We start from the raw sequence: 57,266 nt of genomic DNA on the forward strand, positions 1-57,266 counted from the left end.
TTTTGGGTAAGGGTATGTGATAGCTTGGTGCTAAACAATCACCCCCCCCCCACTCTATCCATCCATCCATCCATCCATCTATCCATCTACCTCTGTCTACCTCCCCTACCCCCATCCTCCAACACTGTGCAATTCTCAAATTCATCCAATATTATGGGCATGTCACAAGCAGATGAACTGTTCAGAACAAGCAGGGGATGTTACCGTGGCTACAGCCAAGGAATAAGGTTTCACTAGCTGTCCATCATGCCACATTTTAGTGGACGGGGATAGGGTCAGGCATTGGGGATCAGCTGGCCACCACTCCGCATGCTTAAGATGCACAGTAAATACTTTTGCAGCATCAAGCTCATGTTATGTCTGAACTAGGATTCCACTGGTACGTCAAACATTCCACCCCACAAGTTACAGCCACTGGTAATCTCGCGTATGTGGAGGTGGTATTGTGACACATAGCTGGAGTACTGTACTTTTCTGAGTTTTGATTCAAATGGTATTGAATAACTGAATGAACATATTTTAAATATATTAATATTTAAGGTGTATGTTCTGGCTTTTTGTTTTATTATGCTGCTATTTGTTCATGTTTAGATTTTATTTGTTTTGTTACTACTTATGTTTTTGTTTAATATTTTATGTTTTTTTGACATAAACACTTCTATTTTATATTCCTTAGGTTTTGAATTTTTATTTATTTATTTATTTATTTCTCTGTGATTCCACGTGCTAATTTCCTCTACTTACACTTTGCTTTCTCCTGAAAGGCCCATGGGGATTCCATGGAAGAATGAGTAATTTACCTTTACACAGGAAACGATGGGTGGGCTTACAGTGAGTATGTGTGTGTGAGTGTGTATGTGCGTGTGGATGTGGTAAGGGGTATTCTCTGGAAATTTTAGTCCATTTTGCTTCATGCAAATAAAAGAAGTGTTGCGTGGTACCTTTGAAGACATCTGTTAAAGATAGCTTCTCTGAACGATGGCAGGGCCACTGCTTGACTCATTTTGAGAGCAACAGCTCTGATGTGGGATTTACACAGAATCTTTTCTTATGCTGTTCTATATATAGGCACATTCATCAGCCACAATGTCCTCAAATTGTTTTTCAGTGCAAAGAATTGAATTCAGTGCAGTACGTTTGAGTTATTTCTGAACAATAATAATTTCCAACAATTAGGCAGCTAGGGGAATTTGAAGCAGTGCTTTGACGTACTTACGAAATGTTTCGCAGTCTGTAACTTTTTGCTTCTCAGTGTGTCTAAAAAGAATTTTTTAGCACAAACATTCAAATGCAACTAAATAAGAGACTCTAGTACAGCCTGTTGATTCAACAGACATTTTTATTCCGGTATATCTGCAAAGTTAATCTGTATTAATGAAAATGAAATTACCTTGGAAATCCTTGTCATTTGTTATGCTTATAATTAGAAATAATTACTTAACACATTTGCCAAGAATTTTGGGATGGGTCAGAGGCCCATAATTGGTCCTGTAGGGGACCTGGCCATGGCCAGATGGGTCAATTGCAGCTAATGCACCTTGAAAAAGTCTAACCATTCTGTGCAAGAGCATGGTCGCTACACCCAAATGTACAAAGTAAAATCGGCAGCTTTTAGTCTTCCACCAACAGCAGAACGCTGCTCACAAAATGGGCCCAAATACAATTAAACATTGATATATGTTCATATAACACAACTGGCCACTTTATCCTCCCAAATGGGAAATTAGGCTGGTGGCATCACTAAATAAATACCAGAATGAAAATAGAAGAATAATAAGAAGAAGAATAAGAAGAATAATAAATGCTAATAAATGATAATATGATACATTTTAAAAACAGCATGCAATGTTCTAAATGTTCTAAAACAACAGCATATTCTCTGTTGTGTCTGTAGGCCAGAGGCATGTCTCACTGCCATGTCCAATGTTATACTGCATAGTATATTGAAAACAACTTCTGGTGTTGGAATATATACTTTTCTGAATGAAATAGCTATTCTAATAATGATAAGTTAGTCAGAGATAAATCCAGAAATGCCCAAAAGTTATTTTCATTTTTAAATCTACACTTGAAATGTTCAGATAATACAAATTTGTAAGTTTTCATATATATTCCTTGTAGTATTTCCACAGTTAAAAAAAAAACAACTCAAAACAAAGGTTACTGGCTAGGTTACAATAGACAAATCTCATAGAGAAACCAAAATATAGCTGTTTTGCTAATTTTGAAAATTAAAATGATACATAAGTAAAATGCAACTGCCCAGCATTATATCACATGACATGAAATTGAGGATTTGGGGTTAATGTGAACTTCTTTTTGGATCTGAAGTTTGTGAGGGTTTGCTTTTTCATTTATGTTTACTAGCCTTTTCTCTTCTTGTGTGCAAAGGGATTTTACACCCTCTTAGAAGATAAGCAAGAAATATTGGATGACATGTTTGAACCAGAATCTAATCCATTGTTTTTTGTGCCTGTACTATAATGTTTTGTTTTTCTGTGGTTCTGAGGACTGAGCCATTGCATAGCATCGGGACGTTTGACTCCTGGGTCTTTTTGGAAATTCCCTGTTACGGTGTGACAACGATCACACCATGAGTGTAATCTGTGCTTTCAGAATGAAATCGCAATCAGCCAGTATCCATAATAACTGTGTCACATATATTCCCTCTCTCCTTTTGACCTAGTCAGGAGGACTTTTGGGGCATGCAACACAATAACTACAACACCTGAGGACACCACAAATACCACTCTGTGCACAAATGTATACTTGCCTAAGAACATTTGCAGTAGTCACTCTGAATGGATGGAATTAAGAAAAAAAAAAACAGGATTAGGGCAACACAAAAAGTTACTCTCTCCTTCACCTATTTTAGCATCTGTTCATATGAAGGCTAAAAACAAATCTTGAAATTGGCTAAATTTCCTATATGGTCTATACTACCACCTACGCACAACACACACAGAGGATACTCATTCTTTTACTAGGATTGCATTACTTATTTGTCATTTTGGCTGTTGAAGGTGATTTCCACGGAAATGTCAATGGTGTCTGGCGGTGCTTCTTTGTCACAGGGAAGGATCCCGCCACAAAAATGCTGGTTCCCATCAAAAGTCGTCTAACCGGACGGTTTTATTTTTAATATTGTAAGCCGCCGGCATCCTTAATGTTCCCATGAGCGAAGGAGATGACACAACCACGGGTTTGAAAGTCAGTGTGGCAAAAGTCACCAGACAGACTGCAGTGAGTCACAGCATGGGAAAACAAGGCCCATCCTCCCATATATTCTGGTGTCCCACACATGTTAAGTTCCTCTAGGGGGTGTATGACACACTTAATGAGGTACAGTTGTTGACTGCTGTCTTAGTTGTGTGATTAAGGCCTGGGATTGGTTTTGCCGCATCTCTCCGTTCTTACACAGCTCGCTGCTTTACATCGATTGGCAGGATTCATTCATTGCTCGGTATTGTCTCCTTGCAGCCTTTAATAACAGTCAAGGACACAGAATGGTTTTATAGAATGACAGTTTTGGGTGGCACAGTGGGACAGTGATTAGCACTTTTTATTCATAAGAAGGTCTGGGTTTGACTCCCAGCTTGCCGGATCCTCTCTGCGTGGAGTTTTTGTGTCCTCCATGAGTTTTTGGGTGTCCGCTCCTTACAAAAGAGATGTCAATATTGATGAGACTACCCTGGGAAAAATAAATAAATCTGTAACTCTCTCTATGATTTCCCCAAAGGCTTCCTCTTGGCATGGATATAGGAACCATCTAGATATCAAAAGAATGATGACTGTAATGAACACAGTAGCAGCATGCAGTACCAATACCCACAATCTATGTATTTGTGTATTAATTTGGGTAGAATCCTAGAAGTGGGTGCACCATTTGCTGTACGTTGTGTAACCAACATAAAACGCTAATTTTTAAATTAGAAGCAAGTGTAGCTTGCTCACGTCATAATTAATTTGAAAAAAGTTTGTGTGTGTTCATTCTTAAAAGACAATTTGCCCAGGATTAGTGTGTTATTGATTCAAATAATTGTATGCCATTTGTAGGCGTGCATGGACGTATGCTTGCACAATCACTCTCTACAAACTTGGAATGTGATAGGTGCTGGGGGTGGGCAGTGAAGAAAGGGGGGCTTCTTTGGATGGGAGTGCAGGAGGGGTTGTCAATTAATCTGAACTCGCTTAGTTAGTTGTTATTCTTTGCTGACCTCAACAAGTAACAGGTGCTTTTATGGGTAGGTGAGGAAAGGATCTCATTATCAACTGTACAGCTGTTCATCTGAAGACCTGCTCCATGGTCACACAGTCATTTTTTTTAGCATCTCCCCTTCCTGACCTCTGCTTTATTTTAGCCTTTTGATTAATGAACCCTCCACTGCTGATCCGATTAAATTATGTATGCATAGAGTCCATTGTAGCTGTGGGAGAAGGGTGACAGGTCTGTGTTAGTGTTGGCACGTGTGTGTGTGTGTGACTGTGTGCACATGCCCGTGGGTGTGTGTATTAAACCCCCTAATTGAGAGAGGGGTATAGATGGTACTGTTTTGTTCATGTACTCAACTTTGTGATCTGCATATTTTACCAATCCGTTTTAGTCAGGTGCAGCTGCCAATGACTTTCCACAGAAATATCATAAGCAAATTATGTTAGCAGAATGTGAAGATGAGGTACTTTTGAAAGGAAACGACCTTCCATTCCACTGTTGCTTGGCTGCAGAAGGAAAGTTACCCTCCCATGGCTTCAACCGCAAACAGAAGCCTACAGGGATTCCCCAACAATCAAATCTCACTTTCAGCTGTTGAACTGCTGAGGTGAGCCTGCAAACAGTTTTGTGTGCGTGTGCGTGCACGTGCATGTATGTGCATGTGCATGTGCATTTGCGTGTCTGTCAGAGTGGGTATGTGTGCACATGTCCGTGTCACTGTGCTCCTTTGTGTTATATATATTTTTGTCTGTAATGAAGGGAGGATCATGCACTAAAGAGACGGGGAGATGAGGTGCAGTGGGTCAGAAGTCGTGTTTTGATTTTTCTGCCTGAGAGTATTGAGTCAACATCTCGAGAGGTGTGCGGCGAAGAAGTGATGCAGTGCACAGTTGGACGTACTGGAGGACCCTGATGAGATGGATCGCTGAGAGGTGAGGGAACAGGTGGCCTCCGCTGAGTTCATCGGGACAGCGAAGGGGGCAGGAGAGGGGCGTGCTCTCGCTGGTTGCGGTGGAAGTGGGGCGGAGAGAGAATGTGTGGTTGTGTTCAGTCACCATCACCTAGCAACCCAGAGAGTGATACCCACAGCAGGACATAAGCAATCTGGGATAGGCCTGAATGCTGGCACAAGCCCCACCTATTTACTCGCATGGGGGTAAAAAACAGCTAACATGACAATGTCCTCAGCACTTTCCTCTCTCCTGTATACTTGACCTCTTCGCACTTTAACCTCAGACCATTTTTGTTTATTTATGTTTTTAATTAATATCGTTTTTTATAAATTTTTTTCCATTTACTGTATTTGTCCACTGTATATGGGAACATTTTGCTAATCTGGAAAGAATTAATAGGCAGAATTGACGTGCAGCATGAGTCTGCACTGCTCAACCTATAAAATCACACAGCGCTGCCGTGAACTCACCTATCAGGGGTAAGTGAACCTGTCTTTGTGGCAATGCTTCTCCATAAAATAGTAAATCTTATCATTCATTTACTCTTTTTTCTAAACTTAATTAAATTAAAGCCATCTCAATGACAAATGGATCGGTCATGTGCTACACATGCTATATTGAGTATTTCATTGTCAGTCTATTGACAACAGTGGAGTAAATAACAAAATAACAAAATGTTGTGTTTTTTTTTTTTTTAGATTTATGTATCGTAAGTTATTTTAATTAAGGGTTGTAAACAAATAGATGCAAGGCAAATTAGAAGCAGATGTACGCACATTTCTGTTTTTAATTATGGAGTCATTGTGTACCTCTAATGGTGTGAAAGACATTGAAATAGCTGGAATGCATCTTGCGACGCGGGATGGAATGGTCAGGTTCTACGTGACGGGCAGACTTTAAAACTGTCTGACCCCCGGCCTGCCTCTCGGTCCCATGTTTTTATTTAGCCATTGAGCACGGTGGCAGTCTGGCTCTGGATAGAGGTTTATTAATAGGATAGTATTCCAGTCATTGTGGAATTTTACATCCATAATATTACATTTTAATCGTAGCTAATTAGTACTATATTTTTATTTACCATTTACCATTTACCATATTACTTCAAGTGGTACTGAATGAGCTGACTTAATGCATAGATTGGTCAGTTTGACTGGAATTATATAATTAACCTTTCATGTTTACAACAAACAATTATTGACCATACATCACTCTTACTTTTTTTAAACAAATTAGAAAAAATAAAGAAGATCCAAGAAAAAGTTACAGAAGTTGATAACTGGTGTTTTTATCATGTTATTTGGATATTAGAAAATATGTTTAATATAACAAATTTCACTCTGATACAATAACTACTTACGAAACAGAGCAAATAAGACACAACTGCAAAGCCTAAAGGTAGTGCATGTGGCTCAACCTAATTTGCTTTAGTGTACTGCAAGGCCATCAGTTTATAAAGAATATATCATGGAAAGGCATTCTCGACAAGGGCACGGTATCTTGGAAGCTCACCTTACACACTCCAGAGGGAATTCCCCCAGGGGTAGTAACGCCTGAGCGAATTCCTTCAATGCCAAACAGACACAGTTTGAATTACTATCACTTATATTTCTAACTGTACTGGCAGCAGTTAGACTTCCTGGAATGATTTTGAACTATACATTGTAAAAGCAATCGAAACATAAAGAATGGCCATTATTTTTTGGATTATTGAAATAAATTATATTCTTCTCCGTATGGTTATGTATAGTTCTTGGTACATTCTGATTAGAGAGATTCAAAGTGCAGTTACTAAATCAGGAATCTCAGCTATGTTCTTTCCTACATGTCAGATAATTTTTTAAAAATATTTCACATAGGTCAAATGTTTACACGTAATATTCATAAAACATTGCATGAAAATACATACGTACAGTACATACACACATATACAGTATGTGTGTACAAACAAAGTCTATGCCTTCTTTAAATAACACAGATATTACTTATTATTCTATCACTAAAGGGAGGCATGCTGACACATTTTGCTCTTCACATAAAAAGGATACTTCTATACTATATATACACTGAGAAAAAATTAAATCAAAATAAATATATTTCTATAAATGTGAAAATTTAATAATTTTTTCTTTAAAATTGTTGTTGCAGTTTTTGGAGTTTGGTCAGTTGTGAGACTATTGGCAGAGTTTTGTCTGGGGTTTGGCACCCATTAACATTTTTGGGTGGCCTGGAAAGCCAGCTACGCTCTACCAGTATTACATGTTTATTCATATGAATCTTACTGCATAATATATTCTGTCTATTTTTATAGTTGTGGCAGTTTACTGTAGAAATTCAGGGATGATCAACATAATGACCGAGCCAAGGTTTACACATGCACGTTATTGTTATATTGTTACAGTGCAGTTATCTGCACCTTGCTCACTAGTTCACAGGGATACTGTCGTGACTCATAAGGCTTGATTGCTGGACACATTGCCTCCAAACCTAGTGGACATTCTTTTGTGGTGACCTGTGGCCTTGTTGTTATCAGTTAGAAGCATGGTCTGTCTTTAGTTTGACACAGAGCAGCTACCCCTCGTGGGCTGATGAGGACTTGCGTTGTGACCACATACCTAATAACAAGCACTTGGCACCACTCACTCCCACCCCACCCTGCTTGCACCCCACCCTACCCCACCCATACCCTGAAGAGAAATCTTTTCATTAGTGCACATTTTTCTATCACTACAAGTAATTATCAAAAATATATATGTAATGGTATACGGAAGGTTTCCAGGAAACTGCTATAACAATTTCAAGAGAAAAACACCGAAGTATACATTTAAAGGACACCTAATTCTTGTGCTAACGTGATGATTCACACCTATGCCCTTTCCTACGTGGGCAAAAACTGACTCAGTGAACTCTGAACACAGAGAACACAGTATACTTTGCCCGGAATGCATTTTGAGCAGTCAGTATCTTTATTGAAGCAATCCTTGCTTGATTTATTAATTTTACATTATGGATGAAAGATGTTGCCATGTTTTGATTATCTGCTTTCCTTTAAGGGGGGGACAAGGAAATAGCATTTTCAGTGACCATTCAGCGCTAGGAAAATAGAAAACAGTAGCCATTTTCGGTAGCTTTTGGAATTAGGTGTGGGAACACTTCCTTAAAGAACCTGTGCGTTTTAAACACCTGTCTGAGTACATCTTAAACAAAAGCCGCATCAGAGGTGCACTAAACACAGGTTTTACTGTGTGCCTAGCAGCAAAGCTCCCCGGGCCTTTGATTTTTCTTTTTGGAACTTGCTGTAATTACCAGCCCTCCAATTGATCCCAATACAGGTGCTCCTGGGCTGTGCTTCAAGAGGCAAAGTGCTCCCTCCATTTGTTTAATGTTTCTTGGGAAGATTAGGATCAGTTCTAATAGGGAGGGGAGCAATGGGTGTTTTTTTTTTGTTGCTTGTTTTTATTATCTCGCCATTCCTTCTGCGCAAGGTGACCCTATTTTCCATTTTGCCTGGGGAAGAAAGTCTTTTATAATGCCAAGCACAGTCTTATTCAGGCTTTTATTTACGATGTGTTGTACCAGATATCATCGCAGGCCTAGAATAAATCTAATTCCAATGTCCTTCATACAAAATGGAGAAACATGTTTAAGCAAGCATTTAAATTATAAGAGAATTGTTTTTGTTCAATTCAGGAACTGACTGAACTTGTAATACTGAGAAAGAAATAAAAAACCCAAAGAAAAAAAAAATACAATAACTTAAAATCATAATCAAAGTTAAGGCCAAAGCTCCTTGTGGTTATTCTGAACCAACTGAAGTCTTTTTTTTTATTTTGGCTTGTGGTGAAAAGAGGGCTTAGTTCTGTGGTTTGAAGCATAGTCTACTCAAATGGTTCCAAACAGCTCTAATCTCAGCAAACAGAAAAACTGATGAGTGAGGGCTAGGGCAGGGCTCTTTGCACACAAATGCATGCTGCCCAGTGCCCACCCAACAGCTACTCTCCAGTGAGTCCCCCCTACCACCCCTGCCAGTCAGCTACTCAGTCACACTCACTAACAAAGTAAAATGTCCAGTGTTAATTCAACTTTAACTGAGTACATATGGGTCCAGTTGGGATGACTCTGCAAGATCAGCTGACAAAACTGAGCAATAGAAACCAACAATATATATATGGTGCCCTCTAACTGCAAGAGATACACAGTCAGAGGAATTTGTTTGTCATAAGCGGTCATTTTGAATACTCACACAGGGTGGGTGGGGGAGGGAGGGGAGTAGTCATTGGTGGCATATTCCAACAGAGGCACTTGTTGTTTGAGTAGTGACGCATGCTATGGTCTTGTCGATTGCAGCCTGACCGTGTCGCTCCAGCAGATGGCCACACATGTTTTGGAAGGCACACATTCTAGAGTGCTGCCTCCAGAATAGACAGGGGACTTGTGATGGACAGTGATGGAGCTAGACTGCAAGAACAGGCACTGAGGGAGAAAAGAAGTACATGGAATAAAACAAATCGTCTTCCGCATTCGTATTCTCTTACTCTCAGCAGTATTGCTAGGTTGGAGAAATGTGTGGAAGTTACAAAAGAATGAGCTGAAGTGGCAGATAATATAAAACCCCTGTGACAGTTTAACTTCAGTGTGCCTCAGCAGTTGAACAGGGTAGGTTGTTTTGTAAAATATGGTGAGTGACTGCAGTCAAACTGTGCTCTTGCTTAGTTTGGCATTTTTTCAGTCTGAAAAAGTGCACTTTCAGTTTAACTCATTATTCTTCCGGTGACAGTTTTGACAGCTCAGTATTGGTTTGCAGTATTGGTAATGCAATTAGCCTTCGTCTAACGCCACCTTTCCAGACTGTGAAATTAATAATCTTTTCCAAGCTTTTAGAAACTTCCCAGAGGACATTTTCTTATCTCCTAAAATAACTAAGCACAGCTTCATAAATTTGTCATTTAAACAGCAGAATACTATGACTATTTCAGATCACGGAGTTTGATAACATATGATTGCTGCACCCATTTTGTGGTTCATGACACCTTATGCTTCCATCACTGTCTGTCTTTGAGGAGAACTCTCTTCACCACAGACTGCAGAGAATCCTTACGTAATGGAAGAGTGAAAGGGGGCACTGTTTCACAGCAATGTCCCCAAGCCAACAAGCACAGCACAACATACAGGAATTTACATGTCATTTGTCTAACTTATTTATATTCATTTAAAATGAACTGCTGGTGCTAGTTGCCACTAGTATCCATTCCTCAATGTGTATGTGTCCTGAGATATATTCATAAAAGACAAAAAGTGGTGTGCAACTCCCACAATTATTATAATGTAATTAGTTATATTGCAGTAATAATTACAATGCTGACGTGTTTCGCCTAATGTCTTCGAGGAAAAACACAAGTTGAAACAACATTATAATCATTTGTAGTAGATGCTTTTTGTGGGAGTTGCAGACCACTTTTAGTTTTTTTTCTTATATTAATGTGCACACCATCTTATATGCACAGCTGAAGGGAAAGTCAGTCAGGACACAGTGTTTTGGCTGACTTTCTCTTAAAACAGTTTTTTTAGTAAAAATTTAGTCAAGTGCAATACTTTTCCAGGCGACTGGATAAATAATAATTGTCTCTGGGCCCCGTCTGTCCCCCAGAGCAGCGGGTCCAGAAAGAATAGGTGCTCCTCTGTGTTTGTGCTCAGATTGTTTGCACTGGGGGTTCAGGCATTAATATCGTGTTGCACTGAATGGAGGGGAATTCCAGCCTTGTGAATTTTTGCTAGACCCTTCCATCCCAGATCTGTTCAGCCGTACACATACCACGAGCTGCTAATCGCCTTGGCGCGATCGCGTGTACTGGGTGACGAGATTCCATTCACGGAGAGACGGCACGCAGTAGACCTAGAGTAATATCCAGAACAATGAAGAAAGTATCACCACCGCGACCGAGTATCACGTTTCTGAGACGCAGATCAAGACATCGCTGAGCTGGATGATAAAATCTCTCTTTGTCTGACTTTATTTATATTTTTGAAGCAGACATATAATGCACCTTTTGCCCATATGTGATGCAGGATCACTCCCACTATTTATTTATTTGACGATTATGAGTAAATATGTATTTTACTTTACTTTATTCTACATTTATATATATGTTTTACATCGTTTCAATCACCGTACTAGAAAATAAGGGTTTACTAAACTGAATGAAATGTATCATGTGCCTTTTCATTGTGTTGTTCCAGACTGAGAGACCCATTGGCTCACTTCTCCTAGGGCATGCTTCTCGTGTCTATGTCAGAGCACCGTCCTCCTCACACCAATGACATCATCAGCCAGCTGCTGGACATGCTTGACCAGTAAGTATACAGGAAGTTGATATAAAGGATTAAAGGCTATGGAGGAACCGATGATATCATTCAAGTTGGCATCAAGGTCTGCTTACCTAATATTCAGCGGATATCCTTATTTAGTTGAGAATAGTAAAAGCACAACATGCTCTGTGAATATGATCTTAATGTCTTTTCGTCTCATTAAAAGTTGCTATAAATATCTAAAGAACATAAACTACAGAGCATAAAATAACACAAAATTAAAAGTAATTTCAAGCAGAATGTAACTGTTGTTCTTCAATGTATTGTGATAGTTCGAAGAATTTTTTCAGTTCAGTACCAAGATGGATATTCTTAAATAGCTGAAAGATAGTTTTAGTCTAATTAGACTGATTACATGCCAGATGTCTCCATGAATATTTTTATTTTTAAATGCTTTAAAAGACATTAAATGATCTTTCCTTCACAATTCATATTTGACGCTCACATTTGTTTGTTCTGTACTCTTCTGTAATTAATAATAATATACATAGGACTTTTTCCTCTGTGAATGTAATTCAGTATCAAACCTGTTCTCTGGACCAGGTCTGCCGCTTGCTCAGAGCAGCCCAACGATTTCAGTTGCTCAGAGGGTCTGGAGGACTGTGCTGTGGGAAACACCATACAGATCAGCATGGGCTGTGAACCCCCAAGTCCCACAGACAGCCCCTACTGTGTGAGTACAGTCCCAGCACTGTCAAACACTTACAGCACTCTGCACCCACAGCTAAGAGACATCCACGACAAAGCTAAAAAGCCTCACTGCAAGTGAGAACCAGGATTGTTCCATTAGAAGAAGTGTGGATATACTCTGTTATTTTAAGCAGCATACACAAACCAGACAGGTCGTAATAATATCGGTGAATGCCCTGCATGTAATATCCCACCTTCCAGATTATTCTGTAGAAATCAGATATTTTCTTTTGTTTTCATTTTTCGAGGTAAAAAAAATGAACATGGTTCATAGTTCTTGGAAGTGGCCTAACCAGTTTAGAGATGCTTAAACCAGATTTGCGTTTGGGGAAAAAAAAATTTACAGGGTGAGATTCAGAGACCTAAATGCATCCAGTTAATTAAAGAACTTTAGCTCAGGATTGGAGCTACTATTACCAGGCTCTTTTACCTTCACGACCCGGGGTGGTGCAGTGAGTGCCGTTTGCAGCGGTCTTGGGAAACCGTGCTGTCAACACCAGTGTTGCAACAAGCCTTTTAAATGTTTTTGATTTAATCAGAGCCTACAGTGCCACTCAGTCATCGCCAGCCCAGTCTTACCAAAACCAGTGAGGAATGAGGTGTTCTTTCCCACTCCCTCCGCGGGAATGTTGCCACACCTTAGTGTGTGTGTGTGTGTGTGTGTGTGTGTGTGTCCATGTGTGTTTGTGTCCATGTGTGCGTGTGTATCCGTATGTGTGTGTATGCACGTGTGTTTGTGTGTGTGTGTGCGTGTGTATGCGTATGTGTGTGTGTGCGTGTGCGCGCACGAGTGTTCATGTGTATGTTTCTGTGTGTGTGTGTTTGTGTGTGTATGTGTGTGTTTGTGCATTAATGTGTGCATGCATGTGTGTGTGCCTGTGTGTGCATATGTGTGCACATATATGAGTGTGTGTGTGTGTGTGTGTGTGTGTGTGTGTGGGTGCATGTGTGTGCATATGTGCGTGTGTGTGTGTGTGCGTGTGTGCGTGTGTGTGTCTGTGTGTGTGCATGTGTGTGTGTTTGTGTGTCTGTGTGTACCTAGGGCAGGAGGGGATCAGCAGTACAGCATCACTCTCCCTCTGTCATATTGGAGTCATATCTCTACTTCATCAAGTGATTAATGCCCTCACCCTTGCCCTTTTCATCCTGAAATACCCTTAACCCCCTTCCCAGCATCCCCCACAACACCCTCAGAGCCCAGCAGCAGCCTAGCCGGCTCACACATGGGCGGGGTTATGGGTGACCTGCCCATCCCCAGACTCTGAATACATACCTAACATCATCCTTTGATAAAAAGCCTTTAGTGGACATTGTGTCCCCCACCACACACGCTCCTCTCCTCCCCAAATGTGGGTGCGTCCCTTTTATGCCTCATTAAAATAGAACACAGCTTGCCACTGAGCGCCCTTGGGGGAAATGTTTGCATTGTGTAGGGTTTATGTTCGAACTGAAATGCCTTTTCTTCTTTCCTCTAGCTCCAGGGCAGCAATTTAGTGCAGCATCTGCCACCCTATAGAGAATTCACTGCATGTCTGTCAGTATATGTCCCTGTATAACGGGGGCAGACTACCACACTGGGGTAGAATAACACGAAGGAATGCAGCAGAAATCCTGGCAGTTGAAACACAATATAAGCCTTGAACAGCTGATTGTTTTTGTTTTTTTAATAGAAAGAATGAGAATAGATCAGCTGAGCAATCCTACTCACAGAGGTACTTGTAGCCATTTGCCATTAGGTTACATTTGTGTTGTGTGTGACGCAGGCACTTCAGATGGCTTTCACATAGAATTATCTACTTGCATTTTGTAAATCATATATCAGTTACAGTACATCTGTTGTAGACATTATTAGCCACATGAATTGTAATGATTAATATAGCAAGCTACAATCATTCACATACTGTATACATATAACAAAATTTGTCAGTTGTCTGATCTAATTTATTATCTGAATATTTGAAAATGTTGCCGTGTTATTTTATTTCTGCCTATTATAACAAATTATAAATTCAATTTATTTATTTTTTGCTTTCATGAGTTGAAAGGTTAGGAAACAGCTTGCTACTGAGTAATTAAGTTACCCATTGAGTCTTATGATACTTTTTATAACTAGATAACTAGCTGGAAGAATGTATTCTTTGGTTCAAAACTGGTTCACATGCTTGCAAATGTAGCCAATATACATAACATTATGGATATAATGACAAGTTAGCTAAATATGTTAGCATTCTAGAGCCAGTAGAGGCTAACTAGCGTTAATGAGCAAGAGTCTCTGTTTTACTCAATATTGCAGTAAACAAAAAATGTTTAGGTGTCTGGCAAGCTAATACAGGTAGTCTCGCTGTACTATCAGTTTTAAATTAAATTGTTAGCCAGACAGCCTGTTAGTTGTCTATCAGCATTCAGTGTGTAAATTACCCTGAGTGAATGCACAAGTGTGAAGAAGCATGTGTACACCCACTACGGAAGGCACTGCTGTGTGTAATAGAGGCAGAACAAGATTGTTAATTCTCTGAACTGCATGACTCCATTTTTATGAGTCTGCTTCAGATGGTGGGGAAAAAATTCAAATCCTGTAGTCAACCTACTGTAATAATGCTACAGTATTATCTAACAAAAGATGTTTTAGCATTTATTCAAACATTTATTTGACAGTTCATTTTTATTTCTTCAACATTTTAATGCATTATAATATTGAGAGAAAATGTCAATGTACAATTTTCCCGATTTCTAGAAAGTTGTTAGAACTCAGTCAGTTACAAGTTTACATAATTTACTCACATAAACGTCTATTTTCTTAGATGTTTTTGTGTTGACTGGAGCTTAACTCTTCAGCTCCAGTTGTTTGTTGCTTTTTCAAGGCATGGAACCACAGCAAAACATGAATTATGATTTTAATTTTAATTTAACTAATTCAATGGTTATTGGATAAATAGAATTAAATCAGACCATTCATATAAATCATTTTGTGTGTGTGCTTTTGTTAATTATTTGTGTTATTTGTACTTGCACAAAACAGCCCCTATTGCCCCTATAACTGGGAAATGTGTGTCCCATATTTGTTCCTTCAGCCGTCTGGTAGTACAAGCTGGTTCATTTGAAATGTTATCACAAAAAAAAACCACCTTTTTTTGTGTCAGTTCGATATTTCACACCATGTCTGAAAAATGTTGCCCAGCGCCTTTTAGGAATATCTATGGTTATCATCAAAGTTAGACAGTATTACTCTACTCTCAAATTCAAACCATGTTTTATTCTGCAAATTTTTGTATTGGAGAAAATTATTTACTTTTGAATTTACTTTGGCCATTAACTAGTAGCTGGTGATGTTTCCAGTCATATCTCAACAGTTCCATTAGGATTTACTATCTGTAACTGCACTGGTGAATTCAACTTTCAGGACTTCATTTAGTTGCCAGAATTTTTTGGAAGATGGTTCGATACTTATTAAAATATCACCTGTCAGCTGTCCAATAAAATAGCTGACCCAGACTGCTATGTTCTCCGTTAACAGAACCAATATCTTCTTTGGAATAGTATGAAAACATATACAATATACAGTAAGCCTGGAGATTATGAAATTTTCACCAACCTGTTTCATGGGTAACTCTGGTGGTCTGGTGGGAACACTGGGCCCAAAGAAAATTGTGATAGAGTTGTTGTCAATGCTGATTGTTGTAGTGTTTGATTGTAATTACAGTATGGTGTCCATAACAATGAGCCTACATGATGTCCGCTTGGGAGACATGCTTTTTAAAATATTGTACATTTGGATGAGGATTAATTTATATGTTTTGCCAAATTCATAATCAATGTGAATCAGTAATTGTATTTTCCATGTAAAATATGTGTTAAAAAGATAATTATGGTATTAATAATTGATTATACAGAACAGTCCAGAAAAGCTCAGTGTTTCCATTGATGTAAAATGAATCGCTTGTCATTTACATGGATAAATTATTTTGAAATAATAAAAATCTTGGAAGGGCTATGAGGATGTGACTCATGAGGTCACAATGAGATTTGAGTAAGCAGAAATTACATCACCAACTCCTCTGCACAGTATTCACTGCTTAAATATCTATCCATATAACAATACAGTCTATCTTTTTGAAAAAGTTCTTTCTAGTCTTTTGTAAAACGGTACATATTTAGGAGTTTGAATATCGTAATTTAAAAACAAACTCATTTCAATGCATTAATAGCTTGAGATTTAATTTATTTTCAGCTGTGTCTCCAGTTTCAGGCGACAAAAATGATGCTATGCATGAGTTAGCTGATGACTGATAATGATCTATTGATGAATGTGAAGCAGTGTTGCAATCTCAAAATGTCAACCGCCTACAACACCTGCATCCTGTTTTGTGTTGTTCTTAGTAATGGAAAGCGAATGGATAATATTTTGCAAACAAATTGTGTTGGTGTCTTGAAAAGAACCAAGCATGTCTACAGGATGAACTGGAAAACAACTAGACTCCTTGTTTTCTCAATTTGGAATTCCCAGTTAGAGTTGTGGGCCCAGAAACATCCTCTGTGAATTTGATAATGCGCTGACAAGCACTCGCACTTTGCCAGTGCAGACAGACCACAGGCACCCAATCGACCAGTAGACAGGCCCCCAGCCAACTGAAACCCTCTGTACGCGTGTGGTTTTCGGTGAATAACACATCAACCTGCAGGCGCTACTGACCACAGTCTACACTGGCAAGATAAAGACCCAATAGCCAATACTAATGTGCCATTAGACAGCCCCATAAAATATGCTTAACTGCTTTTAACAATTTCTTTGTTGAGAATGTTTTGTTCACTAGGTCTGTCACTTGCTCATTTTAATCAGGTGAATACTGGTGTGTTACATTTATAGTAGGTTGTAGGTTGTAGGTTTCTCTGTATAAGTGCATTTGCTGGATGTAATGTAATGTGTTCACCCCACAGAAAAACTGAAGCATTCAATCAGTAAGTATTTTATAATATTTACTATTTTTAAAAAAAATTACATTTATATGTTTATTTTTCAATCACAAATTAATTTTACCAAATCACAGTGTTGGAGGGTGTGGTAGCTTCCTGCGGCGGCTGTTTTGGTAGAATCCACATTTTAAAAAAATTGTCATATTGTATCACACAGCAGTTCAACAGGCTTTTCTTTGGGGACCTGCCTTTGTGGGCCATTACCAGCCAATCACATGGGCCCACGTGTTTGTCACCTGTGGCATTCTGGGTCAGGTTCTCACGCTGCCGCCAGCTGCCCTGCAGCACTCTGATCGCATCATCAAAGTGCGGCTTCTGTCACGGTTGAAACGGGATACATCAGTTAATCTGATTAATTATCGCCCTTCTGCCGATGGGGCACCAATTAATTGGCTGGTTTTAATTATACCCGCTAAGTAATAGCTCATACATTGTGTCAACTTATTTACCCCCATTGTTTGATGCCTTGAACCTAAAAGCTAAATGCTTCTGTCATATTATTCTTTTAACACGTTTGTTTTTGGTAGCTGGTAATATATAATGCTGATGGGCATCGCCGCATCTCATCAAAACAGGCATTGATAAACCGCCCATCCCTTGCCCTAGCGCATGTCTGTCATTATGCATTCAGAAGTTCCCTGAACTGAGGATTGGCGGCTTCTTAGAATTAGCGTCCTGTTACATCACTCTGTTTGTAATCTACTGTAACAGGCTACAGGAACCTGTGAAGACAAACAGGCTAGACTTGCAGTTCAAACTGTAGAAGTCAATATTGTTGCTCAGTAAAATAGAGGAGGAAGCTTTTGATAACAATGGATTTAAAAAATTGCCCGCAGACTATGTCACAACCGTGCTCACTCTGCCACATTAAAGAGAAGCAACGGCAAGCACACAATCTATGTAAATAGCTTCCCCAAAAAGGTTCATTTGGAACTATAAATATAGCTACATCCGTAAACAATAAACAGAGGCTATCCGAGAATATATAAAGGCTTTATTTCCACAAGAAATGTCATTGTGCTGTAGCATGATAATGATAATGCTCTTCGGCATTTTTGCTAAACAACAGGTACCAATAGACCCTGCAGTTGAACAGGAGGCAATGGATGGTGGACCCCAATAATATTGAGGCTGATTGATAGCTCAATTACTGACAAAGCCAAAGCCAAATAGGGAAGGAGTGTTTCACTGGGACTGTGCCCGATGACCAGGTCTGTCCAAGCCAATTGTTAGCTACTCTGCTGCAGCACTTTTGAGACAATGATCACAGAGGGAGCTGCTTGGTGTTGTGAGGAACATAAAGACTCACTAATTATGTAAACATAATTGGTTTTAATGGAGCTGTAATCATCTGGCCATGTACTTTTGTGCTTCTTGTGCAGCGTGCATAAATATCATTTCGAAATTGCATCGCTTGCCAGCTTATTGATACATATCCATGCTGTTGATTGATGTCATCAATAATGGCAATACAATTGAGAGTCAAATTTAATGTGAATTAAAAATCACTTCTACTGCATGTAAGTTGGAAACATAGAAACAAGTTTTCTGGGAAAACCTGTGAGTTTGAAAATATACCTGTGAGGGAAGTATTTAGTTACATGTGTCAAAGGCACACCCAAATTAATAACCTTTGCAAAGCTGATCTGTGATTTTTCAACTGTGGTTTATTATTTCTGCAGAACCACTGCGTATTACATGGGGGCCAGGTATTAAAAAATAATAGTGAAAAACATAACAGATACACACACACAGCTGGTAGCTCCCAAATGTGATATGTTTGATTTTATCACATCATGCTGAGAGCAAGCGACTACGTTTCAGCCATGTCTGGTATTTGTCAGCAGTGTGCAGCTAATCCAAAAATACACACAGAAACTACCCAATGACCAATTCACGCAAGCTGTAATGTAGCCTGACATTGTGAGTAATGTGCCACTTCTTAACCAATTCATCAAGGAATGGCCTATTATAATGCACTGTGGAGCTGCTTTGTGGACCACAGAGCAAGCACCTGTGCCAGGTGTTGGTAGGTCTCAGAAAACACAGGAAGTGAATAAGCAGAACACTGCCTGAGTTTCCCCAGCAGCCTATTGGAGTCTGTGGTTTGTGGGTTTAAGGAGTGCCCAGTCACTGGGGTGTTGGAGGGGTGAATTGATGGTTGTTTGCTCTGTCTGTGGAAAGTCCATCAGCCTGCAGCATGAGGTGAAACAATGGGGTACGGGTCACTGTGGCCCTGAAGGGCCAGGCAGACTGGAGGACAGGTATCTGGTCATGTTCTTTACGGATCAAAGGTCAAGAGGGGATAAAACACTTCCTGGTTTAGGTCACACCCCCTCTTGAAGGCAGAGAAAGGTTTGAATTTCTGGGTGGTAAAATTTTAAATAATTGCCTCTACAAGATTATTTTAAACTTTTGTGAACACACAGGAGATGTTTTGATAGTCTAGACACATCCACTATTGATAGAAAGCCGCACGTCATTGACCATCAGAAATGAACCCTCATTTGAGAAACTGGCTTGCAGCTAAATAGTTCTGGATTATCTGTTTTTTGATTCATAACAGTTAATGAAATTCAAATTATTATTTTATGATGTTCTTCTCCTCTGAACAATTCTCCCACTGGTTCAGTTTTAAACAAGCTCTTAACAGTTTCCAGCAATTGCCTACTGTATAATTTACACTTACAAATATTGCACGTGTTGTTACTGATATTTGTAAATGTGAGAAAAGGAGCAATTACAGATCAGATCATACTCAGCTTCTGGGAAATTAAACGTTTTGTGTAGGTATTGCATCATTATCTATCAACTTATATATTATCTAGCACTATATATTGGTAGTGTTGATATTCACGAGATACTATGCACTTTAATGATATTATTTCTACATTTTTTCTTTTTTTCTGTGAATTCTTCGAATTTTAGAAAACAGGCTTAATTACCCAGTTATTCTGCACTCTGGCACTTTTATACTAGGGGCGACATAGCTCAGGAGGTAAGACCGATTGTCTGGCAGTCGGAGGGTTGCCAGTTCAAACCCCGCCCTGGGCATGTCGAAGTGTCCTTGAGCAAGACACCTAACCCCTAACCCCTAACTTCTCTGGCGAATGAGAGGCATCAATTGTAAAGCGCTATATAAATGCAGTCCATTTACCATTTACCATTTATATATGCAGATAATGGTGTAAAACTTCAGCTTCAGCTGTACACCATAAAGCCTTCATTTCGAAGACATAATCATGACAAAAGACCTGTCATTCCCAGCCATGGTAGCATATAGCAGCTCATGATAACATCATATCACTGTCGTAATGTAGGCTGCGAATTTAGATCAAGCAGATTTCAAAATAAGGGATACCAAGTGATTGCGGTATACATTATGTCTGTGTAACGACATACTGCAAACAGTAACATGTTGTCATGACAAATTAGGACAAGTGGTATGCCATGCTGATAACAATCAGATGTTGACTTTTTGGTTTTTAATTCAAGTAAAAAGAGCAAATAGGGATATCTTGTTGGCTGGCTGAACAGCACAGTACTTGAAAGAGAATTAAAATGATTTTATTGTCTTGTATTTCGGGCTGGGAGATTGGCAAAACGAAACGTGTTGAAGTGTGACATCACGCATGGAAAAGTTGTTCGGTGTTCCTGCGAAATATTCAATCTCGGTTTCTGACTTCCTGCGCAGCTCGGCTGCAATCGAGTGCATCGCCATTAGCGGTAGCGCAAACACGGTCTGCCTCTGGTGACGCTGCCTGGAAGGTAAACACCACGGAGGTGCTCGGCAGACAGGGCTTTCTCCTGGGAGAAGGGCGTGTGCTCAGGTGGAAGGATCAGGCAGGTAGCTCGTCAGACCCCTCCCCTCGGCTCCCTGGTATATATGTCCATCCCCCGAATTCCTATAGAGAGACTGCCTGTGCCTGCTCGCGCCCCGTAGACCACACAGCTCTCTGAGTCGGGGGGTAAAAACGAGGCAGAGAACCCTGGAGACGGAAGAGCAGAGGGCAGCCACACTGCTCAGCCTCGGCGTCAACATGCTGTACCTGGACACCGCCACCTCGGCGCAGTACAACGAGGTGAGGGCGGCGAGGCGGGCGGGATGGGGGCAGGCGGGGGTCCCTCTCACAGGGGTTGGCTTTGGGGGGCGGTGGATCCATACAGGGGGCCTCAGAGGAAAGCTAAGTGCTAGCATTCAGGGTGGCGGCATCGTGTCCATTGGGGTTGGACTCGTCCAGGTCAAACTGTTCCATTAGAAGTGAGGAGAAGAGCTGGTGGTCGCCGGCAGTTAGTGTGTGTATGGATTTTTGTATGCAATGGCATGCATGTCCATTTTGTAGTTCCTATAGTAGGAGGCTATACAGATGTTGTTCCTGTTTTCTAATGGAGAAATGTTTTTTGGAGCACATCTACCTGTATAAATCTGTCACTGCCAGGGTGTCTGAGCTTCAGGTTCATTTGAGCTGTGTTGTCATTTTCTTTGTGATTCCTTTTTGATCCGTCTTTCGTGTCAAAGCTGAGAAATGTGCCCACCTGGAATTTTTTGAAGTGGGAATGCTGTTTCCTCCCAGCCCCTGTCATTAGCTCCGACAGAGACAATCTGGGGATAGAATCAGGGCTACTGACAACAAACAGTGGAGATAAGAACTGAAACAATTCATTTCTCCAGGGCAAATTCACTTAAGATCAAATCAGTGGCAGGACGAATTTCATGAAGTTTTGGGGGCATTCAAATAAAACCCTGAAACGGCATTGTTCATAGTATGCTATGCTTATTGGTGAACATCCTACCTCATTTTAAAATGCATGTTTGTCTTATATGGTGGATTTATATTGATTCTGAAAATCAGCTTCACAAAGTTCATAAATATGCATAGAAGTGGCACATTGGCAGAAATATACATGATTGGCAGTCTGTTGTTACTGATTTGCTGATCTTCAGTTGTTTGAGCTCTATGGTAAATATTGTCTATTATTGATGTCAAATTTAATTGTAATCTCATGTTACTTAATATCCCATATAATGGTGTAATTTAACAAATCTTACCTTTTCTCTCAACTTTTAATTTGAAACATGAGCATATTCTAATGACTTAATTTTGAAAGGTGAAACATCCCATGGTAGAGTATGTTGTGAAAATATGAATCTTGTTTTTCTGAGAGAACATGGCACTGACATTTGCCTGCCTTTGTATGTGATTGTGAGCATTAGAGCCAGATGCATTGGCAGTGTTGGGGGCAAACAGGGCCCATGGTGTGCTGAATGTCTATGGATGTGTTCTATATTAAACTTGCAGCAATATGTTAAAAGCATAGCTTGATGTCACTGTTTGAAATAAAGAGTCAGAGACAAAATATTTATCTCCATTTTCACCTGTCCGTGGAGCACATTTTCAGTAATTTTCCATATATAATAACAAAGATCATTTCTGTAAAAAACAATGAAACAAAGAGTGTTAATTTTCCACCTTTACAATGAAGGGGATTTTTTTTTTCTTTCAAAATGTAGACAACTGTGTTCAAGAATATAACCCTTTCTTGAAATGAGGATCTGTTTTGTGCTGGTTGCGTTTTATTTTTCACTGAATACTGTCCGGACACCTAAAAGACCTTCCTTTGTTCCAGCTGCAAATAAACACCCACATAAGTAGATCTGTAGACTCCCTTTTCTCTCTTGTCATTTACCTGCACTACACGACCATTGATTGGGATCTCAACAGCTCCAGTTGTTCCATCCTGTTCTCTGAAGTCTGTCATTCATAAATAGCAGGTGTCTGCTCTGACTCCCAAGTGTTAGGGCAGCACTGGCTCATATGACAGTGTTGTCAACACACTGACCCAGCCGTGTCACTGAAGCCAGGTTTGAAAACAAACTCCATTTCAGTTTCCTTTTCAGTGTTTGTTAAAGTAGAGCTGGCATACGTGACAGAGTGAAGCTAAAAATGTTGGGTTATCATTCCAAATTGTTAATAAGTCTAATATACATATTTTAATATACGTATATACAATATTAAATAAGTATAACATCGATATTTATGGAATTTTTGGGATGCTAAGTTATCGGATAACAGGTAGATTGCAGGTGGATCAGGTCACACCCCTCCCCGGAGGATTAAGCATGGGAATGGGGGGTCCGTGACCTGTGACCCCCGACCTCCCCCCTCTCCAGGATTAGGGATCAGGTTTTATTTCCAGGTCTCATGGGACCCCTCGCCGCAGTCAGAATGGGCACAGCCGAGGCTAGGCCCCTGCTCCCTGAGCTGCGGCAGCTTAGCGCTGTGTTTATGTTCAGATATAATCACCGGCCCGCCTCCCTCAGCAGGTGTGAGGGTCAGACGGGCCCCCATTTCGCAGACGGCGCTTCGGCCCTCTCCGTCACTCCCCCCGCGGTCACGCAGACGTGCTTATTGCCCCGTCCCGGGTCACTGGAGATGCAGGAATGGCAGCTATTTCACCCCCTTAGGACAGATCCCCTTCTCTCCCTGTCACTTCTCCAGAGAAATCTCAAAAACTCTATCATTACCTGTTTAGGGTTGACACATACTTTTCCACAACTGATTCATGCGAAAGTCTTTTTCCCCCCTTGCTTTTGTGCTGTTGAGAATGTAGGCAGTAGACCATGAAGACAAACCTTTATAAACTACACCACTTACTGCTATCAAAGGCCAAGATATACGTAATTTAGAAGCACAACCCAAGTTTGTCCTCCTTTTGCTAAATTACAGTCTTTGCAAATTGATGGAAGGAGGGGAGCTGATCTAAGTATGCTCTTTGTGTTCCTGTTTTTTCCAGCAATAGAATATTCCAGTGCCTCTTCCGAGTAATCTTTAAAAGCATACAGACAATGCCATAATAACTCATCTGCCAACTAACAACTGGTGGAATTCATTGTTAACTGACTGCTAGTAAAGTGCTTCCCAGAATGACGGTTCTTCCCAGAATTGAGACATATTAGTAACGAAGCAACACGGTTGTGTTGGGCGCACAGCACTCTGCTTTTTCAGGGGAGTGCAACTGGGGACCAGGGACCAGTGATAAGAAACTGACCAGGTGTTGCAGCTTCAAACCCCCGGTGGAGTACTGCTGTTGATCCCAAGATCAAAGTACTCAGTCTCATTAGCCACAGTTGCTACCCAGCTGTACGAATGAATGTCAAAAAAAGAGCAAGTTACGTAAGTTACTCTTGACAACGATTTGCTACTCCAGTGCAAATGCGATGCACAAAGCACCAGCTGGATGCTATTTTTTTCTGTGGCAACCTCCTTTCTTGATTGTGTAATTAGCCAAATGCTTTGCCCATTATCTTTCAGGCTTTATGATCTTTTTTTACCCTTTCTGCAAGTAAATCTCAGTTGAAGTCTGAGTACTTGCAACATGTATGCAATGTATTTGTGAAAGTACATCGTTGTAGGAGAACCGTGCATACAGTAGAAAAAGAACAGAATTTTCCTAATAGGGAAGTTCATTTACAGTAATCCACCCACAGACTGTGTCCTAATAATGAATGTTTTGGAACAATAAGCTTCCACCATAAAATGATCCAGTCATAGTCAGTCATTTTTACTCATCACCCAGGTGCTATGTGTTGTGTGAGTCACCTCCTCAATGTGATGTGCTATGCAATTCTTTGAAGAAAGGACAACTTTCAGTCATTTCAACTTTTCAGGTAAAGATTTATGGTGATCATGTAGGAGTTGGGTTGGATTTTTTAAAATAATATTTTTGAAATTGTACACCTTTTGTATTGGTGGTGGGAGGGGGTTCTACTTTCCAGTGTTACTACCTGACACTGGTAGTAGGGGGGTTTGGCTTGCAAATGTGTACAGTGACAATTCATTTTGAAGCTGTAATGAAGAATGGAGCTTAAGGAACTTTTATGAAACACAAATAAAACCTTTATTGGCTTCAGAAGAAGTCCAGAGTACCTGTAAAAATGGACATACATTTATTAACCATGAAATAAACAGCAAACCCTTCAACAATTCTTACGAAACAGGTCCAGTGAAAACTTGGTATATCTCTAGTATTCATTTTTTGAGTACACAACATGTATAAGAAATATAAAAATATTAATATAAAAATTGAGTATATTTAGATAAAATCCCAGCATACTTATTTTCACTGTAGTACGTTAGCTCAGTACGGCTGGATTGTATCAAAGATCTAATATTCCACCTGTGTGCACTGTCCTGCAGGGCAGATCATTTCTGTCTGCAGTTTTAGCCCTTTTTTACGTTTTCCATCCCAGTTTTATTATTATTGTGATTATTTACCTTGATTCCAAATACCCCCTGCGACCCTTTGAAGTAGCCCTGGGGATACATCTGGTTACTGCCTCTGCTGAAATGTCACAGTTAGCTTCGCAGGTTTTGTAGTTTTCTTGAGATAATAATACGGTGTAGTCAACCAAAGTGAAATAATAAAGTGAATTTTCTTGTTAAATGTTTTTTTTTTTTTTTTTTTACAAAAATGGCCAAGAGGTCAAACTGTTAAAAGACTTCAGGATCTACCTCAGTATATCTTGCTTTCATCTTGAAGTGACAATTTCTGTGATAGCTTTTCTCACTTTCAGGATCAGCCAGGTTGATAGTGTTGAACCAATAACACTCTTTTCTTAAATTGATGATGTTTTGTAAGAACTAAGCACATTGAATTAAGGCCATTTGCAGTGTTTGTAAATAGCCAGAAAGGTATTTTGCATTTCATTGTCTTGCATGTTGTAGTCCCATGCTTAGGGTATTGATTGCAGCCAGTCATACAGGAGTGAGAATGCCCCCCAGCCCCTCCCCCCCTTCTCCCTGCCACAACCACAGGAGTCAGATAAGAGATGACTCTGTGCTTAATGGACTGCGGTGTCACCCAGGAGCTGTGTGGGAGAACGCCGCGTCTTACGCCATCACCCGCAGGCAATCTGAGCCGTTGCCCCAAGCAACAGGCTGCAGGTCTTTTTTCCCCGGGCAGAAGAAAGCTACATCTGCTGATGCTATCACTCCTGAAATTAAACATCTGTTCCTGAACGCCTTCGTGGTGTTAAGGAATTCCACTAATTTAATTATTAATTTAAGTATTGCAGTTTTTATTGTTGTCTGTGTTTTGAAGACGTATACATAATGTGAGGTAAAGATATTGGCCATTTTATTAAGACTTCTACATAACTGAACAATTAAGGATTCTTGCATAAGACTCTATTCTCTGTCATACCCTTGACCATCAATTGACCCACAAATTGACTCAAAAAGCTGTATTGGAATTTCAGTCTTTGCTAAAACTGCAAAGCAAGCAAATGTTAGACAAGCCCTTAGTTCAACCCCTTTTTTTCAGACAAACAAAGGAACCTATTTGAAAATGCAATTAATCCACATTAGAATGAAAATTCATTTTCACAGTGTTCACACACAGCCCAGATGCGCATTCCCTTTTTGGCTAATATTCCACCTGCCAGCCTCCTGTGTGTGGGTATGTGTGTGTATATTTCTGTGCATGTATGTGTGTGTGTGTGCGCGTGTGTGTGTGTGTGTGTGCCTATCAGTCACCTAACTCCAGTCAGCACTTGCCCCAGGGTGAAAGCAGGGACAGCTGTAGTCTGTCATGGCTGAAATAAAAAAGTGGGCCTGAAGAGATTAATGGCGGTCTATACACCCAAGAGGGCATGGCACCTAGCTGAGGAATGCACAGATATTAATGGAACAGAATGGCACCAATGGCCAGTAGTCAGGACAGTAAGCAGGGCAAAGTTGGCAGGGGACCAAGCACTTGCCTCGCTCTTCTGAAGTGGTGGCCATGTTTCTGAACAATATTGGCCTTTTCATCCCAGTAAATGTTAGCAGACCTTTGTAGCAAATATTTAGCCTTCACATGCCAGCTTCCAGAACTGGCAAACAGACTTATGTTATGGTAACCAGATCACCAGGCTGCGTGCTCGACATTATCTTTCGTAACCCTGGAATCTTTTGATGAGTAACTTCATTGTTTTACCTCCTTTTTCCCCCTTTGCCCAGTTTTCTGTAATATAAGTAGACCATAACAGCTTACTCCCATTAGCACTGTTTCTGTTATCTTCTTAGTGATTCACCAAGTGTTTACAGGAAGCGTTTATGCGGGCATCACAATCCAATATGCAGCCAAGCGTTGAAATGCTTTGGGTGAATGCCCCTTCAGTGAATGAAAGGAAAACTCAAATTAAATAAAATCATATAAAATATGAAGATTTAAATGTTAATACTTTGAACCAGGTACTTTTTTGTGAGGGCTGAAGAATGTAGTGTTCATCTTTCTCCATAGAAATCATCTGGCTCTGTGCTTTGTCTTTCCAAGGGTGAGATGCACTAATGGTCCCAGACATCTGTATAAATTCACAGACAGATCGAATTACAATCAGTTTGTGTTTTCCATTGGAATTTTGTAGTGAATTTTCCTTGGAACAATAAAAGATCATTTTACCTGTGCACAACATAACAGGCATCAAATACCATTTTTTATCTGGTAAAGGGGGATTTGAGAAGACTAGCTTCCTAGGTCACCAGCAGCTTTAAAGGGTTCCTAAATATGCAGTAGTAGATATCTTACTGTAGTAAATATCTTAAGGCAGCCATAGTGTGGTGTTTTTTTTTTCTTTTTGAAAAAAATATTTTTTTTACTGTTTCTATTTACCTCAATGCACATTTAGATCCCTTTTTTTCAAATTTGTGAAATCACTGTCAACTTAGTGAGGACTTCTAAGGTCTAAAAATGAATTATTTTAATTCTGTTAATTACCTTGGGACAAGTTGAATAAAACTTGGAATTGACATTCTAAAGATTAAAATATTCACACAAATTGTAACTGTTATATTTGCCTTATACTAGTTTTATAGCATGTATTGTCAAAGGCTATAATATCACTCCATTTTATTTTTCAGCCACAGTACACAAACCTGGGGCTCCTAAACAGTATGGACCAGCAGATCCAGAATGGGGGCTCCACGTCTACGAGCCCATACAACAATGAGCACGCTCAGAACAGCGTTACGACCGCCTCGCCCTACGCCCAGCCCAGCTCCACCTTCGACGCCCTCTCCCCATCGCCCGCCATCCCCTCCAACACCGACTACGCAGGCCCCCACACCTTCGACGTGTCCTTCCAGCAGTCCAGCACCGCCAAGTCCGCCACCTGGACGGTAGGCCTCTACGCCAGCTGCCCCACCCACTACATTAACCGCCATTTGATGTGTACCATGCTACAGATGGAGCTCTAACAGTAAAAATTCTATGTGTATTATGGGAATATTCTATGTTGTATGTAGTGGACAGTCCTGTTGGAAAAGGCTTGGGTTTACTGGCGAGTGGAATTCGCATTTCCCAAACTATTGGGTGGGTAGAGATGGAAGGAGATTATCTTGGTGTGGAGCATGAAGTTGTTTTTATTTTTTATCTCGCTGATCTGTGCTGCAGGCCATGTCTAAACTCTGTGAAAGGTTGCTCTCTCTCCCAGAGCTGTAAAACTTTAGAAAAACACCTGAGCTCGTTTTGGCTCTGATGTCTTTGAGCTGCCAGCGGCTGTGCTGCAGGCGAGCATTGCACCATCTCAAAGGATCACAGAGCTACTGTTCGAGCACACTCCCAACGCCAATTACCTGTACTGGGGACACATCCAAGCACCTTTTGTTTTATACAATGCCATTCGCAGGAAGCGCGGCCGTCAGGGAAAGCACTGTCATAGCAGGATGAAGTAGAGCACAAAGGATAGCTCTTGTATCAATGCTCTACAGTTGACTATTTATTGTAAGATGGCAGTTTGCAAACTTTAGACACTGAGAAAAAGACAATAACAGGCCTACGGTGGGTTTCAGGAATCAAAACCGAAGCGCATTCATCCTGGTGATCAGCGTAGCTCCTGCGGTGTGGTTTCTGCCTGCTCATAGAGATGTTGTCATCTTCGAGAATATTATTTGCTCATTGGCTAGATCTGTCAATATGTCCATGTGACCTGTCATCAGTTGTGTTAAAATAACTATTGGGGTGGAGAAACTCTGATTTATAGAATTATATCACGTTAAGAATTTCTGAATTTAAGTATTCCGTATTTGTTGCCTGACTGGAAAAGAACCTGTCTCCCAGAGTGTGTCACGCTTTCAAGATTTAATAGGAACCACTCCAACCTTGATACACCCCGGATTTATTTTCATTAACAGCCTTCTGTTATGGGAAATGCTCTTTTTAACCATTACAATACATTGTGGCATTAATCTTGGCTAAATTTGGCAGTATTGAATGCTCAAAGGGTGGATTGCATAACTCTCAACGGTAAAACAGCATGCCCTTAAGTAAACAGACAGACACACTCAAGGAAGTTGTAGGGTGATATTAGCGCCACTGGCTACGCTCAGTGTGGGATAGTGACGTCTGCTCGATTCCCACACTCGCGTTCTCATCCTTCCATTTTCACCTCCAGAAAGGCATCTGTCAGAAATGTGATTGTCTTCAGGGAGCAGCATGGGGTGTGAGCACCACGCCCCCCCTATCCCCGCCACACTGTCCTTCTGTGGGTGTTCAGAGAAGAGGACTGGGGCGAGGCTCTGTCCTCCTAACTGGGAAGGTTATGGTTAAATGAGTCACAGGACTGTTGCGCCCCAGTGCAATGTACCTAACTCACTTTGACCCATGAAAACTCCCATAGGGTAAATTGATGCTTAAATTGATTGTAAATTCATGACATATAAAGGTGTGCTCTGTAACGGTCCTTGAATGATGGGGTTTCAGGGCTGGCTTAATAAACAGTTGCATTTTTTTTAAATTAAAAATGGGACTTATGTATTGAAAGATAGCATTTTTTATATGTGGGTTTTATGAGATCATTGTGATTCAGGAAATCTTCTAGGGACTCATCCTCCACCATTTTATTGCAAATGGATTGGAATATTTGCCATTTGAGCTGCTGAAGTAGGTCATGTAGTTGTGAAACATGTTAAGTAATTCTATAAATCCAGGGCACTTAGTCCACTACTGCATCAGAATGCCGGGAACAGACCATCTATAATTCCAGAAAGTTTAAACTTTAAAAAAACGAATATTGTGATTACTAGAGATTTAAATGATAGCAAATTATTTAAGAGTTTGTCACCATTTCAATTATATGTTTTACAACAGACACTAACACATTACAAACCGTTCTAAATTCAAGGCACAGATATCAAAATATTCATTCTCAAGGCCTCATTCTGTGGAATTTGTCATCTTGTGGCAGAAGATAGCAAATGTGATTTAATCCACTGTAAATAGCTCCCCAGACTTTTCCTTAAAGTGGCTCCCCCAGAAAAGCAGCACATTTGCACCCATAATCCCGTTAGAGCAATTGACCCACAGTCTGCAGGCTTAGAGGTTGTGACCTAATTCTGATGTCACCATCAAAGCCCTGGTGATGAAAGAGTCAGCCCATAGGCCTTTAATGGAGCCTGGGAAGGCCTGTGGCTTCTTCAGGTCGAATTAGTGTTCTGCCTGATGCGTTGTTTGATGATTATTTTGCACAGATGAGTCTCAGCCTCACCCTTAAACTTAACCGTTTCCTGTCTGGGAACCGTGAGACACTCTGACGGCATGACACGCCTCACAGATTCCATTCACTGCTCTTCTGCTGTTACTGGAATAAAAATGACTGCAATTAAATGACAGAAGATTTTCTCACACGTTGAGCCCACTCAACGTACAGTCACATATAATGCTGGTTCAGAAAAATTCAAAGGCATTGTGTTTGGCATGCCACCCCGGATGTTTTGCATCTTATTATTAAAGCAGCTATATAGTGGGACATGACTTGCTTTTGATGGTTCTCTGATCTTTCTATGGAGAACCCTGACCTCAAGGTGTGTGCATATTCCTTACAGAAATGAGGGCCAAATTTGTGCTAAAGATTTATTCAGGCAATTTTCCTTAAAGAACTGTTAACCTCAATGATATGTTTAATAAACTTGCATACTGGGTAATATACTAATTTAGAACTACAAAGCACAGATAAAAATGTATTGTTTATGAATATGAAAATAAGATGACATTTTACTATATATCCCGCATTGGCATTTCAAAATGCGACTGAGATTTTTCAGTCAAACTCTGAATTTTGAAATTGGTGGTTTTTATATTTTTATAATTTATATCAAACCAAACACTTCACCTAGGCTTTGCATGTCTCATAGTCATTAGTGTCACATTTGAGAAGCAAAAATAGAAGCTAGCCCCACTGCCCTGTATTTGAAAAGCAACAGAATCATAGTGACAGTATAAAGTGAATTTCATTTGTAATAATGGGAGTGTGCAGGTGTGGTGCTGTGAGTAGAGAGTCTGTGTCAGTTCTGCACGCACATCCCTGCGTTGTGTGCTTCTGGGATGTTCTCTTCCCCGTTTGAATTGGGTTACGCTCGGTGAGAGCGTCTCAGATTCTGCTGCGGGCTCAGTGGGCGGGTGTGTGTGTGTGTGTGTGTGTGTGTGAAGAGATGAGTGCTCTAGCAAGGTGGCAAGACACAGCTTGCCCGAGAACATCTGCACGGACCCATCCCAAGCCGAATGAGATGGAGCCAGGACTTGTTTTCGGGGAGCTGCTAGTCTGTACACGTCCGCCACTGCAACGGGAGCTGTAAGGCCTCGCTGTGTGAAGGGAGGGTGGAATTAAATGATTGAGCTTTCTGGGAAATGTTTTTAAAAAACAAAAGAGGGATTTCATTTTTGTTTAATGCGACTGCCCGGTCTAAACAATCTGAGATTAACATTTGCCGTGCATTACCACTGGCCGCTGTATGAATGCAAGTAAAGGGCAAGATTTTTGTCTGATTCATAGGGAAGACATTTGTCAGTCCTCAAAGGCAGGTGTGAACATAGACCCGAGAACACACATCTTTAATCTTATTTGATGGCTAATACAGCTCACATGATAATCAGATTTCTGCAGTAGAAATATGAACACTTAAATGGTATTCTGATGACTCATGTTAAAATACTTTTTTTTCTGTTGGACATAAATTAAATCTTAGTTCAAAATAGGTAGCACACATGCTAAGGCTAATCGTTGGCAGGGAAGGCAGCACCCATCAGAAAACTATGAAACAGAAAGCAATTTGCTCACGGCAACTCCTGAAGAAGTAAGGGAAAATCCACTGTAATTACAAAAAAGCCAACGCACTTTCATCTTACCATGCCCTGTGTCTGTCTATATCACTAAGAAGTTGCATACCTGAACTTGATATTTTAATCACTGAGGATGAAACAATACTCAGAAAACACAAAAATTTGGTTGTAATGCAATCTTATAGACATGACTTTTCTATAGACAGAGTTTTGTAGATATAATGCATTTTTTTCTGTGGGTTGCAAAAAGACACTCTGTAGTATTAAATTTCACCATACAAATACTTATCTTGGTTATAGTACTGTATAAACTGCACTGCGCTGTTTGATCAGTTGAATACCTATTTTTGTTAATTTTGTGAATACCTTTATTTATAAATATTTTATGCACCTACAGTAATAGACCCAAGTATACAAGTATGAGGGGGAAGCTGAAACATTTAAAAAAATATTTTCTGATTTAGAAAAACATTTATTATTTTATTTTTTATATATTTCCCTTTTTTAGTTGATTAATCCTGTAACTGAAATTCAAATGTTACTGTTTGCAACAAAGATGTATTTCCCTGTGTAATTCTTCCATTCATTCATTGTTCAATCTGCAGTCTTATTCTGGCTTGTAGAAATCTGATTGGCTAATGGGAAAAATCATATCCCAGTTATGAACAGCGAGTGCAGGCTAGCTGCGCAGACAGATCTGCACTTTTGAAATGATTCATGTTTATAAGCATTGCATTAACATGCATTAACCCTTCTGTCGGTAATCACTGACTCAAGGTTTTCTTTGTTATCGTCACAAGTCACAGGTCAGAATGTTTTGGAAATCCTGCTTCATGATGGCAACAAAGCATAAATTATGACTTTATTGACCATATTTGACTTAGAAATCTACATAGGTTTCCAAACTTTTATGTGGAGATTCTAAAAACGTAATGGAATCCTTAAATTTCTCCATGTTGGGCTGTGCAGGGAAAGTATTTACGTGTTGTTTTACATATCTACATATGCCATCAGCTTTGATGCCAGTTGTTTTATTTTTAGTTCTTTTGTTTTTGAATTAGTCCATTCTTCAGTCTTAAAGTATAAAATCACTATCATTTATCCATCAAGATGGGTGATTAGAAAGATCTTTCCACAGTTTACATTAACATATGCCTCTATGCAGTTATGTTAGAACATTAAGAAGTCAAGGTTTTCCTTTTGCCTTTGACAAGAGGCAGGTGTGTTTTCCCAAGAACAAAAAAAAAAAAAGCATTTTTGTCAGCTTAAACAGGTTTGGGAGAAGCTGTAGACATGACAGTGCTTGTAAGGTATGAAGAAGACAAGACCAGAGGCGCTAAACAGGCTTGGGTGAAGCCCAGCCCCTGTTGGGACTTGCCTGAGTCCTGAGCCTACAGCATCCATCTGCAAACAGCAAGCACAGCGACTGCAGACTTGTCCCGGCTTGTGTTGCTAGGGAGGTGTGCTTGTGTGTGTGTGTGTGTGTGTGTGTGTGTCTGTGTATGCGTGTGTGCGTGTGTGCGTGCGTGTGTATGTGTGCGTGCCTGTGTGTGGTGTGTATGTGTGCGTGTGTGTGTGTGTGTGTATGCATGCGTGTGTGTGTGTGTGCATGTATGTGTTTGTGTGTATGTGTGTGCGTGTGCGTGTGCGTGTGTGTGCGCGTGCATGTGTGTGTGCATGTGAGTGTGTGTGAGCGTGCGTGTGTGTGTATGTGTGTATGTGCATGAGAAAAAGTATAGGTAGTGTGCTATGTATGTGAGATTGAAAGGGTTATGGTTGTATTTCCTGTGTGTTCATATGCATGTGTGTGAGTATTTGTGGCAGAGGAAGACAGATTGTAACTGATAACAATTGTTTATTGGAATTGTTTTCATCTTTTTTGGCTGGGAATGAGCTTCATGTGAGGTGTGGTTCTGACTGTCTCCTTCTGAGAATCACATGACCTAAAACAAGAAGTTAACAACACCAGCATTACAAGTATAATGCTGGTGTTGTTTATCACATTTTCTGTTTAGGTCAGTTTATGAAAAAAATATCTAGATATTATTGCCACATGTGTTGAGTCACAGTGCTTACCAAAAGATGATTTAAATGGCTGTTATCACATTTTCCCCCTGGATTCTCAAATACAGATGTCTTGCGGTGAGATTGGCTCGCATAAACCACTTTTTATGTTTTGGGATTAAAGTCAAAGTGCTCCCTTGATGCCAGGTATAATTGAGAGCGCATAACTATTAATTTTGTTTGACATTTAGATTTATCGCATTTGAGCTCAAACTTTCCTTTGTTCCACTCTGCCAAGAGGTGCTCGACTGAACATACATCACACCAAATTTTTTCCCGTAGCTGTGACGTTAACATTAAAATTCCTGCCGATAAACATATCCTGTGGAGTTAAAATCCTTTTAAGGGACAATAAGAGTTCTGTGCAGAGAGGAAAGGAGACTGAGGAATGTGCTGTACTGTCCAAAGACCGTATAATCCCCAATATGTCCAACGAGTACGGCATAATTACACACTAGGGGCTTGGAGCCCTTCTTAAAAGCCACCAAATCCCATCCATCCACCCCTTCCATTCCCTGCCCATGTTGGCCTTTGACTTGAGTCTCTCTCAGTTCCAGCAGGCGTGGAGCCTGAACACATATTTGTGTGCTCAGAGATTGTTGCTCCAGGGCTGGGATGGTATAGTACTTACGTGATTTTTGTGTGTGTGTGTGTGTGTGTGTGTTTGTGCTGCGTATGTGTGAATGTTTGTGTTTGTGTATACATATGTGTGTGCATATGAATGTGGATATGTGTGTATGTGTGTGTGTGTGTATTTATGCATATGCATGTGTGTATACATATAAGCGCTTATGTACATGAGTGTGTGTGTGTGAGTGTGTGCATGCACGCGTGTATGTTTGTGTGCATCTGTGAATGGGTGTGTTCATGTGTTAATGGTCTCTATGTCTGTGTACATTGAAGCATTTCAGTGAAATTGGAGAAGTAGGTGTCAGCGTTCTCTAGAGTCACAAGGTGGACGACAGTGTAACTTAGAGCTTACAGTGTGTCCCTCTGTCCTGTAGGTTAACATCTGTCCAGTAACATTTTCCTCATGTAAAATAGCAAAGTTATATTATTTGCCCTGTGTAATACCTCACTTGTCACCCATGTGACAGACTCTGCATCCATAAGCTTTTTAAATATTGTCTCCTTGGGGGTAGGAATATTTTGTTTCTCTCCTGCCACTTGTAGGTGCTTTGGAGAGATAAATGTTTGTACCCTTACAGCAAGAAATACAGCAGTGTCATTTCTCGCCCTTCTTTTTTTTTCTTCCTTTTTTTCTGTCTTCCGCCGATATCCTGTTGAGCTTTATGACAGCACTCCTGCCTCAGACTCACAGTCCACCTGCCTGGCTTCAGGCTATCTCTGTTTATTTTCCTCTCTCCTTCCCTCCCTCTCTCCCTGTTCTCTCTTTCCTCAGGTTTGCTCGCTCTTCCTCGGTTTCTCTCTTTCTTCGCTCTCTCCCTCACGTTCTCTCTTTCTTCTCTCTCGCTCTCTCTCTCTCTCATCTTTCTACCCCACCCTTTGCTTGGCCCCCTCCACCCATTTCCCTCCCTCCGCACTGTGTTCCAATGATTGACATCGTCTCTCAGGGCATATCTGTGGGCATCAGATTTTGGGAACAGGGGAGCAATTATAGTTATTCATCACTCTGTTTCATTTAGAGGATTGCACAACTGGGTGTTACGTCGGTTCTTCAGGAGCACATCATGTCTTCAAAGCCATCCAAAAACAATCTAGGGCGGAAAGGCTCCATGGGTACGTGAAGTACATCATGTGCATCAGTGAGCTCTGCATCATTTCTGACTGGCTGTACTTACCTAATAATTGAAACTAAATAGTTTTTTGGGTCACTTGCAGTGTACCTGCACCCGCTGTGAAAAAATACAGTCGCAATTTGCTGGTGGACGGCAGAATGAAAAGACAGACAGGCTTACAAATGCTAATGTACATTCCAAATCGAGAGAACAGGAAAATAAGGGGGAATAAAATATGTTTTCAAAACAGCAACCACATTAACAAAATGGATATGCTAAGTGTGTAAGTGTCACCCATCACAATATTTTTTTGCTTTCTTTAGAGAAGATAACCCCAAGGTCTTGTTTTAGAGTATCATGCTGGGCAGATTTTGCTGATCTTTAAAGAGTGTGGATTGGATGAAGTAGGCAGAATGGGATGCAGCAGGTAACCCTAAGACTTGGTGGCATTTTCCTTTAAATCCAGTCCTGCTTGAGAGCTTTGATTGAACAGGAATGGATCTCAGAACTGGTAATAGGTGATGCTTTTCTGAGTGAAGCGAGGAGGGTGAATTCCTCACGGCTAATTTACCAAACCCCCCCTCCTATGAAATTGGAGGTGAGTCAAGGACATGTTGTTCTGAGACGAGCATGCACATCGGGACTCAAACTTGGACTTTAGTTACAGGAAGAGAGAAAAACATCTGAAGGTTAGATGGGAGTGCTTCACAACTCCTCACATGTTGAGTGTGTGGTGGTTTCCAGTCGTTTAGTGGGTTATCCGAAGCCCCCTGTGTGTAAATTGACCATGTAAGGGACATTGCCTTCAATGTGTGTTTGGTAATTTCAATTTCAAATGAAAGTCAACATTTTCCCGGTAATGCATTACTTTTTGGAGCAGGAAGGAGTGGGTGGTTCCTTCGCTTAATCCCTCTCATCCTGTCCAGGATTTTAATTGACAAAAATCCTTAAGGAAAAAGGCAGGTGTGCCCATAGAGAATTTTTGGCAATAACATTTGTTGTTTCTTTAGTAAAGGAGAAGGCGTGTGCATATAGAGGGGGGGTTGAGGGTAGGAGAGGTTGCTAAGGTGTATATGCCTCCGCCAAGCTTGAGTAATGTTATAACTCAGCACAGGCAGGTGCTGGGTTTGGCCCCTTTCATTGGAACGTTCATATCAGAAGTTCTTTGAAAAGGAATTTAATGTACTGTACAATTGTACCTGAGAAGAAAAATAGCCTTTGGGGATGTCACATTTTTTTCCCTTTAGCATTTTGACTACATTGGAAGTGTTTTTACACTTTGTGCTCTGCGTTTACCCTCTTACCTCAATTTAGGAACCTCTGGCCTACAATTTAAGCTGATGCAATATGGAGCTATGTTATACTGTAGGCTAATATAGCTGCTTTTACTGAAAAATGGAGACATCAGGAACATAGTTTGTACAAAAGGCTTGGTTTTATAGCTCACTGAAAATCAAATGAGTGCCAAGAAACTTCTATTCCATCCATTGTCAGTATCAACTGAAATGACTGATGCTCTTGCTTCGGGCGATAGCTGCTCTTTTGGTTATGCCTTAATAATGCACCTCTTCGCATTTTTCATATTTTCTTTGTATTCTTTTGATATCCCATTGCACATAAAATTTTAATGCTACGTGCAATTGAATTCCACACTGGTTTTCTTACCACAGAAGTGGTATATTCATGTGATATACTCTCATAGTTTAATACTTACTGGACTAACACCAAATTCTCTCTCAATGATTTTCAAGTTCTCTTGCACGTGCTGTGTTTTCATTTTGCATTCACCATTCCTCATACTTTTCTTTTTGTTATTTGAACTGTGGAAAACATGATTTTCTGCTTTAAAAATTGTGTAATTACATATTTTACTGAACTGATTCATTTATGTGTAACAGATACACATAACGTCCATTTGTGGTCGCAATTGATGCTCTGTGAATTCTCCTTTGTATTTTTTTCCACACAGTTCAGCAGAGCCCACAGTTCACATGCATACCCTACCATTTGATTTTATCCAGCCTGAAACCATGATACACAATGTGTCCATTAGTAGCTTGGAGTAGTACTGTAGCATTAGTGTGACAAAGTGCTTTAGTAACTGACAAGATTAGTAACAGGCAAGTTACAGCTTTGAATCCAAAGTATGATACTGCTCTTTTGTTACTTAAGTAAGCTAATCAACTTTATCCAGGTGCATACCTGGATGCAAACAACTACAAATGATATAACCAGTGCAGTGTAATACTGGGCGTGTATGACTCCTGAACCTCAGAAAGCAGTCTGTGACCTACCAGGCTGACTCACTTTGTAAAGCATTATGATTCCTGTGGTTCGAAAGGGGGGACTTTGTCTGTCAGTCAGTCCCTATTCATTGACAATGAATAGGCTGCTTAAGCAAACATCCCTTTGTCTATGCAACTCTAGCACTCTCTTCCTGTCAAATGCAGACTAGACTTGCTGTCAAACAGGGCCTATGGTCATTATTTGCATCATTATTAACTTCAGCTTTGTCCCTGCCTTGTGAAAACTGTTGCATGTGCATGTGAATGCGTGTGTATGTGTGACATCAGAATTATACTATAATGACTAGTATAGTGAACTATAGCAATCATGTAATGTTTCTGGAAGTGGGAGTGGTCTGACTGGAGACATTGGAATTCATGGGTGTGTCCTTCCTGTTTCTCTTTCCAGCCCCCCCACGAAATATGAAGTTGTTTTTGAGGTTTTGTGGAGGCTATAGTTATGGGCGAGCTCTTATCCCTTCACAGTGTCAGATGGAAACAGGAATGCACCAGTCAAGAAAACAGATATTGGAAATTCCCACAGCAGATTCATTGTGAAAATTTCAGATAGACGTCACTTCTCTGACTCACTAACACAATCGATAACACGCATTGGCAAGTAGATATCTGCAGAAACCGCACTTTTGACATCGATGGTGTGAGGTAAATCCATAACTCTCTTATAATCATGGCATACGATTGAGCTTTTTTCACAGTTTTTTTTTTCAAAATCAAAGTATATCCTGTCTGAGAAATTCTAAAGTGTTCAAAGACTGTTGTTCATAAAGGCGTGTAAAGCCATGGAAAGAAAATAGCAATAAGTGCGACTTCATGCAAATGAAAAGTGGAGCTGCTTGCGGCTGAATCCCTAATTCTTCCAGGTGACTGGAGATAGCGATCACTCTTTCCTGGCCCTATCCTGGGGCATTCCTTTGGAACAGCTCTGGCTCGGCTACGCCCCTTTGAATGAAAGGCTGACAAAAAAAGACTCCCCATCCCTGTATTTTTCCCTTTTGTTAGGAATTTAGGACGGGAGCATGTTTCTTAAGATAGATCTATCTTTAGGATAGAAACGCGTTTGTTGGGAAATTAATTTTGTCATGCTAAGTAAGTTGCAGTAAGTTGAGTCATTACGCCTATTATGCTATATCGAAAACCAATTCCAAAAAAAATCACTTTCTGTCTCTGTCCTTTGTGTTATTCCACTTTGGATTCTGAGGGCTACTATAATAGTCCAGCAAGTTTTCCAGCTTTCTTCATACCAATAGTCTGAAGAGAGAATAGTGGACTCAGGTAGTTCGCTGCCTGTCAGGAGTGAAAGACAGCACTCTAAGGCCCTGCAGTATTTGAGAAAGGCAAGAGTATGTGGCCATGACTGTCTAACCTCCCGCCCTCTTCATTTCTATATTCCAGTACTCGACAGACCTGAAGAAACTGTATTGTCAGATTGCCAAAACTTGTCCAATCCAAGTCAAGGTTCTGACCAACCCGCCCCAGGGGGCCGTCATCAGGGCCATGCCCGTCTACAAAAAGGCTGAGCATGTCACTGAGGTAGTGAAACGCTGCCCCAACCACGAGCTCAGCCGCGAGTTCAACGAAGGTGAGAATATTTTCGTAACGGTGTGGGGGATCTGCTTACTGACCTGCGCTTGCCATAACTTTAGAGAGAAGCTCTAGCTAGTCACTTGATTGTCCATCATTTTTCTGTATGGTTTATGATTCCTAACCTGTCTTAAGATCCATAAACAATGTTTCGTTACATTGTAAATTTTCATTGTAATCATTGTTTTTCATAGGCCAGATAGCACCTCCTAGTCATCTGATCCGAGTGGAGGGAAACAGCCACGCCCAATACGTTGAGGACTCGATTACGGGCCGCCAAAGTGTGCTGGTGCCGTATGAGCCCCCCCAGGTAAAGCCCCCCCCTCTCAAAGCCTGTAGCGTGACCCTGTCATCACCTGTCAGCCAGCTTCCTGCGTTTCAGTCAGGGTCACAACAGGGTCACATGACCTCAGCAAAGCCCATCTTTCCTCACATACCACACCTTTCAGCAAAATGCCAGTCAAACGAAGCCAACAGCCCCGTCATCTCTGACAGCTCTGCTGCAGCTTCGTTTTATTCCTGTCTATTCATAAAACCAGACCAATGTAAAACTGTGCTCTATCAGTCAACAAGGCACTTCAAACTCCCACTGATTTGCCATAGATTTTTCCACAAAGGGAGCAGAACCTCAGAAAGAATGCTTTCCTCCAACATTTAGAGCAGTGATGTGCAGTATATATAATGGTGTGGGTGCTGCAGTGTGAATACTCTGTCTCCTCATGCAGGTGGGCACAGAGTTCACCACCATCCTCTACAACTTCATGTGCAACTCCAGCTGTGTTGGAGGCATGAACCGGCGCCCCATCCTCATCATCGTTACCCTGGAAACCAGAGAGTGAGTGCCTCAAAAAATAGCTTGAGCATTTGCTAGTTTAGTTCTAAATATAAGCATATTTATAATCATTATCATTAGGTATTGACATCAGTAACACCTTCACAAGAACCTCAGAATGGTGAGTGTGTGAGTGTGCATGAGTTTGTGTATGTGTGTGTGTAATGTGCAGAAACTGTTTTTGATCAGAAAAATTCACCCCACAACATTTGAGGTGTAGGGCCAAGGATTTATGTTGCAACTGATAGATTTGGATTGATACAATTCTTAACGGAAGCATCTCTCTGGACATGCCCCTCTAACGTGAGACACTCCACCTTCCTTCGTCCTTCTCAGCGGTCAGGTCCTGGGACGGCGCTGTTTTGAGGCCCGGATCTGTGCCTGTCCTGGCCGGGATCGCAAGGCTGATGAAGACGGCATTCGCAAGCAGCACGTGACAGATGGAACAAAGACCAATGATGGTATGAGCCACTGTGAGGGACTGGTGTGGGAGCTGCTGTAGAAGCTGGTTTAGTGGATAGTGGATGGTACTGAAGTAGGAGCTATGAGGGCTGGTTTTGAGGTTGGTGTAGGGGTTGTTGTAGAGGGTAGCATAGTGGATGATGTAGTAGATGGTGTTGGAGTTAAAGTAGGAGCTATTGAAGACGTTGGTTTTGAGAATGGTGTTGAGGTTGTTGTAGAGGCTTGTGTAGTGGATGGTGTTGGAGTTAGTGTAGGAGCTATTGGAGAGGTTGGTTTTGAGTTTGGTGTAAGGGTTGTTGAAGAAGCTGATGTTGAGGATTATTGTTGGAGTTAGTATAGGAGCTATTGGGGCAGGTTTTGAGGTTGGTGTCAGTTTTTTTTGGAAGCTGGTGTAAGGGTTGGTGTTGGATCTGGTGAAGGGACTAGTGATAGCATTGGTATACTCCAGCTGTACCCCACACGGGACAGTCTGCCCCTTGTGCCCCACGCAACACTCACCCCAGGACTTCTCTGTATCTTCTTTCCGTAGGGTTTCGCCAGACGTCACATGGGATCCCGCTGTCCTCCATCAAGAAGAGAAGGGCCACAGATGAGGAGGTGTTCTGTCTGGCTGTAGGTTTAGGAGTCTTTCTCCCCAAGAAAATTGTTATTTACATTTCATTTATTTTTATTACATATCTGAGTGACTTCCTCTCGTTTTTCCAGATTAAAGGTCGTGAGACCTATGAATTTCTGGTGAAGATTAAAGAGTCTCTGGAACTGGTACAGTTTGTGCCTCAGCATACCGTCGACTCATACAGACAACAGCAACAGACGCTGCTACCAAAACCGTGAGTATCTCTCTACAAGAAAGACAAATGTCACCTATGTTCTCACAAAAGCCTTAATTGCAGGGTATGTAGGAGTTACCATGGTAATTATGTCCATGGGAATATTCAGATGGAGAATCAATTTACTGAAACATGTTTGTCTTTCATTTTGAGTGAGGAATTACAGAATATCTGGCTTTTTTCTATATATTTCGTTGTATTTTTTACATTTGTTCAAAAGGCTGTAACTAAAAACTTTCCCTTGGGCTCACTCCCCAGCTGTTATAAATGAATAATTATAACTTAGGCTTCATATTGGTGCTGTACACATCTTATTTTAAGATAAACTATGCATCTTCTTTCTTGAGACTGCTTCTTTCTTGCTTGCTGAATGGAGTGACATGGCATGGCCACTGCCACTGAATTGCTGCCATTGTGATTGGTCACAGTACTACTGGAGCTGCCCATTTAAAGCACATTTAAACCTTGTATAACAGTTTATACTGTGACCTTTCACTAAGAATGATGTACAGTACCTTGCACATGTCAGAATGAATGGTACTTTGGTATGTCATTGAATTTTACCAAACAAAAAGGTTAATTCAGCCAGCTACAAAGTTGTATGATTGTCACAGATTCATTAAATGCAGAAAACTTCAATGCATATTGTCTTGGTAATAAAATTGAAACATTTTTTTCATTACATTTCTTACACATTTTCTATTTGTTTATTTCTCAAAGCAATTTGTGTGTATTGCATAAGAAATATATGTTTTCTCTTATTACAGTTAAATACAATATGTATTGCGATTAGACTCCCCATGGACCTTGGGCTGAAATACACCTTTAAAGCTCCTAGCTGTTGTCCTAGAAGCCTTTTAATGACTACCCTCCTGTGAATCCATGCACAGGTTTACACAACAGAGCAGTTCTTTCAACAATATTTCACATGCATTGGTTCACATGAATTCATTACCACTCTCTGTAACTCACATACGTGCACATGAATACTTGACACACACACACACACACACACACACACACAGGCACGTACCCACGCACGCACGCACGCACGCACACACACATGGGTGTATCCCGTGATATCAAAGGAGCATGAAAGGAGTGAGATGTCTCAGAATTATAGCCTTGAATCATCTCTGTCTCCAATAACCCTCTGGTAATAATAGCTTTTGTCAGCAGATCTCATTAATAAACTGACAGATATATGATTGTGATGTCATGCTTACCGTTGTTAAGGCACAGAGGTGGTTTGAGTTTAGTCAGTAACTACTTTTTATCCCTCTATGTGTTTGTGTATGCTTGTGATTAAAAAAAAAAACTTTTATTGTCACTGGCATTACTGAATGGACTTTTAGGTAAGAGTAGGGAGGGTGATTAACTTAAAATCCCTTTCTCAGGTTTCTTGGTTTGTTGTAACCAATTTTATGATATAGTCTATTTTATTATGCATTTTGTCCAGTATATATTTTTGTTCCTGGAATGAACACTGCCTGCATAAATGCAGCCCTCTTTCTGCTTAGTTCCTAAGCACATTTTTAAAGTGATCCCTACCAGAAAGTTTTTATTTCCTCTAACATTGTTTATTCTGTGGTCCATATATACTAATGTGACACACACACTCACTCACATGCACACACACACACACACACACACACACAGATATATAAATCCTGCTAAACGTGGATACCAAAATCCCCAGAATTACTAACTGGCGCCCCCTTGTGGATTTCACAATGAACTATACATCCCTGAAATTTAATATATTGTATTCAATGAAAAGGCCATTCACATGATTTATAATGCAGCAAAGTTTATGATACACATTTTTTTTTTTTAAAAGAAGCTTTCTGTGTTGTGATACCAATTGAAGTTATTGTTTGCTAAATAAATTCTAATAAGGGTCATAATGAACAACGTATTACATCAATTTATGCAAGACCAGTTAATTCTCACAATTTCTTTAATAATTATTAATTATTTGTAGTTCTAATCATTTCTATAAGTTGGCTCTTTCTGCAAAGCATGGAACCTAAAAATGTCTTCCACTGAAATAAATAAATCTGGCTGTATTTTAGGAGTACTTGAGAACCTTGTCAAGGTTTAAAGACGCTGTATTCATTGAAATATTATCTGATACTCCCGTGACTTATTTAGAATTTTTTTTAGCACTGTTTTGCTATTGTGGCCAATAAGCCTGGCCTGTGTTGCACAGAACACATTATGCAATGTGTTCCCCTTATTGGGTTCCCAGCTGAGTTCCTCTCTTTCCCCTAGATTCCCAGAGAGCTCTTTGTTCAGATATCCAGGCAGGGATGGGAACAAAACACTGGTATTTATCAATCTGGCTTTAAGCAATGGGAGCTCTTTTCAAAAACAGTTTTTTCTCACGTTTTGCTTAACTGGGGTGCTTTTGAATCTGTGTGAAAGACTTGGCTCAGCATATGCACTCAGTGCTCTGGTTTTCACTTTGTGGTGATTGTACTGTTGGTTCCCATTGGTAATAAATGCCCCCCCCTGCATCCAGTAGCACACAACATGAGTCACACAAAAACAGCCTGGTGAAGCAGGAAGCATTTAGGATCTCTGGGTATCACCTCTTTAGCACTGATATTGAATGGCAAGGACAGTGTCTATATGGGGAATCAAAATGTTAATACTCCTGTGACATGTATTACACAGATCATGCCCTGTTAAGCCTTTTTAGTTGCTCTCCATAAGAGCATCTACCAAATAAATACTGCAAATGTACTCATCTATGTATATGTATTTCAGTTTGAATATACAGCGGTGCTGGTGTCATCCAGATGTGTCAGAGTAACGGGAGGGTTCTGTTTTCGTTTGCTTTTTCCTGCGCAGGAGCTCTGTGCCTTCCCAGCCCTCGTTCGGCTCCAGCTCACCCCCTCACGGCAAGGTGAACAAACTGCCGTCCGTCAGCCAGCTGATGAACCCCCAGCAGCGCAATTCCCTCACCCCCTCCAGCATGGCTGGAGGCCTCACAGACTGTAAGTGCTCCCCTCCCGTTCTCGCTTTGTTCAGAAAGGGGTCAATTGCAAGAGCAGGATGGTAGATGTAGTCCTTTGACAGGGCATCCGTTGGGGTCAGGAGAATTTTTTCAAGATGTTTGCCTGCTATTCTCTGAAAAATATCCAGCAAATTGATTATCAAATAATGTGTGTCTAGTAGGAGCACAAGTGAACATGTTTTCTTGTTGAAAGCCAATTTAATATCTTATTGTGAAGCAAATGGGTAGTATTCTGCCAGAGAGACTAAATACACACCATGAAAATGGTGCCTACTGTTAGATTTACAAATATTGGGGACATCCCAATGAATGCTGTCCTCAGTTCAAGCTTGGGTGCCTTCACAATAATGGAACCGACTGCAAAGAGGCAGAATTTTATGCCACTTCATTGTCATGGTGGGAAGCTGGTGACAAAGTTTGCTAAAGCGGTTTAGACTAAGATAAGCCACCAGGATGATGTCTTATGGTGGCTTTTGTGTTATCAGTGTCCATGATGGGCAGCCACATTCCCATGGGAACAGACATGGGTGCTCTAAGCCCCACCCACACCCTGCAGCAGCAGTTACCCATGGTGCCCTCCTCCCACTGCACGCCACCACCACCGTACCCTATCGACAGCAGCATCTCCAGGTACCAAATCCACTGACCTCATCTGCACAAATTCAGCGGAAAATATTGCATATAATCCTGTTTAATCTTATCTTAAATTTAGGTATGTCACTGTATTAATCACCATAGGAAATGTGACCTCTTTGGTCTAATGTTGGATATTGGTGGATATTGGAGGAGAGGCCTGTCATGCTATAATTGTACTGTAGTCAATACAATAATTCTGAATTCTCAGTTTTCATGTCAGGAATTTCCCAAACAATGACCTCTCATTTAATAGTCAATGTTGTCTTTTTGAAGGTTTTGACATCAGTTTTGCGTAATGGGTGTTTTTTTTTTTGTGCACTTAGAGCTAAATGGCAAATTGAGTCAGATATGCCAACTACACTGCCATGGCACTAGTGTTGAAAATGGCTAATATGACCAAACATGTGACTCAGAATCTGTCAGAAGCCTACATTGGCCAGAGATTTGTACATTTGAATTGCCTAACAATTAGTTTTGTTGTTTGTTAAAGAACAAACCACACTAAGGATCAACTTGGATTCATTTTTTTGGACCCATTGTTGGTGGCCAACTTTGGAGCAGACTTTTCTTTTTCCCAGTGCTGAAAATGATGCAGAATTATGCCATATAGGTCATGCTAGTCAAGTAATTACATTTTTACATTAGATTAATAAAAACAGTAAATACATACTGTTTTTAATTAATGTAAAAGTGCTTCTAGAACCATTTTGACAGTATATTGCACTGTAATTATTGTTTGGACTGAATAAAATATATATATATATATATATATTATATTTTTTATATATTAATAATTTATATATATATATATGTATATATATATATATGTATATATATATATATGTATATATATATATATATATATATATAAACCAATTAACATTATGTTCAATGTAACAAAAAGCAGCCTTAAATACAAGTGATTCAATGCTGCAACCAACCAGATTAAAATTTTAAATTTAATTGTAAAATGGTGTTATCTAGCTTTTCTACACTAGATTACTGTACATGGGGTTTCAACCGGCAACCTGCTGGTTACAAGTCCATGTTCCTAAATTCACAATTGGCTTTCCCTCTAGTTTCCTTCTGAGGTTGGGCTGCTCCTCCTGTCTGGATTACTTCACTGCCCAAGGCCTGTCCAACATCTACCAGATTGAGAACTACAACATGGAGGTGAGGCCTTGCCCATCTCACGCACGACCACAGTGGCGTGAAAAAGACCATTCGGTGGCCATGGGTGCTCGGGAGGAACAGCAGGTGGCAGAGGACTGAAGTGGCTCCGGTGGAAAAAAGTGCCTGTAAGCTCTGTTCCAAGATCAGCTTACCCACTCACGACCCTTTACCTCAGCCATCACAGAGACCCATGATCGAACTGATCTTGGACCAGCGCTTTTACGGGCGTCCCCCCCGCCCAGACCGCTAACGTGCTGTGTGCTGTGTGTGCAGGACCTCTCCCGCCTCAAGATCCCGGCGGAGTTCCAGCATGTGATATGGAAGGGGATCCTGGACCACAGGCAGGCCATGGACTTCTCGTCCCCGTCGCACATCCTGCGGGCCGCGGGCGGGCCCCCGGGCGTGGGCGTGGGCCCCTCGGAGGCCCGGGGTGAGCGCGTCATCGACGCCGTGCGCTTCACCCTGCGCCAGACCATCTCCTTCCCCCCGCGCGACGACTGGAGCGACTTCTCCTTCGACGTGGACTCCCGCCGCAACAAGCAGCAGCGAATCAAGGAGGAGGGCGAGTGAGGAGGCCACGCCCCCTGCTCTTGCTCCTCCCACCCAATCTAAAACTGTGACATGTCCCTGTTTACTGCCACCTCCTTTGCGCTCCATTCTCCAGTTTACTACAAAGAGACTCTGAAAATACGCACTTATTTGCTTCTTTTTATGTACTTTCATCATGGTGCAACTTATGGCAAGGCTTTACTTATATCAAGCTGGGTAAGAGGTAGAGGGTGCCTTTCAGCTCATTGTCTGTTTCAGGATGCTTTCGTATTTAACCTATGCTGCAGTAGATGGAGCACTTAACAACTGCTAAACGATTTGTTGTTGCTTTGAGCGGATCCAGTGCCTGCCCCTTCTTGCGTGTAGTTCAGTTGCAAGAGGGTTTACTTTCCTTGGGTGTTGTAATATTGCAAAAGGTCATAACTTTTTTTTTTTTTTAGAAGGAACTCAAAATGCTGTTCAGCACCACCTCTAGCTTTGTACTGTTGTATAAATCTGAGCTTTTGTGTTATGATGAAATTCTTCAACATTATTACCAGCCAAAATAGTGTTATTCAGTCTTTGATATTGAGGTGGTTTTCAGCTAAAAGTTAAAAAGTGTAAAAGTTACCATGCAAAAGTAACTTTGCCGCAGCAATGTGTTATTACCATGTGAATTGATACAATTTTTTTAATTTTGCCATATTGTGGAATGTTCATAGTATTCAATTTGTCTCATTAAGTGATACGGACGCCTGGCCAATGGAACTTCCTGCCTGGTCCCCACAGGTTTCAATTATATTACTGTTCATGTTTTGTTCTATTGAAATACCACATACATTTTCCACCAGATTACAGAAACCTCAGATAAGATTACCTTCCCCTCTTTGTGGATATTAGCACCTGCATTCAGCCACACTTTATGCAACCCTTTGTTGGTTAAAAATGTGGCTTTTAATGGAGGGGAAGTTACATCATCTGTCTTTCAGATTTTCAGTCACGCAACATGATTCTCAGACCAGGAACCCTGGGTATCCCAGTCTGATGATGAACTTTCTTGAAAAACGGTGAATTTTGGGAACTTCATTTTCTGTCTTGTCTGTCTAGAATATCTCATTTGTGTATACATTTTTTTTTGTACAAAATTGAGTTTGCTATGGAGAGGGGTTTTCTAGTTTACTAGGCCATTTCAAGAAGCATTTGTTTGTCCTTGTGCATTATTTAGGACTGTGTAAAGCCAAGCAGTGTTCCATTTTGTCTGTAACGTTTCAGAATAGAAATCCTAGTACTTAGGATGTATATATTTCTTCCTATTCAAAGGTCATGTATTGGTCTGAAATGTTGAAACTGGTCATTTTGTAATTTCACTTTTTGATGGAAAAGACCATCCAATATAACTGTCTAAAACTTTTTTTTTAATTGTGTCAGATTAATTTCACTGCATTATTGTTTTGCTTAATGAATGGAAATAGGATGTATATGTTGCCACTGCCAGTTGGACAAATGAGGAAATACCATTTTAAAGTGTACAAGGAGAACAGAAGTTTCAGATCATGCATATTGTTCTTACATGATACTGTATGTAATATCAGTTTATGCTACAGCATTGAAAGTCCTCAATTTCAATTTAGGGTACTAGTAGCTTCATATGTATAATATATTTGGGCAGTATTTTTTTTTAGCAATGTCAGGTTCAGAATGATAGAGAATTGCATATGTTTATCAAGAGATTCACATCTGAAGAACATACTAAACTTGTAAGGGTATTACAAACAAAGTGGACAAAGAACATGCTGTTGACTTTTTTAGAATGGTGTCTATATTAACCATATCTGCTTCTGAAAGAGCGAGTCAAAACCCATGATGGCTCAATATGCCAGAGATTCATTTGAAATACATTTTTTTATTCTTTATTTTTGTTTTGTATTTGTATTTTCACAAAGGAGATACTATTTGTCATTTTGTACAATTTGTTGTATATATGTTGCAAGTGAAAGATGTATAAACTTTTCTCCTTATTTTGATATATGCAAAATTCAAAAAAATAAAAATAAAAGTGAATTGTCGTTCCACATTTCATTTACAAGTAGTAATAGCAGATATATGATTGTATTAATAATTCAGCATAGGTGCAGCTGCTGAAGTACTGGTAGTGTTGTGACTCCACAAAGTACACTGCAGACTATAAAGAAGTGGTTGCTGTCAGAGCATGCTTCAGGGGAGGGGTGTGTAATTGTCTGTATTCTCCAAAATTTGTGATGGATGTTAGAGTGATGATGACACTGTCTGGATAGGCACAATAGAAAGTATTCAATTTGAAAATAACTGCCTGATTTCAGCAAATTTATATTAACAAAGTCACATATTTTTAATAATAGCAAAAACAAAAAGGATTCAAAAAAAAAAAGAAACATAAACTACGTTATTTTATTTAATGATTTATTGAAATACATTCACACCAAATTACCACCACATGATTATCTTGCCCTGCTTCTAAATTGTCAGAACAGAAAGCGGCGTGCTAACAAAAGGAGAAATGCGTACAATAGCCTACCTGCTGCATTGAAAGATCACTCTGTTTTTTACCAGTAAATATTTTTACATCAGCATTACAATGTTCAGTTATTCTAATCACCTAGTAATCACCTATATGTGGTCAACAGAGGAGTGTTTGCAAAAGTGCATTTCATTACTGTGGTTTGAAATTTCACTGGTATTGGGACTGACTCCCAAAATTTTGGTATCATGACATCCCTAATATAGAGTAAATGTGCTATATTATGGCATGCCATATTTTGTTTAAAAACTCTTGTTTGAGTCGATGAAAATCTTTCACTGTTGTTATTTGCAATTTAGAAAACTACCACTAGAGGACAGGGTTGCCATTGAAAAGGGTTGCCTTTGTCTCTAGTTTCATTATGTTATCACATAAAACAGTCATCACGCACTCACAGGGAACACAGTGCTCTCAAAGTAAACTGGATCTCACCAGAAGCACACATCACACTGCATTGGTATCCACTTTTGTGTGTAATGTATAGGCCCAATATTTCACAAATGGGCCACTACACTCAGGATCAACACTCCAAACACAACATACATACTTAAACAGTCAACATAGAAAACTGCATGTATGTCATAAACTATATATATGTCATAGTGTAAAAATACATAAAATACGATGTAAAATATGTTGGAGTGACAGGAGTGTTTGAGTGACAGAAATTTGAGTAGCACAACGCATATATAACATTAAAATGATAGTGACGCAGATACAAACCCAGTGGCTCATTTTCTTCACCGTGGATTTGAGGCAACATTGGTCCAGCAAACAAATACTAACTGGACACCAGGGACGGATGTAGGGTAGAAAAACACTGGATCTTAAAACTAAACACCATTTTCCCAGGAGGGCTTAAAAACACATAAAACTTCAACACAAGAGGGACCAAATTCTTCCTACTTAAAAGCTCCTGTATACTGAATGGCCAGTGCAAACCTTTCTTTCCCAAGGGGCCCTCATAAGAGGCAACTTGAGAAAGAAAGAATTTTTCCCAACCTAGCCCTAATTGCAACCCTAACCTTAACACTAATTCTAACCATTACCCTAATTCAGGGCCTGGGAGTTGTCTCAAGCATGTCATTTTTAAAAATTAAAATGGAGGAAACACAATCTAGAAAAAGAAAAAAGAAAACAATACTGAGAAATGTATTTGTAGTCATTTATTATTAAATTTGTGTTTAATTGGAAAAAGTATGAACAGACATAAAGCTATAATACTATGCCGCAATAGAAAAAAGCATTTGGTCATCCAAATCAAGGTTTAACCCTTATGCTAACCCTTTCCTTTGCTTCTTAATATAACTCTAATCTTGCCTCAATGCTTACCAAGCAAATGACAGAACACAAAAGCAGGTCTTTCTGTAAAATGGCAAAATATACATGAATGTAAATATCATGCAATAAAAGCTGATTGTACTTTTGTCTCATATTCATCTTTTGATCTCAAACCCAAATACCGTAACATATAACAAAGAAAACAAAATTCACTCCACTGTTGAAAGAAACTGTAGATTCATATATAGATGCAAAAGAGAACAGAATAATTACATACATATTCAAATACTGCCAAAAAATCTATACCTGTTGGTAATTTAAAATATAAGCAAAGGACCTCTCTGATTAACCAAACTGATGAACTGCTTATTAATATGATCCCTCCATAGTTGTTCTTTCGCATATCAATACATCCATTCTTTATGTTTATATATGAGATTTGTTTTTTGTATTTGAGATATGTTTCAACTGGTTTCGTGACAGTCTGTGAAATGTCCTTTACTATAGTATTGAAAATTTGTATAGTCGTAAAAGTGCCATTTTAATGTGTTGCAGCTGCTCCCTGATATAGGAAAAACGTCACACACTAGGGTAGTTGATTAGCCATACAACTGACTTATAGATATAGATTATAGTATCCTTTATCAAATGCAGAAAAAGTACTAATTCAATATACGTATAAAACTTGTCTTCATACAGGATAGAAATTCTGGGATTCACTGTGCTGAATGGAGCATACAAGAGTGCTGATATTCTAACCCTAACCATAACCCTAGGTCTAACCCTAACCCAAACCCTAGCTGTGACCCTAACCCTAACCCTAACCATAGGTCTAACCCTAACCCAAACCCTAGCTGTAACCCTAACCCTAACCCTAGCTGTAGCCCGATCCCTAACCGTAGCTGTAACCCTAACCCTAACGCTAACCCTAGCTCTAACCCTAACCCTTACCCTACCTCTAACCCTAACCCTAGCTGTAACCCTAACCCTAACCCTAGCTCTAACCCAAAACCTAACCCTATCCCTATCCCTAGTTGTAACCCTAACCCTAACCCTAGATCTAACCCAACCCTAACCCTAGGCCTAACCCTAGCTGTAATTCTAACCGGAACCCTTGCTATATTCCTAACCCTAACCCTAATCCTAATCCTAGCTGCAACCCTAACCCAATCCCTAGCTGTAACCTTAACCCTAACCCTAAACCTAGCTCTAACCCTTACCCTAACCCTAGCTGTAACCCTATCACTAACCCTAACCCTAAACCTAGCCCTAACCCTAGCTATAACCCTAACCCTAACCCTTGCTCTAACCCTAACCCTAAGCCTAATCCTAGCTGTAACCCAAGTCAGGAATGTTTGGATTTCTGGCAGGACATAAACCACCACCTAACATGCAATTTTGCCGATCTGACCTTTTGGGATTGAAGATTAATTTCATGTCCACTAGATGGTGCAATGTGGCAATTATATGTCACCTGTTTCCATTGTGCAGTACATGAGTACACGGTATAGCTATTACATTGTTAGTGGATGTTAGTGCATATCCTATGGCCATTGCTAAATAGATTCAAACTAAATGGACCTGTTTATTCCACTTCCCAAAATCCTGAAGTAGATTCCCCCAAATTTCATGTTCACCCAGACTTCCAAACTGAACAGTTAGCCCTGAATGGACATGTAAATTTCTGTGTCATGCTGATGTGAACAGAGGAACAGAAGAGAAATCATGTAAAGATGAAGGCTGTTATTGATGCCAAGCAGAAGATTATCAACAAGTAATGATGCAGGTCAGAAGCTCAATGCCAGTATTTTCTTGTTTATCTCTTTTTTCTTTTTACTGATGGGTAATTTTATTTTATTTTAAACTGCACGTACTATTGAATTGGGTTGAGCTCATTCCTTCGTCCAGCTGATATTTTCTGGGACCCAACAGTCACAAATGAAGAAGTGATAGCATTGAAGAAATCTACATGCAGGAATGTGTATGTAGGAGTCACCTTTGTTCTGTGTAGTGTTCTGTGAACATTTTGTGCTATGATTTCTCCCAAAAAAAAAACTCATGTAGTGTGACCTATGAAATAAAGATCACTTTTAAAGGAAGAGAAGTTGTGGACCAGTGTGTTGTCTAGGTCAGTGAGGTGTATTCCAAGATTTATATCAACAAGGTGGACTCTAGCATGTGTGTCAGTAAGGTGGATTCTAACCCTACTATACAAGGGATTAGACTTGTACAGTCTTGTGTTCAGCCTCTGACCATAGATGCATCATTCAAATAACAATCATGGAATTAATCACCCCCAACTATTCTCTTTTTATTTCCATCTGTATTCCATCAAAACATATAGCCAAGTTGTCCAAATGTATTGAAATCTGTAATAACGAACAATAATATCCAGCCTTTGAGTAAAAATTTTTAAAACAGTTATGGGTTCATAACATATTCATGTTAGCTATCCCTATAGATCATCTAAAGACATACAAACAATTAAGTCTGTTGTGTACACAATGCCCCATTGAAACCTTCCATTTAAAAATATGACAAACTTCCATTTATTTGTCATTCATCACGAGGGAAAAATGCTAGAATGTCTGTTTGTATGGACAGTATTTGTGTGTCTCTCTCATAGCCTACATTTACATGCATTACTATTATCACTTACTCATAAACACTGTACAAAAAGAAATTATATCTGAAGTAAAACACATTTTACTTTCAAGGGCCAAGTTACTTGAAATAATTTAGGAAACACTGGGTAGCACTGCTTTGGAATACAGCTTGTTTAATTTGTGTGAGCTAAGATAGCCAATATTGTTTCTTGTAACTAATTTTAATATCAATACTTTTAATGGCAGCCCTAGATTTAGTAAATTTAAATTAATTACTTACAGACAGTGCTTTGTATGTTTGAGTGATTCAGCAGTTTGAACATTGAAAATGTCTTTCTTCAAATTGCATTTTGTATAAAGACCTGAAACTGTTCAGCATGACAAATATGCAAGAATAGAGAAAATCACAAAATACTTTTTTCATGGCACTGTAGGTTTATATGTCAGGCTTATAGGCAATTTGGTGAGTTGTGCAATGCCTATGACTAGTCATCTGAATTAAATTTTTTGTATATATACGTTTTCTCATTGAAACTTACTTTATTCTGTTAAGTGGCCTGGCACTACACACCATGTCACTTTCCCCAGTAAAAATGAGAAAAAAGAGAAATTTATCAACCACATTCAACGGAAACAAATCCAAGATTCTAACATAAATTGTACATCAAAAAAGCATCAGAGGATAAATCAAAGTGCCATTGAAATAGCTTTTAAACCCACAAAACGATAAGGTTGAATGTTTTCAAAATGTTATTTATTATTCAAACACAATACACATTGCTATAAAAAAGCTGAGAAAAAAGAGAAACAATAAAAATATAAAATGTCCTGCAGTTCCATAGTTCTAATGAATTTTAAGCTATGAAGTTTCATTTTGACGGTCCTAGCTCCTCCTCCCGACTACTCCCTCCCTTAGCCATCACAACTTCCTGCCTGCTGTGATGTTAAATAAAAACTTTAGTTGTCAAATTCTTTAGTTGCCAGTTTCTCGTGGGAAAAAATTGAAACAAATCAAAACAGCAATTCAATAATTTGTGAGATGTCAATCAATATCGGTATTAGTCCCACAGTCGATGATTGTAACATTGGCATTTCGACATATTACTCAGCACTAATGGTAAGTTAATGTGAATCTCCAAAGCCAGCCCTTATAGTCTACTGTTGTTGAAGACATTGAACAGGCCAAAATTATACCAAATGTGCAGCAGGAAACCCCAAAGCAATTAACCAGCTATCTCCTCAATGTCAAAAGAGAAATGTGGCAAACAACCCATCATCCCAAATCCCATGAGGTTCTCCAAGACAATTTTGTTTTCCTTTGCTTACTTCTCCCAGAAGCCCACATCAGGTGAACGCAGGACAGAGATTTCTCAACCTGATGTACTGCCAACTCTCTGTAGAGAGGGGGAGGGAGAGAGAGAGAGAGAGAGAGAAGGAGAGAGTGGGAAAGAGAGATAGAGAGAGAGGAATGCCCGCTAAAACACAGACGTGTTTTGGCTGGCCTGACTTCACCATTTTCTCTTAAATCCAAACTTATGCTCACACGAGAGTGCCTCTATTCATCATTGGATCTTTCTTCAGTGGAATATCACAGACCAAAAATTGTATTTTTGGATGAATGTTGGAATAATAATAATAATAATAATAATAATAATAATAATAATAATAATAATAATAATAATAATAATAACAACAATAACAATAATAATACATTTTATTTATATACCACCTTTCAAGCATAGAGTACAACGTGCTTTCCAAAGCAGAGAAAAATAAGGTATAAGATTACAACACAGGGGGCTCAATAAAAGTGGCATAAAAGGGAATTACAAAATAGCAATATAGAATATATAAGAATAAAAGGCAATATTAAAACACAAAGAATAAAACAAAGAAGAACTAAGCACCGTAAAAGCAAAACACAAAAAAGAAAAAATACTTATTCCTCCAGGGTCCCTTATCTTTTAACCTCCTTGGTTAGGACACGTTTCATTACTTTCCAAGTAATCAACGCATCTTGTTAAGAAAGCACTACAGCTTTTTAAAAAAGCGTATTTTCGAAAGCTTATTTTGGTTATCTAACTCTATATTTTTGAGGTTGTTGTGTTGAAGTTAGAAACGTCAGCTACAAGAAAACACAGGATTAATGAAAGATACAGTGTGAGGGAATTATTTATGTGGATTCAAGACCCATTAAAGTAAAATCATTTTCAGTTTGTTCTCGTTCTATCCCTAAGTAAAGCTAAAAAAAAAATTAGCCTATAATTTAAAAGAAACCCAGGATTGTGCAATAAAAAATTGAAAAGCAAAACCTTAATTTGGTTTGGGACGCAATGCCAAATATGTTTTTACTTTATTTTCAAATACTTCTTGTTATTAATGTTTTAATACATTCGTACTTCAGAAAGGCTACATTTTAATCATGAAGATTAAAATGCATTTCAAGATCAAAACTATTAAACATGAAACGTGAAATAACAACTGTATATAAACTGCAGAAAATGTCAGCAAAAACCCCAGCCGCTATTTAAAAACAATACAGGAGGGACAAAACGACATTTGCTGCTGCTAAACAGGCTGAATTCTTATAGGGTGTGGCTTATCCAATTAACGGCTGTAATTCCACAGTTTATAGCATCAGTTGGATAACGTGCCAGCTGCTTATCGTGTATCATCTTTAAAAAAAACGGCACAACACTTGGAATGCTGTTCAAACAAACACAAAATGTTTCTATCTTTCGAGGAATATGACGTCAATACGTTCGGCGTAAGTTCTTGTTCGTTCTATATGATTCATGGTGGGCTACGTGAATGCCCAAATAAAAACAGATTTAAACATGTTTCATTCTGCATGAAACTATTATTAAGATGTGTAAAGGGAGAACCTATGTGTTCTACTTTTAGACAATGTTTGTTAACCTACACAGCGTAAGTGTGTATGTTTGTGTGTGTGTGTGTGCGCGCGCGTAATTTGTCATGCTGAGTTATCAGTCCAGTGAAACCATAATCAAGGTAAAGGGCATGTAGAGACACACTGTAAAGCATCAATAGACTCGAAGATGTTCAAGTGCTGGGCCAGATTCGGCCAGAAGACAAAGACTCACATTTTTCCAGGAAACTTAATCTTGTCAAAATGGCAACATCACTACTTTTATATTTGATGCAATTATATCTGAGCATGGTATGGTAACATCTTTTTTTACAACTACTAAAACTGAGGTTTCCTGTCATAAAACTAAAATTATCATCAAATTCACAATCAAACTTTTATTTAACACAATGAATCACGGGCCTGCATCACAAAGCAGGAGTACTGAGTTAGCTGGATAACTGCGCTGAGTAAAACTCAGAATTGCTCTTTTT

General features: G+C 39.8%; 1 protein-coding gene across 3 annotated transcripts; it reads left to right on the top strand.

Annotated features, from left to right (window-relative positions):
* The first annotated feature begins 4,967 nt into the window (after nucleotides 1-4,967).
* On the top strand, nucleotides 4,968-49,525 carry LOC135256509 (tumor protein 63-like). 3 transcript variants are annotated; one of them, XM_064338328.1, is made up of 14 exons: nucleotides 4,968-5,145; nucleotides 11,401-11,514; nucleotides 12,073-12,202; nucleotides 28,092-28,349; nucleotides 39,788-39,974; nucleotides 40,171-40,286; nucleotides 40,702-40,811; nucleotides 41,145-41,269; nucleotides 41,800-41,882; nucleotides 41,976-42,100; nucleotides 44,957-45,102; nucleotides 45,608-45,752; nucleotides 46,838-46,931; nucleotides 47,205-49,525. In XM_064338328.1, exons 2-14 carry the CDS (start codon nucleotides 11,435-11,437, stop codon nucleotides 47,499-47,501), a joined length of 1,896 nt encoding a protein of 631 aa, XP_064194398.1. In that variant the 5' UTR covers nucleotides 4,968-5,145; nucleotides 11,401-11,434; the 3' UTR covers nucleotides 47,502-49,525. The 3 variants fall into 3 exon arrangements, with proteins under 3 accessions (XP_064194398.1, XP_064194400.1, XP_064194399.1); XM_064338330.1 differs by having other exon boundaries at nucleotides 4,971-5,145; nucleotides 46,838-47,056; nucleotides 47,205-47,344; XM_064338329.1 differs by lacking the exons at nucleotides 4,968-5,145; nucleotides 11,401-11,514; nucleotides 12,073-12,202 and adding an exon at nucleotides 21,091-21,272.
* Nucleotides 49,526-57,266: the final 7,741 nt, after the last annotated feature.

Source organism: Anguilla rostrata, chromosome 6 (assembly GCF_018555375.3).
Source record: "Anguilla rostrata isolate EN2019 chromosome 6, ASM1855537v3, whole genome shotgun sequence".
NCBI lineage: Eukaryota > Metazoa > Chordata > Actinopteri > Anguilliformes > Anguillidae > Anguilla > Anguilla rostrata.

What these genes read in the sequence shown, in the direction of transcription:
- LOC135256509 (XM_064338328.1), top strand. Translation starts at nt 11,435, where the DNA reads ATGCTTCTCGTGTCTATGTCAGAGCACCGTCCTCCTCACACCAATGAC. An exon ending in CCAAGTCCGCCACCTGGACG is followed by an intron (nt 28,350 to 39,787) that starts GTAGGCCTCTAC and finishes TCTATATTCCAG; the next exon opens with TACTCGACAGACCTGAAGAA. An exon ending in ATCGACAGCAGCATCTCCAG is followed by an intron (nt 45,753 to 46,837) that starts GTACCAAATCCA and finishes CTTTCCCTCTAG; the next exon opens with TTTCCTTCTGAGGTTGGGCT.